We start from the raw sequence: 60,948 nt of genomic DNA on the forward strand, positions 1-60,948 counted from the left end.
GGGTGAAGATAAGCTTTTGAAAAGGAGAAGTGATACAGAATAATGAAGCAAAAAAGCATGCTAACTAAAACAAAATAGATTATCAGCCAATTGTAACAACAAAATACATATTGCCCCACTCAATAGCACTTGTCCAAAAACAGTAAGCTGAAGATGGTCTTCTTGTCAACATGTGGGTCTTATTTGTCATAATCTAATATTTGGGGATAAGAAAAATATATAAATTAAAAATAATTACCTCCTATTTCAGGCACTACAGTCAGCCGGAATTTCTAACTTTGAAAGCTTAGAAGCAGCTGATCCAAGAAAAATAGAAATTTTAACTGGACGTAATTACCCTTTTGGGAACCATATAAAGGAGTCATTGCTCTCACTACCTCCGAAGATTGCAATACATGTAGAAGATGTTGCGATTAAAAAAGGGGGTATACCTAAAGTGGCTGTTACATTGACCCGCTTGGAAAGGGTGTACAAGTCGAACAAGTATCATTATGCAGACATGGTAACCTCTCCCCCCATGTCAAGTTGTAGACTATTTATCTTTGAGTTTCGCTTGATCTTTTCTATATATTTCCTTTTTGTATTTTGTAGGTGGTTGGTTCTGAGGAAGATAATACAATCCTTTTTCATGAAAAAATTAGGTAGTTCTCCAGGTTCTGACTTGTTGATAATTGTGATAAATTTTCATGATGAAATTTTGTTTTCTTCATACTAACATGGTTACTCTACTTCTTTTGTTATTTTGTTTGAAGGGCCGAAGAATTTTCCAGGTATTCTCAACATCTGAAACTTTTATTGGAGCACGACTTTACAGGTTCTTTGAAAACTCTAAATTGCATTCACAATTTGTTTTGCAGTCCCTATTCCTTCATTGTTGCAGTGCCATGCCCCCATAATGCAAGGGTGACTTTGAAGATTCACCTAGTCTACGAAGAATATGGTAGCTTTCATGTCACGTGTTACCATTTTATATTATTTATGGCATACATGTCATGATCAGCACCGATATACTTGATCCATACTTGTTAAATCTCAGTTTCATTTCTGGCTTGCTCCTTTTGTGGGCTTAAAATGGATTCCATTCGAGATTATTTATCTTCATTTTATTTTGGAAAGAAAGCTTGATTAAGTCTTAAAGCTCATCTTCCTTGTCATACACACTGCTCCAATCAATAAAAGAAAGCAAAAATGAAAATAAATGTTCGAATGGGCAGCATGCTAGATGTGGATGTACTGATGGTGCTTATATTTGTGTTTTGAAACTTGAGACACTTGAATTTTACCCCTCTATATTGTAGTTGGTCTCGATGTGCACACAAAGCACACAATAAGTTGCAAACCGAACTTGGCATATGGAGTTCAGAAATTTGAAGAAACCACAGCCTTCGACACTCTCTCAAAGGATATCTGTGCAGTGAGCCCCCAGGCAACTCGAATTACTGCAACTGCAGTTGCTTCAAAACCCAATCCACTTTCCAAGGAAGTTTTTGTCATAGAGGATGATGAATTCACCATCCCACAAGACAAAGCTTGCAAGGTGGAGCTACCTGTAAAACCAACCTACAATCTGGCAGAAATGTAAGCATTCTAATGGTTACTGTAATGTATCATTTATTTTTAAATTTCTTGGGGCCATAATCAGGTATACTCTTGAAGACTGGGATAAATAAAGCATGTCAAATGTACTAAAATAAAATATAAGTTTGGTTTCACCCAGCAGCGATGGGATTCACCTTTTTGTGAAACAGATTGCCCGATATTGAGAGAAGATGTTGTTTGAGTACACAAGTCACAGGCAGGTTTTGGATCTAATTTGGTGCAGGGTAGAAGTAACACCTACTTTTATGGGGATATTTTTTTTTTCTCATATTAGTGGGTTTTTCCATGTGCATATTTGCATTTTTTTATAGGACAAGCATTAAATCTTTATCATTTCTATGTTATTCTCTTTCATACTTAATTTTGAAATTGTATAATTGTTGCTGATAGGGAGGGTCCCAGCTTTGATCTGATACTGGACGAACCGACTGAAGGTAATTAAAACATTATACTATCTCATGCCTTATTTTTGTTCCAGTTGCAATTGTAATTACAATCCACCTACTGAAACTTCTTTTGTTGATCCTTTTCAAATTGTAGAGGGTTGTAAGAAAAGTAAATAACAAAACTTGGCAGATTAATGCGGAACCTACCGGCCCAATCCCCCATCTTCACAAAAGAAAAAAAAGAAAGAGATTGTTCTGTAATGCAAATCTCTCTCTAATGTATCAGAGGATAATCATCTCTCCATTTTTTTGATAGATATCACTGAGACTGTTCCACAAGAGGAGCATCCTGAAACAACAGAAGGCAAAAGCACCACAAAAGAAACAATATTTGATCACATTCGCAAAAAATCTCTTAATTTCCCCACTTTAACCCTCTCCAAATCCATGGATTGCTCTTATGAACCATTACTCCTTAAAAGGAGAAAGATCGAACAAAACCCAATTGAATTATATGCTAAAACTAAAACACAACTAGATCCAGAACCTTCCAAGGTGCAACCAGAGAAATTTAACAACTGGCAAATGGACAGTTCTGAAAAGCACATAGATTGTAAAGTTGCCAGCAAGTCAAGTTTCTGCGAGTCAGGTAAAAAGAGTGCTTGGGATGATATTATTGGATATTTTCAAGGGATGGACCCCTCCAAAGGTGTGATTTCAGCACCACCCGATGTCAGTTCTCGAATGAAAGATTACTGTCGGCATATCACAGTCGATGAACAAGGTCAAGAGTGCTTTAAGAGTGTATTTACATTGCTCTTTGAGTAAAAGGCGTCTTTTTCCCAAAATTCCTCGCTCATTGGCTTAGAAATCACACAACTGATTAGAATTCCGTTTATAATACTAATGCAGGACCCCTCAAAGAAAAAAAATGAAAAAATAGAAATACTAATGCAGGACATGTATAGTCAGTCCATTTTGCTCCCTTCTTATGTTCAACTGATCTTGAGTCCAGCGATTGAATAGAGCTTTTGAATTGTATACATGTATGGAAATAATTGTATATACTGCAGACATTGGATGCTGTTGGCTCACTTAGGTGTCAAATAATACAATTCGAATTGTCGTTTATAACACAATTCGAATTGTATACGTGTATTGCATGTATTCCACTGGGATGTGAATTACTTAGTTGTCAAATAAAATGAGAATCGTGTTATAGTTGATTGATTTAGGTTCTGTATAAAAAGAGAACAGGTACAGAGCATAGTACAAGATTTGCGAATATAAAGATTCGGATTATAGCACTGCATGAATGAATGGGCGTATAATTCAGGGATTCGTAAATTATTTATGAAATGAATTTAACGTACAATATGCACTTTTGTGCCGACTAGTTCACAGCTTCCCGCGACGTCGTTCTGGAAGTAGATCGATTTATGACCTTTAACCGTATTTTTTTTTTTTTTGTATATTTACTAATATATGTAGAATGCACAAGGTCCCAAAACAGATGGGAATCAATCAATGACTTAAATCCTTGTTCCGTATTTTATCGACGAGAAAACAACACATTTTTTACATACGTGCCCTGATAGTACAAGTATTTGGTCGTTGCCACATAAGCGGTCAGGTTGTTACCTGCATTACAGTACCTAACTAGTCCTGTCAGTTTCAGTCTCACCGTCCGGTTTGATCAGTCCTTCTTTCCTTTCCAATTCTAGTTAGTTACTGCTATAAACGAAAGCAAGGGATACTAGTAAGTTCATTAATGCAAGTAAGAAGAGAACTTTGAGATAGAGACTATTAAGAAGCCAGGTTACGGAAGATGAAACACTAACCAAAGCAAGAAGAGTCATTAAAAACCAAGTTCATAGAAGTGGAAGTCCTTTTAGTCGTCTCGAGGTTGACGAGATGATGGATAAAAACAGGATCAAAGAAATGGATAGGAAAGCATCAGAGATAGATCGATGTCTTTCACTACGTTGCAAGCGCTAAGAGACTATAAGGGAGTGTTAGCGAGCACAGTTCATTATACGTAGTATTTACAATAAGAAAGTAGCACTCGCCGGAAAAGTCTTCCAACTAAAAACTCTTTTGATTGGAAAGGAGAGAAAAGGGACTATTCAAGCAGTCGTTCCACCCGACCAACAATCAAGTCCGGTCCTTTAATACCGAAATTTTTATTTATACCATGTTAAAAAAAAAGACATATTTTGGAGGATTTCGAAAAATACTAGAACCATCAATTTAATGTGTGACTCTATTCTTGAAGAGAGGAGTGCAGATTGACTTGGCAACCTCCAAAAACTCAAAAATGCATTGTAATATGAGTGAGTCTATGGTACTATGCATATCACGGGTTGTTACCATGCTACGGTTCTATATTCGAGTTTTCAAATCCTAACGGTCGATCCGAACCGTTCATCTTGTTCTCCATATTAATATGTGTTTGGAGACTAAATTTTACATTTTTTGAATTTTTTTTACTATTTTTTTAGATATTTAGAAAATCATTTGATCTGAAAATTCTGGACCATCCAAAAACAGTGATTTTCAATAAATCTAAAAAAATAGTAAAAAAAATTTCAAAAAATGTAAAATTTGGTCTCCAAATACATATTAATATGGAGAACAAGATGAACGGTTCAGATCAACCGTTAGGATTTGAAAACTCAAATATAGAGCCATAGCACAATGCCAAATCGTAATATGCATAGTACCATAGACTCACTCTTGTAATATTAAATATATTTAGTTTTTTGAGAGATTTCCAAATCAATTCACCGCAAGAATGGAGCCGTATATATTTTTTGAAATCCCCATAATTAACGTGTTTAGTTTATTTTATTTTTTTAATATTGACGTCATTAAATTTTCATCCATTTGAGAAATTCCGAAATCAGAAAACACCGCCTCCTGCTACAGGTGCCAAAATTATTGTTCTCCAACCTCGTCCACCGCACGAAGACACCCTACGGATGGAGTTTCCCCTGACAACTCGAGTACTTCAACACCAAGTGAACATATTTCTTTCATTTCCAGTAAAGGTTCACCGTTGCATGTGCTTCAAAATCCTCATTCATTTATTTCAGCCGAAAAAAAATCCCCTAACCTCATACCCCATACCAACATCTCAGCAGCCAAGTCTAGGTGCACTCTTGACTTATTTTTACTGGATGCCTCTACTAATTACTTTTAATATCTTCCTTTTATCCAAATTCAACCATAATCAGCTCGCGTTTTATATGATATTTTACTCTTGTTTCGGTCCAACTTCATTTTTGTTCTGTTGACTCCTTTTTAGAGTTGCTTCCATTGGCAATTTTGGTAAGAAATTTTAAATTTAATGTGTTTTGTACGGGATTTTACTCGTAAAATTAAAGATATTTTCGCATAAAATTCATAGAAAATAAATTATTCACAAATTTACTCCTATTATGTTCGAATCGTACACCTTACTGAGTTATTTCAAAATTCAAACTAGTCACTATGACAGCCTGGGCAGTTCTGAAGTTATGCTTTCTATGTTTCATCCAAAACCTAGTTCGACTGTATAACCCAAATACACAAGAAATTTATTTTCCACAAGCCCAACGCCAAGAGATTCTCAACTATGTTTCTTTTGAAACGAATCTATCATTGGTTCATTACTCTGTATTTGCATTACTGTACTCGCGTGTACAAAAACAAAACAAAAATAACAGTTTTTAGAATTCAAATTGATGTATATAATTGGAGAATCTCACCCACTGGAAACGTCACTACATACCCATAAGCCTTCATAAGAAACAAAAATAAGATAGTATAATGAAATCTGCAGGAGCTAGGTAAACTAGAAGAACTTTATGACAGATATAATAGACCTAATTACAATGAAAAACTGTTTTCAGATACAAAAAGATAATGAAACACTAAATTTCAAATATGGAGAATTGAAGAATAAAATTCACTAAGATACAGTTGAATTGATAGAAAAGATCATGGTAAATCATATTTGACATTACCAAGATAAAGCCCACATCCAGGTGCCATAGGACTTGCAACTGTTACTGTTTTTGCATCAAGTATCCTCTCCACTGCAATTTTTAACAATCCTATTAAGCTCATTCTTATCGCCACATAAAGGACAAGAAACAATACGCGTCAACACAAATCAAAAAAAGAGAGACCAAAAGAGAGAAATATCAAACCATCACTAACTGTTAGGTCACCAGTTCCAACAGATTTCAGAACTCCAACCATCAACCTCACCTAGATGATTAGAGAAAAGGACAAACATAAGAACCAGCCAATGCTGAATATATGTGAGGATGATACGAATACCAAGGCAACTGTGAGTACAATATTATCTGGAATAAACACAAGCAACAGTAAGATAAGTAGCACGACATATCAGTAGTACCTGCCATTTAAATGCACTTTTTTCCCTTCTTTTTTTCCGGTAATTTAAAATAACAGATTTCAAGGAAATGATAACAGAAAAAAAAAATTAAAATAGTAAGACTGAAGCATTGCTTCAGTTCGGACAAACATGAGCAATGGTACAGTACACGTCATTTTCCCAGCAAATCAACCAGACCCCATTCAGTCGTGAAAACTCCTTTACCCAAACGGTAACCTACAGTATTTGCTTGAAGAAGATTTGCAAGATAACAACAGCATTATACCACTATTCAGGTAGGGTGTTCTTTTCTAATTTATGAATTGAAGTGAACCCAGCTGTAGCAGCTAATTTAAGGGAAAATGGGAACCAAATGGCACCATTGTTTTCCTTTGAAACGGTCTGATTTATGAATTGAAGTGGGTTCAGCTGTGGCAGCTAATTCAGGAGTAAAAGACAAGCAAATGGTGCTATTGCTTCCATTTGAAGCAGTTTGATTTATGGATTTAAGAATGCTTAGCAGTGGAATCTGAATGACACCATTACTTCCATTGGAAGTCCAACTTGTGAATTGAAAATAGGCCCAGCTGAGGCAGCTGATTAGGGAAAAGGGCAACCAAATGACACCAAATCTTTCATTTAAAAGCGTCTGATTTATGAATTGCGTGGGCCCAGTTGTGGCAGCTGATTTGAAAAAGACAACCAAATGGTGCCATTCATTTAAAATAGTCTGACTATTAAGCAATGCTCTCACTCTTACGACTATTTGAAAAAATTTCCTACCATTACCAGTTGCAGAATTCTCATTTTCTGGTCAAAACATACAGCACAATTAAGCTAATTAAGTAAGCCATAAACTAATCAGGAAAGATAAAAATAAAAATAATAAAACAATAACAATAAATAAAATCAGAGGGTATGGCATTGAGATGGTGACAAACACCTGATGGTAAAGGAAGGACCGAGAACGTGCAGTTACTACAAAGCAGCGGTGCCTCAGTCGGTGGCCAAATTCCCGTCCATTCTCACTCTTTACAGTCTTCGCATCAGAAGAAGTAGAGATCCTTCTAGAAGTATCCAAATCCAGTAATTCTGTAGCAGATCGCTCCATAATAGATGGGAAATATAGGGCTGGGAGTATTTCGGTGACAGCAAGTTCTTCTAGTGTTCTCATTGGAGAGTTTGCCTGCATAGATTTAAAGTTTAAATTGTACTTCCAAATACAACCAAAAAATTTAGTATTTTTTTCAGATTTCAATTTAAAACATAACAAGGCGTACTACTTTGCATATAACACCCAACCTAGTTATTATGTAATGCTATAGGTAACTTCCATAATTAAATAATAATACTTTTCCCTTTCCTTGCATTTACAAACCTATTTGTACTTGTATTAAACTTTTTTTTTCTTTTCCTTTTGTATTTCTAGTTTTGCAGATTTACATCAGCGGCTTACACAAATGACTAAGTTGGAACTAAGTTAGTGCTAAACACAAACACGAGAAATACTGCTGTCATTTGACATGGTAATAATGTAGCATGATGTTTGCAGAGAAGTTCCATAATCTCTAGTTAAAGAGCTATTTTAATTGTTTCTCCAGTTTCCACTTTATTTTTCTTGCTTTTATTCTGGGAAAGCAGTTTAATTCATAAATGTATTGTCTAAAAGAAGGTTTCGACAGTCTCTACTCGCATACGAATTTTTGCCACCACGTCCAGTACCGCCATGTCACATGAAATAGGTACAGACAACAAAGTAGCAGCATGTGCTGAATGGAACAGACTATTGTAGCACAATATGGTATACAATTTCTGTTTTTCTCAAGCTTAGAATCTCATCCAATTTATCAAATGAACTTTCCAAATTTTTAGAAGTGTTAATTGTTCAGGGGATCAAAACTTAAAAAGTATAGGTAAAAAAAAGCAACCTGGCACCCAGCTGCTCTGAAGGAGCTAAAATCATGATGCCCAACAAGTATGCTGCTTGCTCTCTGCACCAAAACTATTATCAAATAATAAGAGAAACCAGGGAAGCTTTGAAATACCCTACAATGTCAACATAATGCGAAAAAACCTTCTTTTGCAGTGTTTTCAAAACACCCCCAAAATCACATTATCCCATGTCAGAACTTGAGCCTCTATTTTCAGGGACAAAAGAGACCTAATATTCACAAATGGATACTCCAATCTAAAACCTCCCTTCTAGCCTATACCACACTCATAGCATCCACTAAGTCTTGCTTGTTTGTGTCCTTAATGTTACATTAATTCTCAAAATTAACAACATTAAAAAAAATATAATGTAACACTGTTTGCATAATTACAAACTAATTAGGTTTATGTGGCTTTAGTTTGGCTACTGTAAACCGAAAGTCACAAACTTTTGTGAACTCACTTTTGTTTACGTAATTACTTGTCATAAATCAAAATCAGAATTCCAAACGACAAATCCAAACCATTGATATTGTTCAACATAATAAGTCACACATGTCATAACTTTTAGATTTAAGAGTTCATTTTGTACTAGATCAAGTACCCAAAATTAGACACTTTCACTGCAGTAAATTTGGTACCTTGATCTATTGATATTCGACAAAGGAACTCCAAACTTTCTGGATTTCAAGGTGCATGCATCGGTTCTAATAAAGAACTAGATCAATGGTATAGATTTGTCATTTGAAAATCCAAATTAAAATTAATAAATGTAACAAAGTCCAAAACAGTTTGTAACCTAAGTTTGCATTACAGAAAATTTCAAACTATGTAGAATTTTTCAAAAAGAGCTGTAAATAAATGAGAAAAATGGTAACCAAGAAGAAGAAGTGAACCTTCATAGCTGTGATATCTAGATCCTCAGGTACATGCCAAGCACGATTCTTTTCAAATGCCGATAAAGGCTCTGGACCAGAAAGAATCCGGTAGTGGTACCTTCAGAAAAATAGAATAATTTTAAGGGTGAAATATTTTTTGCCAATTAATTATTTTTTGTTGTAGATGCACTGTTTGCGGTCAGTTAGGGGGTTTAGTTGGGATGCTTATAAATGAGAAATGTGAAGGTATAGAATTTAAATTTTGCCTTAGCAAGAAAATTTGGCAAAATGCAAAATTCTCCGTATAAATTTTCTTAATTCAAATTGGCCCTTGAACATAGTTTCTTCCAAATGTTCCTAAAATATATCAAAGACAATGAGCAATACCATATTTATGATAGGGGCCAACTAAAGCAATCGAAGTACAGGACAAGCAATGAGCATTAATATGTTGAACTTATCAACGAAGAAGGGAAAAAAAAAAGGTGTAGATGCACTAGTTTGTTTACCTCCATCTTTATAAAAGTAAAGGTCATATTAAACCAAAATGAATAAGAAAATAAGGCCTCCAAGAAGAGTGTTTCACTTAAAATTTTGTTTGTATGTTGAAGGTGGTACCTACGTGCGCTCCAGAGCCTTGTAACGAGCATGAAAATCGGGTGGAACACATCTCACATCTGTCACCGTTATGTCACCTTCATTTTTCTACAAGTAAGCAAAAGGAACCTTCAAGAGGTAGAACGAAGCATTTGTTCAGAAAAAAATAATAACAACTGAAAGCTATTAACAGAACGCCGAATTGCAACAGCAGTTATTATTACTTTCAGACTAGGCAGATCTCAACTAAGATAAAGTCTGCACAGAAGAGCTCCACACATTTCAGTACAAAGCCTCAAAATATGAAGTATACCTCTACAAAAATGAAAACAAGATATCCTCTAACAGAAAATAGACCCACATATACCCTCCAACTGTCTTTAAAAAATTTCCATGTTTGCATAGGAATAAACAGTGAGGAGCTATGGTAATTGGTAAGTATGGACATTTTCCAATTATGGGGTAAAAAGAGGAGTACCAAAACTGTTCCATGTTGACAGGAGGTATATGTTGATTTCCTTGTATTTTTCTGACAAAAAAAAATGCTTCTTGTTTTGAGCGAAGGCATTCAAGTCATCTTTTAAATTTGACAGGGGTCAACATGGAAGTTTCCAAAAGTACTAAAGCCAGAGCAAATTTTTAACCAAGAGTACTAGCATAGTGTGGATCTGGTATCAACTGACACGTACCAGTACATTTACATGGATTGTGATCCTTGTTTATGCGGATGTACTTTTATAGATTTGAAATGCGGACCGAAGCAACAGTGACACTCAAACTTCAGGATAGAAAGAATAGATAAACTGGTCTATACTACTACAAAAAAGTAGAAAATCACCTGCAAGAAATGATTGACAGCTCGTCTTACTACTACTGGTTCATGAGGCGGTAACTACAAGTAGATAGCTCACTTAACATTGAAAATAATAATAAGGCAATATGTAAAGAAAAATTAATACCAAAACCCTTCAATTCCAGCCTCCTACGTGATTAGAGTTTTACTCCTTGGAATAAAACTTACATTAAACACTTAACAGGACAAGAAAAAGTTAAAGGGAAAAAAAAAAAGATTGTGAAAACTACTACCAACCACATAAGCATATTTGACATAACATTGTGCCTAGAGAAGCATCTGGGGTATTTTTTATTTGTAAAGGTAAGCAGAAATTCCAAAATTATGCCGAGGGGCATAAATAATTAAAAAACTGTCATAATTGTATAATAGTGGACAAAGATAAAAGGAAAAAATATCATAATAGTACCACTTCACCGGGCTTTCTTTTGCTGATTCGCTCCACATCAATGTGGCATACATTTGACAAAGCATGAACTCCCGCATCCTAAATGTAGGTTCATAACACATGAATGTCATGTTTTTCTAATCAATACAATTCACAGATAGTAGAAAGGTAAGTCCTGACTTGAAGTAAGAGCTGAGTACTTACTGTCCGGCTAGAGCAAACAACAGAAACAGGCTGCCCAATAAACTTCTGAAATGCCTCCTAAGTAGACCATAAAATTAATAAAAAAAATAAAAAAACATCAGCCTAATTATCCGATTTGATAGCTTTATACTAATTAACAGTGTTTTATCCCTCTCATCCTATTCTTATGAGCTGAGTACTTAGGGTATGTTTGTTGTAACTTGTAACTTTCACAGCTCATTTAGGAATAACCCTTCAAAATGCTATGCTGATTCCCGTCTCTACAGCTGCCAGATAAAGGTAAATTGCTCTTCTAGTTTTCTATTATCAACACCCACTTTAAATATTCTCGGAAGTAATTAAATCTGCCAACTAATTGTACATTCTAGACAAAATATTCACGCACAGCAGCTGTGAATGTCTTTCTTGTGAACCATGAGAACTAATTATGCGAATCTGTTAAAAAGTTACTTAAATGGTTCAGTCTTATATCCATGACAATTGTGCCCCACAAGTCCACAACAGGTGCATACCTCGAGAACACCAACGACGGTGCGAAAAGCGGGTTGTTTCTGTGACCCTGAAAAGAGGGTCCCAATGTACTCCACCGCCACGAGGTATCTCTGCAATCCAGGGTTTCTCTGGCCCATTGCAATCTCCGATCGTTCGTCTGGAAGACGTGGCGGTTCTGATTTGGGTAGCTTTGAGGGCCTCGAGGTGTCAGGAGAGAGGCTCCGCTGTCGCTTAGGCGGAGAGAGGTGGCGATCCGCTTCCCCTTCGTTGCTCATAGTGGCATTACAAAGGTTGCCAGAAGAGGGTTTTAGCTGACTAGGGTTTTAGGGATATTACGACTTAATAGAGTGAGACTGGCTCGACGAACTTCCGTATACAACTATGAAAAGTCGGGTCCGTTTGATCACTGTTCGGCAAGATTTACTAAGCTTTTTTTAGCCGTTTAATTATGTTAAACATCTATTCTTTAATTAAGGTCACCTCATTTATTTATTTTTGTCCGGATTTTAATTATTTATTCGGATCTTAAGACATCTTTATTCTTCTTTTAGTTTCCTTAGCTATCGCCTACGAATTAGGATAACCAAACATCAGTTCTTTAAATCTCCTTAAAACTTAATCGAATTAAGAGATGTCGTCGGACAGAATGTGAAGAAATTGCTCTCTAATACAAAAAGGTACACTACGACCGTGTGACGTGTAACCGGATACTTAACGACGAGAATGATTGTTGATCACGTGGCATCATAATTTGTGTATTGTATGTTGTAACTACTCGCATACCTTATCATTATCAAAATAAAATGATACAGTACAACACGACATGCAAATTGATCTAATCACAGTATGATACTATAATCAAGATAATATAAAAATATATATTATTATTTATCTCAAATAACAATTCATATTTCTAAACAATAAATAAACAATAAATTTAAAACTTATATATACTTTTTTACAACAATATGGCTTTATTTTTAGGGGAAATTTCACGTATACCCCTCAAAAACTTCAATATTACGTATTTCCCCCTCTAAATTTTAAAATTACATATTTCCCCCTTTAAACATCAAAAACTCACATATTTATCCATTTTATTGTCTTTTATATTAGAACACATTCTAAATTTATAAAATAGTATGGCTAATATAACATCAGTGTCATTTCAGTCCATATAATACCAACTCCAAAACCTATCAAATCGAGTTCAAATGGTGAATCCAAACCGTTCAAACCGATCTACTTCATTAGTTGTGCATTTACATGTAAAATTTATAAGTTTTTTAGTTTATTTGATGTCAAGCGGTCAAATGTTCGAGTTTTTAAGTTAATTTTAATACATTTATTTTTTGCCGCTTGATTTGATACTAAAATAACTCGAAAATATAAAAAGTTTGCATTTATTTCTTCTATGAATTAGCGTATTATTCTACTAATTCAATCAAAAGTTAAGTTAGCTCACTATCTTAAATTTGAGTTAGCTCACTATTTTCACTAATTTAAGCCTTCATCCAAATGCACCCTAAATTTTTTTTTTTTTTTCTGATATTTTTCTTACTTGAACTTACTTAAAGTTTGAAGGAAAAAAAATTACACATGACTAATGTGATGTAACATGATCAAATACACCACGTTTTGTTACAGACTTACAGTTATTGGCGAATCTATGTTGAAATTGGAGCAAGCAAGTGCCGATTTTTTTATTTATATCCAAAAAATAAATAAAATTTAAAAAAATAACCAAACTCATGTTGAATTTTGAAAACTACTCAAACCGGAATTTTTTTTTTTCAAAAACTGAAATCTAATACCGAAAAAAAAAAATTCCGAAACCGGACAAAATTTATCCTGTATTTTGATTAGAAACCGGATAAATTTTCTCTGATTTTGGACCGAAATTATTTTTTTCGGGATCACACTGATTTCGTTTATAAAAATCGCGGATCTCAATGTTGTTTTCACTCAATCTCTCACTCGCTTTCACTCAGTCTCAAACAGTAAGTTTTATCATTTTATTTAATTTTAAATTATTTAAATTTGTAATTATTTGTAATAATTTAGAAAATAGTTTAGTCTGATTAATTTAGAAAATTTTAAAATAGTTTAGAATATTGTTCTATTAATTAAAAAAATTTCCAAAATGGTGTAGAATAATTTATAAATTTTCAAAATGGTCTAGAATAATTTAGAAAATACTAAAATGATTTAGAATTGTTTTAGGAACCTCTTTCCTTTTCGGATCCCTTACGGAACTCTGACTGTCTGATCAGTCGGTTCTTCGATTCAGGTTTTTTTTTATTTTAATTTTAATTTATAATATAATTAATTAGTTCATTGTAGTCCGAGTTTAGAATATTGTCCAAATAATTTGGAATTTTTAGAATATTCCAAAGCGGTATCTCGTCCCCGCTACTATCGGTAAACATGGTATTCCCTAACATGTCAAGGATAAATCCACGGACATACCTAATCGCCAATATTAGAATGTGAGTACGTTATTGAAAATGTAAAATACGAATAGGGTTTTAAATAAAAAAAAAAGACTAACCACTTCAATTGTTGGTCGGTCGCATCTTCGGGCAATGTTTTGAAGCGTTGACGGAGCATGTTTTTCACCACATACATATCGGACGTTCTCTCGTTGGCATCTTTTCCCCTCTTTTTCATTAAACCCTTGATTTCATGATCTTTTACACCTAGCAAATCATACAGTCGGTCTTGGATACTCACCGAGTTTGTAATTCCCGTTACTGGATCCCCCGAAATAGGCAAACCCCACAAGCAACTCACATCCTCCAGCGTAACTATAATTTATTTGACTTGTCAGTAAGAAATTAAAAAAAAAAAATTTAATTAGTAAATACCTGTCATCTCTTCGAAGGGAAGATGAAAGGTGTGCGTCTCCGGACGCCACCGCTCGATGAGTCCATGAATGAGGGCCATATCAGGCAATGTCGTGATATGATATAAGCTCATTCGAATTAAAAATGGTGTGTACTTCTCATTATAATCGCATTTGTGTCGATAGTGTCTCACGGTCAAAATATCTTTACTCTAAAGTAGGAAAAAAAATCAATTACAATATAATTTGATTACTAACCGAGTTATGAAAAATAAAATAAGTAAATGCCAACCTTCTTAGACACCTCAGATACCCTATGATTGTCGTGAGTTATCCACAACAAGCGGCTAAATGTATGCTTAAGTGTTTCGTTGCCATACTAAAAAATTCAAACAATATTCTACATCTTTTTTAATTTTTCTAAATTATTCTAGACCATTTTGGTATTTTCTAAATTATTCTATACCATTTTGGTATTTTCTAAATTATTCTACACTATTTTTGTATTTTCTAAATAATTCTAGACCATTTTGGTATTTTCTAAATTATTCTAGGCCATTTTGGAAATTTTTAAATTAATAGGGTAATATTCTCAACTATTTTGGAATTTTATAAATTATTCTAAACAATTTTGGAATGTTCTAAAAAAATCTAAATTATTCGGAAGGGATCCGAAAAAAAAGATGTTCCTAAAAAAATTCTAAATCATTTTAGAATTTTCTAAATTAATCGCACAATTTTCTAAATTAATAGGGCAATTTTCTAGACAATTTTTGGATTTTTTTTAAATTATTCTAGACCATTTTGGTATTTTCTAAATTATTCAAGACAATTTTGGTATTTCCTAAATTATTCTAGACCATTTTGGATTTCTAAATTAATAGGGTAATTTTGTAAAAATTCTAAATTATTTGGATAATATTCTAAACCATTTAAAATGAACTAATTAATCATATTATAAATTAAAATTAATATTAAAAAAATAAAAAAAACCTGGATCGAATAGCCAATCGATTAGACAGTCAGAGCTCCGAAAGGGATCCAAAAATAGAAGAGTTTTCTAAAAAAATTCATAATCATTTTTTAATTTTCTAAATTAATCAAACAATTTTCTAAATTAATAGGGTAATTTCGATACCATTTTGGTATTTTCTAAATAATTATAGACCATTTTGGTATTTTCTAAATTATTCCAAACTATTTTGATATTTTCTAAATAATTTCATACCATTTTGGTATTTTCTAAATAATTCCATACCATTTTGATATTTTCTAAATTATTCCATACCATTTTGGTATTTTTTAAATTATTCCATACCATTTTGGTTTTTCCTAAATTATTCCAGACCATTTTGGTATTTTCTAAATTATTTCAGACCATTTTGTTATTTTCTAAATTATTCTACACTATTTTCGTATTTTCTAAATTATTCTACACAATTTTCTAAAATTCTAAATTATTTGGACACTATTCTAAACCATTTAAAATTAAATAATTAAATATTATAAATATAAATTTAAAAAAAAAATTACCTTTCTGGAAGAGAAGAAAGAGATGTGAGGGGCTCGGGTGGGGAAGAAGGACCCCGGACTCCTTATGTAGGGCATCTCCGAGTCTGGAAATTTTTTTTCCGGATTTGGGAGCTTAGTCTGGAAAAAAATTTTCCAGATTTGGAGACTGGAAAAAATTTATCTGGATTTTGAATTTAATTTCTGAAAAAATATTATCCGGTGTTAGCGGTTAATTCCAGAAAAAAAATTTCCGGTTTGGGTACTTTTCGAATTTCAACACAAGTTTGGTTATTTTTGGGATATAAATAAAAAAATCGGAAGCAAGTGTCTAACCCTGAATTTGATTTTTTTTTTTAATTTGATCCAGTACTAATTGTTCAATGTGCCTACCCCTGATTCGATATAGTGCCTATCCTTGGTTCGAGTTAGTCCAATTCTTGAACCGATTTCTTCTGAGTTTTGGTCGTCGGATATGTGATACTCTATTTAGTAAATAGAATGAAAGAGAATATGAGAACAAGAAAGATTTGATAGTGGAATCTATTATTACAACTCTAAGAAATGAGTTGATCGGACTTTTTGTGTTTTTTATTATTCAACACTTATATTTCAGTTAAACTTTTATTTAAACTTTGAGTTCAATTTGCTAATTGGCTAAGAACAATTCCACTTTGAATTGTGCCAAACAAATTTTTATTTAGCTTACTAAAAATATTTCAATATTATGTCAGTCGATTTTATGATTATAATAGATTATGGAATTGTAATTGTGTACCCAATAAGTTAATGGATTTGAACCCGATTAGTTATTTGAATCCGATTAGTGCCCTACCCTGATAAAAATTCTGGATCTGCCCCTAGTTGCAGTGTGACTAATGTGTTGTGATTATTTCTGTGATTTTGATCATAGCACAATATGTTAAAACTTGACTTAATCACGATACGATACGACACGACACGTAATGCGGCATAACTGATGTATCATGACTATTCATCGTGATTTTAATCATAGCATGACACGTGAAAATTAGATTTGATCATAATCCAACACAACACGAGACTCACATTTAATCACAACATAGCATGATACGAATTTGTTTGACTAAACTGTGATTAGAAAACTTTGTTCAAAACTAAACATGATTCATTGTCGTGACGCAACGGGTCCGGCATGCTACATGACACTAAATTTAATGGTTTGTTACTTTTAGAATTACCGGTTTCGAAAAAGAGGATTCTTTGTGGATCGAAGTGTCCGCGGGTCATTACATGCATTGTTCTTTTTAGAAAATTCCATCTCTTACAATTCGTGTTCGCACAAGCACAAATTGAAACTAATAAAAAAAAAACTTCGTTGTTGAAAACATAACAATAATAAATTTTATTTTGTAGTACTTTATATATGGGTTGCACTTCGCTTGCACTCTATTTTGTAGCAAACCAGACACGGGGACGAAGCCAAGTGAGGTTGGAATGCGTATCCTCTGGGATATCTCATATTTTGCGCGACTTTTTGGAAAATCTCAACTGTTGAAATACGTTCTGCACGAATCTCAAAACTCAAATATTATTGTCCCTGCGCTATCTCCGAATAGGCACCAGACATGTCGATGAGATATCTCAGAGGATACGCTTTCTCAAACTTTTGCGTGACGGACGTGTCCGGTGCCTATTCGGGGATAGTGGGGTAGTATTATTTGTATTTTGAGATTCGTGCAGAATGAATTTGAACGGCTGAAATTTTCCAAAAAAATACTCAAAGTTTGAGATATCTCTAAGGATGCGAATGCATGAGGTTTGGGGGAGGAACTGGCGTTCACGAGCAAAATTATAAAATTAACATAAAAAGGTTGGATAAATAAATGTTATACAGTTTTATTTTATGAGTTGAGCTATTAGTATATTGTTTTTTAAAAATAAAAAAATATATTAAAGAATGCCTCTTGTATTATTTGTAAAAAAAAAAATACAATAATATGCTTGTAGTTCAAAAATAATTTTAAAAGTATGTCATATTATTAAAATTGTCCCACGCTATGACATATGATGATATGCCGGATATACGTAGTTGATCGTGCATCAAGAAATACAAATAAAATTTAAGCTGTGCACCGATAAAATACGACTAAGATGTGAACCGTAGGTTAATAATAATAGGTGAATTATGTAGTAGAAAATGCAAATAAGTTTAAACCATATATTTAATAGTGCATGCCAAACTAGTAATAGTTTTTGATATTTAATGCATCTATTTTTTTTTTTTTTTTACCTTTTGTTGTTAATAATGGACTAAAATTAAATTACGCAATTACAATTGTTTGGAGTCATAAAATTTGGTCATAATTACTCCGTCATTGCTCTGCATTTACATAAACGGTGAATATTCTTTTCATCTCCTTTCTCAAAGGATCATGTCACAATGCAGATTGAATAGCTCCGACTAGATATCGCCAGATACGAATACACAAAGTTTGGTAGATGAGACGCAGACGATAAAACATGGAATGAGTGAACAAATTTACCAACTTAAAATTACCATGTCAACTTATCCTAGCCCGCTATCGATAAAGATACCACAGGATGTGCAAATACAACATCCTCAGACAACTAAAAAATGTGTCTTAATTTTCCTCAAAAAAAAAGTTTGTCTTAATGGCACGCAGTACCATGCATTAGGTGGTGCAGGAAAGCGCAACTAGCAATGCGCACAAATTTTTCTAATACCCTAAATAGTAGATTTAAAACTTCCATACTATATTTTTATATCATACAAGTATAAGGCAACCCATGTATTCCATCCAACCCTGATAAATAAACATAATATACACTAACAAATAAGCAGTACCTACAAATAAAGAACATTGTTAAACTTCTATTGTATAACTACAGCCAATAGAAAGGGGATAATATTAGACCAAAATTGGGAAAAAAAATAACAAGAACAAAAACCGGAAGAATATCCAAGATGGCTCCAAGACATTTGAAGATTCTTTACAAATGCTTTCATATATCTCTGACTGAAGTGTCATCCACCAGCCTCCTGAACTGGATGGCAAGGTTTTGGTAGAACTTGAGATCTGACGGCTGAACATTACTAACAGCCTTCTTGAAATGATGCATTGATACCTCATTTATATCAAAACTTTCCTGTTCGAATACCGGAACTTGAAGTTAGCAAACAAATACTTTGGTGTTCATTTCAAAGGAAAAAAAAAAAAAAAAAACATAAAGCAAAAGGCATTCCCAAAACAATCCACAAGTCGAACAAGGATTGCAGTACTAATCTATACTATACCAATAAATAGGAAGGAAAAAAGGTTGGAAGATATCAATTGGGCAGGCCAGTAACCAAAACTATAATCCTACGCATTACTTCAGACAGACAAATGAGCACAGAATGAAATGGTGAACATAAGTAAAGCAATGCACGTATCACCTCAAGTGCTGATATAGCAGCTTCTCTGCACACTAGCTTTATGTCAGCCCCAGTATAACCTTCAGTTAGAACAGCAAGCTCCCTCAATCTTACATCAGGCCCACATGGTATCTTTTTTGTGTGCACCAGGAAAATTTCTTCACGATCTGCCTCATCCGGAGGTTGCACATCCAAGAGTCTGTCAAAACGGCCTGAACACAGAATGCATTTTTAGTGTTAATTCATTTTCAAAACAAACATAAAGCAGATCCAAAATCCTTGCAGTGTAATCAAAATGGTAAACTCTAAGCACGTACGACACCTACCCCATAACTTAAATGGGGCTCCCAGACTATATGACCAAATCAACCTCAAATCTGTCTCAAACAAAATTGATTAACGAAAAGCAAAAAAACTAATTTTGAGAAGATTCCTAGTTAAATTATGCATCTTCAAAGTATTGCAGAACAAGAAGTATCTGCCCCTTAAAAAAATAATTCAGCAGATATGCAGCTTCCTCCTCGTTTCACTTATAATAGAGTAATACACAAATTACCTGTTTTATCCTCATTTTAAATATAGTGGATCATTTTGTAGGAGAAACTGTGTTATTTCCTAATAATTTTTAGTTTTTTCTAATGTCACTGCATGGCATTTGAATTTTGAGGGGGACACACAAAATTGTACATAATAATATTATAGCATAGTAAAGTTTAGAACTTCAAAGTTCAACTTCCAACCTGGTCTCAGAAGGGCAGGATCAATCTTGTCGGGGCGGTTTGTGGCAGCAATAACTGTCACGCCAGTCCTCAAATCCAGACCTGATTTATTCATAGTATCCAATAAAACGTTATGAGATGAAACATAGTAAAAATCAAAATATAAAAGTCAAAATTGTATCACTACCATTTACCATCTAATACAGCAATTTAGTACCATATAGCAGAAATTAAGCTGGTACCAAACAAATATTATATTCTCTTCCCAAATAATTACATCAAACTGTCATTTTTATCAGCTAAACAGGTTCGTCAAGAATTTCACTTTCTTAATCCATGTCCGCCCTGTTCACCTCTGACCATATTTTATAGTAAAAACAGATTGCCCACCTGATAACAGTGAAACCAACAAAACAGGCCATGAGTTAGGACTCACCATCCATTTCCACAAGGAGCTGGCTCAGAACCCGGTCCGCCACAGACACACCATCATTCTCACCACCTCGTGTTACCGCAAGTCCATCAATCTCATCAAAGAATATAATAGCAGGCTTATTGACTCTGGCCTTGGCGAACAGTGCCTTCACGGCCTTCTCTGACTCACCAACCCATTTGCTGAATAGTTCAGGCCCCTTAACAGCTAAAAAGTTCAGTTTGGCCTCTGATGCCACTGCACGAGCCATAAGGGTTTTGCTACAACCAGGTGGGCCTATCATGAGCAGGCCACGGGGAGGACTGATCCCAATCCGATTAAATGCCTCTGGGCACAATTGTGGCCACTGGACGGCCTCGATCAGTTGTTCCTTTATCTTGGATTGACCGCCAACATCTTCCCATCGCACTTTGGGCAGTTCCAACATAACCTAATTATAAAAAAATAAAATAAAAATTAAAGGAAACTACTTTTCAGTTATCCTAAACTACATTCAAACTTAAATGAAGAAAATCTTTTTGGCACAATGTACATTATTACCTCACGCATGGCACTGGGGCGAACTTTTAGTTTGGCCTTCTCAAAATCTTCAAATCTCACTATAAGGTCTTCGTCTCCATTCATTCCCATTACATCTTCTGATGAAACAGTAAGCTTAGACAGAGAATTAGACAAGGAGCCAATGAAATCAGAGGGTTTTTCTCCTTTTAACTTGATGTGCTGCCGAAGTGAGTTTAGTGCAGCCTCATTACAGAGTGCTGCTAGGTCAGCACCCACAAAGCCATGAGTCTCAGAAGCCAATAGGTGTAGCTCATCTTGGGAGAGAGAGTGATCCATGTAGCTTAGTATGGCGGTAAGTATACCCAGCCTTTGGTCTGGTGATGGTACCCCTACAATCATGCCGGTTAATATTTTTAAAGCTGATTACACAACAACTTCATAGGCCATATAAGCCATCACCTGAATTCCAACCACCAAATTTTCTTTGAGGATGCCCAAACTTAACCAAGAGATTTTTTCATAAAAATAGAAAATAAATCATACGTAAACAATAACCGTTTACTTCAAGCTTTTGGATCACCATGAAGATTCTTAAAATGCCTCAAACAATCATTATAAATGTTTTATAAGCTTAACAACAGTACTGAAGAAGCTAAAAGCAATTTAAAAAAAAAAAAAAAAAATTGGGTAAAACTAACCCTTTAAGTACCTATCTCGATTTCTCGGTCAAGTCTCCCAGGCCGTCGCAAGGCAGGGTCAATACTGTCAGGTCGGTTGGTGGCAGCTATCACAATTACACGATCAGTTTGGCCAATCTCATCCATCAGCTTCAATAAGGTCGCGACCATCCTGAGAGACAAGTTCTCAGTCCCATCCCCCCTTGCTGGCGCAATTGCATCCAGTTCATCAATAAACACCTTTAATGATACAAAAAGGTCGTGTACATTTACATAAGGTTACATTGCAAACAATAGTCAGCTCTTTACTGTCCGATAGTAATACCGTGATTTAGTTGAGTTCATGTAACGGCAATTCAGTCGTTTTGGCAAAGATGCTGTCTGCATATAATTCAGAAAATGTTCGGTGCTACTTTGGATGTGAATTGGTCCAGTAATCTTTGAAACTTCAGCTTGATTTGCAAATTTCAATTAGAGAGGATACAACAATTCAACTTGTGGTAAGGTTACATATTGAAGGTTTTCTACAGTCAGCTTTTTGAAATAGTAAACATACTAATAGGTCCTTTCAACAGAAACTCATTAGACCATATATGTACAACCTAACAAGCATAAACTTCAAAATTACACACAAAGGTGATTATATGCATATTAAGAAAGGAAATCCAAAAAAGCCTAAGTAAATGACAAGAGCAGATAGAAGAAACAAGAATAGCAAAAAAAAAAAGAAAAGGAATGATAACAGTAGCAAAATGGGTTTTTACCATAGACGGGGCGGCTTTCTTGGCCGAAGTAAACAAATCATGCAGTGCTTGTTCGCTCTCACCATAGTACTGGCTAATTATTTCAGGCCCATTAATAGTAAAGAGTTGGGCACTGGCAATTTTGGCACACATACAAGCGAGAGATGTCTTTCCAGTGCCAGGCGGGCCATAAAGAAGCACACCTTTATACCTAGTAAGGTAAGGGAAGAACATTATAAACTGACAATGACAGATCATTAGCCTGCTAAAATAGGCAAGATATGAAACAAATAAGCATTGTATATAAGAAATTATCGTACACTATTGGTACACAATGAACAGGCCCACCCAACCGGTCTAGTAACCCAGTGGTTTAAACTCATTCCTATATTTTTTTTTCTGGGTACCTTAACTTTACACATTACAGCCTCAGTTCTTGATCCTACAACAACAATGACTGTGAAAGGAACAAAAATTCCAAAAAAGACGGCTTGAGATACGGCTATTAGGAACTAGTACTCCATTAGTAATTGACCCATACTACTATTATACTAGATAAAAAGTAAAATCAAAATAAATAGAATTTAAATCCAAGAAAATATTAAGAAGTGTCAAAACCTTGGCAATGTTTCATCTTTAGCCAATGAAAAGGATATTATCTCCTTCAAATCCTCAAACTCCTTAGACAGACCACCTAATCTTGGCAAGTCTGAATCCCATTCATCCCCTACCTGATACTCTGGCAAAGCCCCATCTTTACTGGTTTCATCATCATTACCATCCAATACTGCATCATCTGATAACAGCTCAACTCTGCTTGTACTATGCACCAAAAACACATCACTTTCCAAACCAGAAACTCTTACACGGAACGTGCATACATTTCCACAAACAGGGATACCCACAAGATTACCCTTTAATAAATACCGGCCATATAGCCACCGAGAAGCAAGAATCTGCACGAGTTCCTTGACTTTTTCATCTTCAAGTGCCAGCTCAGCAGTTGAACAGGTATTAGGACCTTCAATTAAGCTTAGGTGAAGTAGTTCACACTTGTCTATGTGCAAAGTTGTGGAGAGAGGAGATATAAATATGCCCTGGCCAGTAGTAGGGAAACCCATTGTACAAGAAAGGCCCCAAGACAGCCTCACTCCATCTTTTATAACCTAAAGATGCAGATCATGGTCACAATTTTGCTCAAAATTCACTACTCAGAAGGAAGTCTCACATTAATTAATAGATTTTACAAACTGCAACATTCTGTTTCAACTTGCTTGCAAATGATAACAACGTTCTCCAGACATCTTAAATTAACACCCATTTTGTTTTCAGGGAAAACAAAGACACTGCTAAAAAAGGGTAGCTAAACAAAATCATGACAAACTTACCAACCTATCAAAACCAATGAAAGCAAATGAAAATCCAACCCAACGTGGAGGGATGGGTTATTCTCCTCTTAAAAAGACAACAAAAAAGCTGGTGTTACTGCAAAAACCAAGCTGACTAAACAACAAAAAGCAACCTTACGAGAAGGGAAAACAGTCGCTATAGAAAACTGCCTTCCTGCATCAGCATCGACTGTGCAAACATCACTGTCGTCCAGCTGGGTATCAAAGGGAACAAGAGATACCTAATATGGAGTAGGCAAAAGCTTTCAATTAGATTTTTTTTTCTTTTCATTTTTTCATATTAATGTTAATTCGTTATTAAAAATTGCATTGATACATAGTATTAGAAACTTAAATAAGAGGTTAACTTTATATCCAATGGAAGTGGTCAACAACGAGACAGATCTTTATCATTCCTGACCAATCAATCATATCATTCTACTAAAGGAATGTACGGTAAAACTTTGAAATAAATGGTATTAACAAAATATTTCCAATAATCAAATAACACTCTATTTGCATATGAACCCTTGTAAAGATTATGCTTTATGGTTAGAGACAGACAGATTTCAACTGTAGAGTGCTATGCATTGAGTTACAAAGGAGAGGGGAACAGAGAGGAAGTGCTCAGGAGATTAAATTGGGTACACCCAAAATGAGGGTGAGTTCTGCTTGGAGGAATGTATTAATTATTCACAACATTCTTCTTCATTAACATTCGTTCATCTTATTAAATAAGAACCCCATAATCAGTAGAACTAAGGAACAGTATTAACAAGGTTTTTCACCTCTCTTCCTTTCATTCCCCTTCATTTCCAACCCCTATCACTTAACCATGGAGCACGGGAGCAAAGTTACAACTTCCAAACGTTATTCCACAAACAACAGGAAATAGTATAAGAACAGTAAATTAGTACAGAGACAAGGGAGCCGGGGTGGAAAGCGGAGGAGACAACAGCACTCTCTGATAGATAAACAACCGCGCGGTTGCCTTTAGAGAGCGATGCTTCACTCTCGACGATGGTTCCGGAGAAGGCAGAGGAGGCGCTGGGAAGGAGGGACGGGTGAGCAGAGGACAAGGCGGATAGGAGGTGGCGGTGGTGGAGAGTATCTTCGCCGGCGGAGGAAACGGAGAGCGGTGTTGAAGGTGTTCGTGGAGACTGGGAGGGAGAAGAAGAGTATTTTTGGTTTTTCTTCCCTTTGGAGGGCATCTTTCTACGCCGGAGGAACTCCGCGAGGGGGGGGGTTGATAGTCGGAGGAAATGGAGGAACAGAGGGAGAGGGGTTTAGGGTTTATGGCTCGGCGGAGGATGACCGAGTTGGTGAATCAAGGAACAACGATAAACTGTCCAGACGGTCGGTTCGGATCAAAACCGAACCAACTGAATTATATTGGTTTCAGTATAATTTATATTTTGTTTGATTCAATCATTGCTTCATTTCTTTCATTTTAGTTTAAATATTTTAAAATATTTACATATTTTATATGAAATTAGACAACTTGTGTATGCACGTGTAATTTTCATTAATAATGGCACCAATAGATAGATTTACTTCGGATTGAATCGAACAAACTGAAATTTACTTCAATTTGTTCGGTTCAAATCTTAATTGGTCGATTTTTTTTAAATCAAAGAAAAATTTAATTTAATTATTTTATTTCGATTTCAACCGAGCCAACTATTTAAACATTCCTAGATAGGAAGAGATTAAGTCCGAAGCCATTTGGACTGCATCATCGTCTAACGCTGAGGAGAGGACATTATTAAGAAGGAGAGTGCTAAAATGAGGGCAACATTTGCAATTTTGAGAGCTGAGAGAAATATTTCTCTCTAAATTCCAATATTGTCATTTTGCTTTCTTTCCCATATCTTTACAATTAATATACCATAATTAAGGAAAAAAATAACCAAGAAAAGTTATTCCAAAGAAAAGGAAAAATTGTATTTTTTTTGGTAACAAGCATCTCTCTCTCGTAGCAGCTGCCAAAATATAAACTGAAAAAATTATATTAAATAGTGAAAATTAAAATACAAAATACAAACCATCAAAGATAGTTTTTTCACCACTGCTCACGTAATATATAACTTCCTCCTGATATCTTACCAGTACGTACAAATAGAGCCAAAATAATCAGAGTAAGTTCCACAAGCAACCTAAGAATACCCAATTTGGTTTTGACTTTTATGACAAAACAAATAGCAAGTAAAAAATGATTCTATTTCGCATAGGCCCCTCTTAATTATAAAATTGCTTGTACCCTCATCTGGTACTTGGTCTGAGCATTCTCTCTTAAGTAATTTACTGTATGAATCAAAAAGAAAAACATAGAGTACACATGTGGGGATAAATAACAGAATTTCAATAATTTTTCAATTTCTTGCAAAATTGAAGAGTTTTCTTTGATAGCATAAAATATCCATACAAGCATAATTTCAAAAATGCATAACATAAGCTGGAATTATTTAGCCCAAAATACCCCTTGTTCCTTACACTATATGCCTACACACTTTGTTTTATTCCCACATAGAGGAACTTACATTTAAATCAAACAAACTTGCATTTCCATGATCAAGTCCTTCGCCCAAACCGCTCCGACGAGAAGCTTCGACAAACTCAAAACCAGAAGGATCCCGTTGAGTAGAACTTATCGCCTTTCTCTTATTTTTTTTCTTTGGTGGACGGCCTTTTGGATGTCGAGTAATAGGTTCGAAGGTGACATCAAATTGACTTATGAGTTCTTTTATTCTTTCACGAGCGGTATCTTTTGTAGAAGCCGACCATTCTTGATACTTGGTGCGAAGTTATTCGAGTATGACATCAAAGCCATCATCATGGTCATCGTTGTGTGTAGCCGCACAAACACTCAAGCTCCTTCCATCAATCCGCCACTGTGAGTGTATCAAGTCAAGAATTAGCGGCTCATTTCTCCAATTACTCATTTTGTGAGCACATGGAAGACCCATGGTTTTTGTAAATTTTCCACTGCAAACCACACTCATAGTACCCAACTTTGCTTTCATGTGTTGGTTGTGTAGATCTTTTAGAGCATAAAGAGACACATGGTAAACAACATTTAAAAAAAATGAAATATTGCAACAGTGAAGAAGAAGCATCTTTTCTCTTGAAAGCTGCGCCTATAAACAAATTTAGAAAACAACAAATTAGGTGATTCTAAAGTTACATAATAAATAAATAGTTGAGATTAGAACATAAGGTATGCGTTGAGGAGTACCTTAATTTCATTGAATTCATTTTCAATTGCAAGACACATTTTGCTACGCACTTCATAAAGATCGCCGATTGAAACTAGTAAATACTTCTTTAAGTTTGGCATGTGCTGATTCTACTTGTGAAGATGCACGGTTCCCGAAGTGCAAGTATTGATCGGTCCATGCACCGACAAATTTCTCTTTCAATGGTAGCCACACATTTTCAATATACTCCAATGCTTTCTTTTTCTCCATGTAGTTTGATTCAAATTCTTTCTAGTGTTCCTTGTATTCAAGCTCAGTTGAAGAATATACTACATTTTTCCAAGAACTCAAAAAACTTACCCAAATCTCTTCGGTTTCAAAATATTTTTTACACTTTGTCAATATGTTTTTCTCTATATGTCACACACAAAACAAATGTTTGCACTCTGGAAAAACAATATTAATTGCATTTATTAATGCAAACTCTCTATCAGTTATTATGACATAAGGTTGCTTCTCACCCAGAATTTTACTAAACATTTTTAATGCTCATATGTAATCTTTTTCGCTCTCTCCTTTTAGAAAAGCAAAACTCAAATAAAAGGAAGTGTTGAAACTTGAAATTCCTATGATATCCAGTAATGGCATTTTGTATCTATTGGTTTTGTAGGTACAATCCATAATAAAGATATTAGGAAAGTTTTGAGTTAACTTTACCGACAACGGATGAGCAAAAAAGAGATGAGTGAGATGGCCTCCTTCATTTAAAATATCATACATGAAACCGCCTTGGGCAAGCTCTTCCATTAGAGATTGAATGACTGAACGACCCGCAAGATTATCTTTGCGAATTTTTTTTTTTTGCATTGTAAATGGTTTTTGAGATTGCAGAAAGTTTGGGATTATTTTGCCGAAGAGAAGAAATGATCTGCCTTGGTGGTATTCCAGATTTGCTCATATGGTCAACACTTCTTATTTCTTCTTGTGATAGCCTACGACATATCGGATGCCCGGTTACATCAACCGAAGCTTCATGGTTGTGTAGGTAGTTCTTTATTTCAATCATCCATAACCCATTATCTTGTCGTTTTCCCTTAATCTTAAATGGACAATCTGTTAAATGACTTGTTGTTGTTCTTTTTATTTGGTCTATCGAAACATTGCGCTGGTCTCGATAGCAACCACCTTTGTCACATCCCAAAACTACATACTTATTTTTTCTTAAGCTACGAATTGATAAACCATAACCTCTTTCTGAGAAAAAAGCGTGTGTTCCCTTGATCAACTCATCAGATGTCTCGAAGCTTAACATGATTAACTCGAGCTTTTCATTCTCTATGTCATCATCACTGAAAAAATAATGTAAGGTGTCTCGAACCATTAAGATTCATCTGTCAACAAAGTACAAAGTTCTTTAGAATTATATATAAATTGTGGTTCTTAAGTACCAACGAAAGGAAAAAAAAATGTAAGGTGTCATAAAAACATTTTGTTGAGCAACCGTGATATTTCACCAGAATTATATTTCACATGAGTTGAAACCTAAAGAGAATGAAAAACCAGAACTAAATCTCCAACTTCTTCAAATTTTGGTTTATATATTGTGAATGTCTGATACAATTGAGTCGTTGTTGCAATGAGATGTAAAAAATTAAAGTACATAAACACTAAACTGCTAGCATGTTAGAAATGCAAAAATATGTATTATAGTATATAAATATCAAATTACTCACATAGATATGGATTTTAACATAATTGGTATAAATGAAGCAACACCACTAGCATGTCAGAAATGAGAAGCACACAACAAAATCAAAAGTATTCAAAAGACATAATTATTTAGGAAATAAATAGCAGAAAATATATAATTATTTTAGCTATAATAGTTGATAAAAAAGACTTAATTATTTAGGAAATAACTAGCAGAAATAAGAGTGCTATGTCTCTTTGCCCCTCTATCACATTTTTTTTTAAATAGTTGTACCAGTTGGTACTGTAATAGAGCTGTCAGGTTTTGTTGACAGAGCTGTTAGGTTCTCAAGCTTTGATGGCAGAATTATAATGGGTTATGTGACAACATTGACTTAATGGGATTTCCTGAAGGTGGTGCTTGTGTCAATTTGGTGGATAAATTAAGGACATATTGGGTAGCAACCGGCAGTTAGTGATAACGAGTTCGGGTCAACAGTTTCAGACCCATCGACCTCAGTGGGAACTTCAAAGAAGAGGAAATGCACTCCAAAAGGAAAAGGGAAAGATAATTCAAAGGTGAATAAATGGACACTTGTACCCAATAATTGGACTGGTATAACACTGGCTCATTAGAACACAATTTTGTTGGTGTACCAGTCAGTGCAGGGCTGTACCATATCAGTATTTTCTTGAGTAACATATGTGACTTTTTACTAGAAACAGTCAGATCTTGTGTTGAACTTTCTAAAATTATCAGTGGTTGACATGTTACCACTACTTCAAGGGGGCATGGTCATAATGATAATTTGAAAATATTTTTTCTAATGGCCACAGCCTTGCCGAGAGAGTAAATTTATTTTGTGTTACTTAATATAATAATAACTATTAGTAGTGCAAATATATAGCACTCCCCAATTATAATATAAAATGCTAATCCATCTCAAATGCCCCCAAAATTGATTCTTTTTATTTCTTAATTGATGTTATTTTGCCGCCTCAACTGGCAACATGATGAGAAGCAATTATCAGGTTTGTTGCACTGAATCAATTTTTTAGAGAGAAAAAAATATTGAATTAAAAAATACATAGATAGCTTACCTTGTAACCTTCTGCTCGAGATTTGGTGAGTTTTTAATCAGTTTCTCTCGCTTGAAGTATGAGCCTTTAAGCTTGCTTGAGTTGAGAAATTCAACGTATATGAGAATCACGCAATTTGATTTCCTACTAAGTTCTTTTCCGATTGATACAGTGTGATTCATTTCCAATTTGGGTACACGCTGAACAATAATTTCGAATTAAAGAAAAAAATGAAGAAGAAAGAGAATCACAAAGAAGATTCTTGAGGAATTATAATGTTTTTTTGGAGTGTGATTTTTCTCACGGAAGGAAAAGATCTGTGGGCTAATTTTCTGACTTCCTTTCCTTTTTTTACTTGTTTTATTAATTGAGGTCAGAGAGACAAGTTAAAGGGTAATATTGGAATTTAGAGAGAAATATTTCTCTCAGTCCTCAAAATGTCAAATGTTGCTGGATCTAGTGGCTAATGTATATTTAATGTAAAATGTAAAATGAAGATAATGAAGATCTCCATTTTCTGAGGTACTGGATCTAGTGGCTCTAGTGGCTAATGTATATTTAATGTGCTTCTTCTTCTTTTTCAATCTGAGCGGTTTTAATACGCTTTGATAGCATCATATATGTCACGACCCGGGTCAGCCAAATGGGTCAATTTAGACATAGTCTGCATTAACGAAATAGGAGAAGTTCGAGGGCAGCTCCGACACGCAAACGGTCAGTGTTCATTTAAATTATGCATTATTGATACTGGGCCCCGCTGGAACAGAACTGGAGGAACTGGAGATGAAGATGCAGACTAGTTGGAGTTAAGTCAATTCAGCCAATTAAGTAGATAAATGGCAGAATTGTAATAAAGATAGGATTAGAAGGATTTGTAACCAATTTATATTGTAACAGCTTCGCCTTTATAAAGGCAACAATTGTATCCATTTGGATTATGGAAAAAATTACGTCAATTTGAGTATTTCTTTTTTATCTGGCTTTATCGTCATTTTTACTGTTAATTTACCCATTTATCCAAAATTACCCAATTTAATCAAATTAGTTTGTTTCTTCATTTCAATTGAGAGTTTCTTGTCTTGATTGAGTTGAGGATCGTTCCAAGATATGAAAAAATTATCATGCAGTGAAGTGGTTATTTGGAGGAGTTATGGTTCGAAGCCGTTTGGACAAATTCTGCTTCCTTATTCTTTTTTTTTTTTGAGGAAATGTTTCCTTATTCTTTTTTGAGTGGAAATGCTTCCTTATTCGATTATGTAAACACAACCGAACCAGATAAACCCAATAAATATTCAATTTGTTTGATTAAACTAAAATTATAGAACTTTCATAATTTTCAAACAACCCAGTACCGACCCGTATGCTTAGATAAAATAAGTAGTAATAATTCGCATTCATAATTCATATATATGAATTAACATCATTTGAACAAATTAGTTGTATTGTCATCTTAGTTATTTTTTCTAGCCAAAATATATAAGGAATAATTTAGGTTCATATCGTCTTAGGCTCTTGGCATACAAAATAAAGTAAACAAAAAGTTTTATAAGGTTGGATCTCATTAGACCTTCTAAACAATTCAGTATGTTGTATGCAAAAAAGAGTAAACATCAGTTTGATATGAAAAAAGAAAACATTTATAGTTGCCTGTGAATTTACTCGCACAAAACTTTCCATCAAAGATTATCACTAATGGCATATATATAATGACGTTGTAATTAGTAAAACTTCTATGCTCCCAACTTGCGGAAAGAAAAGAAAATTGTTCAACAATATTATATTAAATTAGGTACTGTTGGCTTGTGCCGTAATCTACTTGTTTATTTGTCTAAATTTGCAAAATATATATAAATTGCATTTTACATTTTTTTCTTCTTGAGATATTGTGCAGGTTCATAATAACAGGAGATTCAATAATTACGCATCAATGATGAATTAATAGACTGCTATACAACATCAAGATGTAGTCATGAAGCACAAGACATTGGACAGCAAAAACATCATCTCAAAATTAGGATAATTAATCTATAAAATTGGTAAAATAAGCTTGAGAATGAATTAAGTAAGGCCTACCGTTACAACGGAATAAATAAAATTGGTAAAATAAGCTTGACTTTATACTAAATTAATTCGAATGTTTAAAAATTTCACATGTAGATGCATCACACGTAAGGTAGGCGGGTTTCAACAGTTTGGATTCATCATTTGAAATCGATTTGATGAGTTTTAGAGTTAAGCTCACCAAAATTTTGGTGAGCTTAAGAGCACCCTAGTTTTACTCTATATATGTTATATGAGGAGGGATCCAATTACACCATTTTATGGGAACACATCTTGACACCATATTTTTATAAGTCATTTTTGCGATTTCAAAATTCAAATAGTCGATCCGAACCGTTCAACGTGATGTCCATATTAAAATGTTCTTGGACACCAAATTTTACATGTTTTGAAAATTTATTACTATTTATTTAGAATTTTTTAAAAATGTTGTTTTTCAATGGTCCAAAATTGTCTGAAAATAACAAATTTGTACACTTCTTAATAAATACTAAAAAAATTCAAAAATGTAAAATTTGGTCTCCAAGCACATTTTAATATGGAGATTATGTTGAACGGTTCGGATCGTCTGTTTGGATTTTAAAATTGCAAAAATGACTTATACAAATATGGTGTCAAAATGTATCACAATAAAATGGTGTAATTGGATCCTTCCTCATGTTATATATACTCGTGAAATAATTGTAAATTGAAACAATTGACCGTGATATTCTCATTTTTGTCAGAAAAAATAATAGTTAGGGTTGAAACTCTTAGCAAACAAAACAATAAATGCAAAATGGAATGAGAAAAGAAATCGAAAATACCAATTAACTAATAATTTTCAGCATGAGTTAAAATTTATGAAAACATCACGATAAATTACATCATAAACACTACTCTCTTTGAAGCAGAAAAATAAATAAATAAGAGGGTAGCTAGGATTTCTATGATTCGTTGATTTTCAGCTCTTCTTTTAAGATAATGAAATCTGTTTTGTTTTGTTTTTCATTTGTCGCGATAAAGGAAGATAAAATATATATAGATACGTTATTTCGCAAATTAAATTGGCTATTTTAATTCGCGCTCATATCTCTAGTTTTGAAGTCTAAATAGTCGATCCAAACTGTTAGATGTTTAATCTATATTAAAATGTGCTTGGAAACCAAATTTTACATTTTTTGAAATTTTTTTACTATTTATTAAGATGGTTTGAAAATCGATGTTTTTATTAAAATTCTGCACTATTAAAAAACAACGATTTTCAAACCATCTTAATAAATAATAAAAAAAATTTCAAAAAATGTAAAATTTGGTCTCCAAGCACATTTTAATATAGATTAAATATCTAACAGTTTGGATTAGCTATTTGGACTTTGAAACTAGAGATATGAGCACGAATTAAAACAGCATGTTTAATTCGCGAAGTAGCGTAGCCTTACTCTCTCTCTCTCTCTCTCTCTCTCTATATATATATATATATTGTCAAGAGTGAATCTACATGTATATCAGGTGCTAAGTCACTCCTATAATTTTAATTTTTTTAATTATATATATTAAAATTTAATTAAATTTTTGTTTTTTATTTTAAGTTTTTATATAGTCTAGCACTTTTATAATTAAAATAGCAAATGTGTATATATAGTCTAGTGATAAGAGTTATATTTGATGTTTATAAAGTCATGGATTCAATTCCTACTAACCAAATTATTTTTGTCTTTTTCATATATTATGTATTTTATAAATTAGTCTTCCGCTCCTGATTATCCTGATTATCCTGTCAGGATAATAATCTAATTTAGAAATAGTAAAAGACTCTAACCTACTTATTTTTGTAAAATACATTTCATAAGAAAATAAATTGACCATACACCTGAGTTACAAGTGCTTAATTTTTCTTGGTAGGTTCAGTTATTTCTGTTTGTAAAAATATAAATCGAACCAAAAACCAAAAACTAAAAATGTTTATGTTCTAAATCAAACTGAATCAATTAACCGAGAAAATCATACTTTTTAATTGTAATTTTACTAGTTTGGTTCAAAACTAAATACTCTGAACATTTGGAGTTGTTGAGAATTCTTCAAGGAACCAAATCTTCTGCTCTTCTGTGCATAAAAAATTCCTGCACACAGGGTCATTTCATCCATTCATTTTGTGCCTGCTTCAATCTGAACAGTTATAATTAAAGAATGAAAAGTATTTAAGTTTTAGAAAAAAATACAATCAATATTTAAATATAACCGTTCAAATGAAAACAAACATGAAATAAATGAATGAATTGAACCTGTGTGCTGGAATTTCCTGCTCACCTAGAAGTAGATAATTTGATTCCATTCTTTAATAACAGCAATCTACTGTTATTGATCAAGTAACATCAAACATAAACCTGCAGTTTAAGACAAACTACGACGCTTGTACAACAGTACAAGTATATAAAATCGGACGGCCCCAGATTGCGGCTGCTCAAATTCACAAATTACGGAGCCGGTAACACAAACGAATTCGGATTCCCAGATACCTGAGATGTATTAGTAAATCTGCACCGTTTTTTAACCTGGCACAAAAATTCAAAACGGGCTCCTGTAGTTTCCACAGACACCAAATTGAATTTAGTTGGACTTGCCTGAGGGCTTTTACTCAAAAAAAAAAAAAGAATTTAGTTTGACTGGAATTAATCTGAACCGTCAGTTTGTATAAATTGGACTAACTGGGGATACGGGCTCAACACAAGCGAAATATACACTTCTCGCTCTGGGCCCACTCAGAGCCTCAGCCAATGAATAAAGCATTTATTGGCAGATGTACTGATGAACACAAGTGAAAAGATAAGAGAGAATATCCTGATTCCTATATTATCATTTCTATCGTTGAATAATACTTTTCTTTCCTCTACGAGAGAAACTCAGCTTTGCTGTAATATTTGTCTCGCTAGAGAAAAAAAATATCCTTTCATGGCTATTGTGACTAGCTCAGCCATGCCAAGATGGAAGATGATAAGACCTGTTAATTTCTTCAACTGGGGAAAAAACAATAGAAGAGTAGAAGAGAAGAAGCAATTCAAATACCATGAAATTGAGCTTCCGTTCTGTCTTTCCCTGGTTTCTGATACACACTTGAGAGGCAATCCATTAATTACCCTTTCTTTTATCGCCACAGTGATCAGACCTATTGACCGTTTCACACTAACAAAGGAGCTAATTTGTCTTAGTCTGTCAATTAATAGGGAGGGAGTTGAAATGCTGCTACAGAGCCTCCATAGATGGCTTCGGTGCGAATGATTTTCACCGTTGTAGCGACTTCAAGGGGCCATGTGTTATCATAGGATACACCGGAAACAACTTCAAATTTGGGGCATTTAATCCCGAAGGGTACAGGAGCACCGACGACTATTCTGACACCTTTGATGCATTCCTGTTTTACTGGAAAGAGACCAATACTGGTAGGATCTATTTTTTTGTCGTACATTATTGAATTTATAATGTAACCCTTTGATTGAATTCTTTCATTAAAGTGAAAACAAATTAAAGTACCTGCAAACATTAAGCAGAAACAATATAAAATCTATTTCTATTTCGACCTGATATATTTTTTTTTATCTAAGATATCCTTCATATGCTTTCTCCATGGAAATTACATCATTCTACTACAAAACATTCTAGCAACGGTTATAAACTTATAATGCCAGATGTTTACACAACTTCTACTGTACTACCTTTCCTTCTTTTTTTTGTTGACACGACTTTTTTTATGCAGGAGGTGCAGAGAATGATGAAGATCCCATAATTCTACCCAAGGTAGGTGGAAGTGGTGCTGCATTATTCGACTATGCACGCGGCGGGCCCCAATTTGGAGCGGACGGGCTACTTATAGGACCCCCGCTCACCCCGGTGATGGGTGTATTCACGGGTCCCGATGCAAGTACGGGTATCGGGGACCTTCGGCAAGCCAAGTCGAGATTGGGGCTGTCATATGCCAAAAGACATGATGGAAAAGACTCTCTGTTTGGCAATGAAAATAGAGCTGCTCTTGTTGAAGTGCAAGTGTTTTGCAGCCCTCAAATAGCTAGCTTGTATTGAGATAACTATACTGAATGTTAGAAACAGTAGGCGAATTGAGGTGTGAAAATTAAGTTTGTTGGTGGATATATAGGTCTTGATACAAAAGTTTGTTAGGCCGTATATGTAAATTTTGTAGAATCGAATCAATCGATGCATGAAAATTGAAAGGCTTCATTAACTTTGTTGATTTTTATGAGGTTATGAGGAGAAGGATTTATGCAGAACAGTATCGATTTATTTATGTAGAAATTTCATTTTTGTTGTATTGAATCTCTCTCTTTACACAAGTTCTATTCTATATTTATACAAAAATCTCTAACGGTAACATATTGTACCGTTGGTACTCTACTGTTCCTAGTCTACTTTATTCAATTTAATTATCCTATCTATTTGATCGATGATGGATGGATGAGATCAATTCATAGTTTTAACACTCCCCCTCAAGCTAGGAATGTAGATATCATACAATCATAGCTTGCTTGTAATGTCTTAAAATAGACTCGGATACAATCATAGCTTGCTTGGCAAGTTGCTCCACACTTCGCATGAGTTGAGTTTCGATTTTGACTTGCACTTTTTCCATGCCCGAAGGGATTGCATCATCTCTAAGTCTTGAAGATAGTTGCATCACCCTTGATGTTCTTCGTATTTCTTCAATTCTATAATTAAAAATTCAAACAATCGCAGTAACCCGATCTTTGTATCTAAATTAATATAAAATCAAGGTATTTAGCCAAATTTAAATTCTTGTGTTAACTTATTAATTTTGTCATTTTTGTTATGTCTAGATTATCAAAATATTTTGTCACTAATTATCAATTATCAATTTATCATGTAAGAAAATTTTAATTTATATTAAACAAAGATACCGCATTTTTGAGTAATCTTGTTGAGTTGACACCACAATCGGTTGTTGAAGAGATTTCCTCATTTGAGATTTTGTTGAATCGGGTTGCTCTGACCCGCTATATATTTTTCTTCATAAACTCCCCCTAAAATAGAGTCTTCCATTTTTTTTTCTCAAATGGAGAGATTTTCACCCATGCTCCAAAAAAATCTGGACCATTAATTTTTCTTCTTCACTGGCTCTTTGAGTCCGCCAGAGTGTTTTTTTTCCTTATTCTTTTTTCTTTTTTTCCTCCAATGGGTCTTTTATATTTTTTAGGTAATTGTAAAATTACCAACGTATCAATTTTTATTTTTTAGGTATTTGTATTGGTATTTCTAATTGTACATGTTCTTGTACAATTATTTGAGGTATTACCAACACCCCTTGGTCATCGAGCCAGTCACCCATATTTTGTTTATTGATCAGCGACTCCGTTTTTGGAGTTGTTACTGATATATTTTGGTTATTGATCAGCGACTCCACTTTTGGAGTTGTTACTGACATATATTTTGGTTTTTGATCAGCGACCCCATTTTTGGAGTTGTTACTGACATTTTTGGTTTTTGATCAGCGACCCCACTTTTGGAGTTGTTACTGATATCTTTTTTTTTTTTTTTTTTTCAGCCACCCCTTTTTTGGAGTTCTTACTGATTTTTTTCTGGTTTGGCCAGCCACCCCTTTTTGGGGAGTAACACTGGTTATCGGTATTGGTACAGAGTGAGCCCTTGTATTATGGAATATAGAGCTCTTTTGATGACCTTGTTTGCTCTTGGTATATCCCAGCCACCTTGATTGGTGGTCTTATTATCTTGGTATGAATTGGATACCGGTTCTTTGTGTTATGGAATGTACCATGTAAAAAATATGAATATTGAGACTATGTTTATGAATATTGGTATTTTTGTTATGAATATGTTATATGAATCTTGACCCATTTGTATGAAAAATATATCTTAGATTTTAAGATAGTTTGTAAAATAATTATTTTTAAAATTTGGTTTCTAGTAAGTTAACAACCTTTTTAAAGTTAGTTTTATAATTTTACAAACCATTATAATTAATACAATTGTTATAGGAAAAATTAGAAATTATAATATTTTATAGAAATGATGTCCAAAAATCTCGTGCCCTATTTTTTCTCATAGTTTTTTTTTTTGGTTGTACAAAGATAATTCATTTTTCTCACACAACATAAAGTAAAAAAAAAAGAAATTCATGTATGCATTATAGAAACATAATTATTTTATAACGTTCAATAATGTCAACATACAATTGGAAGAAAAGTCAGTTTTGAAATTTTATAATTAAAATGTTGAAATTTATGAAAATCTTTAGATGAAATAATTGAAAGTAAATTTTATAAGAATGAATATTTCTATTTTATTGATATTTTGGCAATTGTCTATAATTTTTCATACTATTGATTGGCGTTTTAATTCTATTGGTTGGTTATAAACGAATATTGGTTAGTTTTGGTCAAGGTACAGGTTATTGGGTAAAACATATGAAATTTATAGGCTACACCATATGAAATTTAAATATTTGTTTTTTGGGTACCGTATGAGGAGTTGCTTGAACAAATGAAGCATAGAATCCCCCTGATGACCCGCCTGGAGTGCCACAAATGGACGCCTCCATTTTTCCCACCAAATGTAGAGCATTCTTCACTGGCTTTAAAAAGAATGTTGTGGGTTTCTTTCCGCCGGAGATCTTCGCTGGAGAAAAGGTTGAATTTCTTCCTTTTCTGTCTCCGCACCTTTTGCCCCTTTTTTCTCTTTATTTCACGAGAGGAGTTAGGGTTTTGAGTTGCCGCCGCAAATGCCTGGGTCTCGTGTCCCTCGCCTCCTCTGGCTTGTGGACCCGCCCATGGTGATGTGGTGAGTCTCTTTTTGTTAGGGAAGGAACCGAGAAAGGATGAGGGTTTTAACTGTCTCATATTTTGAGTCGAGACCTGCAAGGTATGGAAAAATCTCGCCACCTCGGGCCAACTTTGAACTTCGTGAGGTCAATGGTTGGTTTTGTTTCTTTGATTTCTCGAAGGATTTCTCCCCTTTTTTGAGCTCTCAATTCTGGTATTGGCTGATTTTCTGGTTCAATCTAGTATTTCTTGGGAATTCGGTTACTGATTTGAATCTTTGTTTGGTAAGTGACTTGCTGAATTTTTGGGGGTTGATTGAGTTATTGGGTTATCAGATATTGTGCTGGTTTGTTGATTCTTGCTGGGAATTTTTCTGATTTTCCTGGTATAAATCTTGGTTGATTTTTTTTTATTTTTTTTATTTTTTTATTTGTGGTACTGGTACTAGTACTGGTAAGAACAGATATCAGTATGAGGGTTTTTCTTTTTTGGATGGCTGGTACAGTGTACTCAGAACTTGCTAGCCTTCTTGGCACTTGATTTTTTAACTGGGTTCTACATCCACTCTGACCCAATAATCAATTCCAAGAAACTGTATTCTGTTTTCTCAGCGGCTGGGATTTTGTTTGTTTGGATGGCCTTTACGGCTCTTGGGTTTCTCAAGTACCGATTAGCTTTGCTAGTTTGGGTGGTACTTGGCTGTTTTTCTCAAGCACCGACTAGCTTTGCTAGTTTCGGTGGTACTTGGTTGTTTTTCTCAAGTACCGACTAACTTTGCTAGTTTGGGTGGTACTTGGCTGGTTTCTCAAGTACCGACTAGCTTCCCTAGTTTGGGTGGTACTTGGCTGTTTTTTTTATGGTATTTGATTGATTTTGTTGGTTAGAACAAAAAAGGAAAATATTACTTATCTTTTTTTTTTCTTTTTCGTTTTACCTTAATTGAGGGTTGAGACCCATTTTCTTGCCTTTTGTACCAGACTGGTGTTGTATTGCGGGTTTGAATTTTCTCCCCCTCGTTTGCACTTCACCTTTCTTCTCTGGCTCTTGCTCTCTGTCACTGGGCTTCTCCCATATAGAGACGAGGCTAAGATTTGAAATCTTGAGGTCAGTCTTTCTTTCTTTTCTTAATTTCTTTGATTTTATGGCTGAAAGCCTTCTTCAGCTCTGGTTAGTGCAGGTTTTGTTCCCGGCTGCTGCACCAAACCATTTCTCTTTCCCCTTTTTTTTTTCTTTTGTGGTTTGTTGTTCAGATCTGAACTTTTTGTGGTTTTTTTTTTGTTGGTGCTGCAGTTTTGTTGATTGCGGAATGGAGTTAGGATTTTAACCTGGCTCTGATACCATGTTGATTTTTATGAGGTTATGAGGAGAAGGATTTATGCAGAACAGTATCGATTTATTTATGTAGAAATTTCATTTTTGTTGTATTGAATCTCTCTCTTTACACAAGTTCTATTCTATATTTATACAAAAATCTCTAACGGTAACATATTGTACCGTTGGTACTCTACTGTTCCTAGTCTACTTTATTCAATTTAATTATCCTATCTATTTGATCGATGATGGATGGATGAGATCAATTCATAGTTTTAACACTCCCCCTCAAGCTAGGAATGTAGATATCATACAATCATAGCTTGCTTATAATGTCTTAAAATAGACTCGGATACAATAGGCGAATTGAGGTGTGAAAATTAAGTTTGTTGGTGGATATATAGGTCTTGATACAAAAGTTTGTTAGGCCGTATATGTAAATTTTGTAGAATCGAATCAATCGATGCATGAAAATTGAAAGGCTTCATTAACTTTGTTGATTTTTATGAGGTTATGAGGAGAAGGATTTATGCAGAACAGTATCGATTTATTTATGTAGAAATTTCATTTTTGTTGTATTGAATCTCTCTCTTTACACAAGTTCTATTCTATATTTATACAAAAATCTCTAACGGTAACATATTGTACCGTTGGTACTCTACTGTTCCTAGTCTACTTTATTCAATTTAATTATCCTATCTATTTGATCGATGATGGATGGATGAGATCAATTCATAGTTTTAACAAACTTGCTCTAGTTGCGATTGATTAGATTCTTTTCACACAGTCTGACTGTGCTGCCTTTCGGTCAGGGATATGCATTACTGTATACTAGTAATCGTGCCCGTGCACAGCAACGGGAGCAAATTATGTAGTAGAAAACCTAATTTACTAAAGTATTTTTTTCATAAAAAAATAGAGAAAAAAATATGGAATTAACAAAACAACTAATGAATACTAATGTAACAAAAAAGCAATATTACACTAAGCTGTAATCACTCCATTCTATTCCAAATATGGAATTAAGCTCAATTCAACACAAATCAAATAAATTAGGATGAATTGCACGGATTTTTACTGCTTCCCATCAGCAGCACAAAGGGAACCAAGTTGAACTGGCGCTTGGATCCCGACCACCTTGGACGAACCATAACCCGACAAATCGGCTCCTGAAACTTTATCCTCCTCAAGCTGCTCCTTAATCCATAAGTATGTAAATCTCAACCAATTCTGTAAAAATGTATTAATAAATAACTCAGTAAATAATAAAATGGAATTCATAAAATTTACCAGTAAATAATAAAATGATAAACAAGCAAAACAAAAGAACATAAAAACAGATTTGTAAATGAACAGAATTTACCTTGAGCCTCATGGTGGGTGCCCAGCCAAGCTTCTCCTTGATAAGAGTATTATCGGAATTACGCCCGCAGACTCTCTCAGGACCAGGAATGTGGTGAATTGGGAGGTTCTTGTCTTCGAAGCTAAGTACAATCTCAGCCATCTCATTCATGCTCACTATTTTGTCATTTCCATTGTTGACCGGCTCACGGAAATCAGACTTGGTCAACCTAATCATAAAACAGATAAGAGTAAATTAGTGAGTCAAACTATGAGAAGAAATTTTCTTTTTGGTGCTAAGAGTTTTTAATAAAAAAGAAAAGAAAAGAAAACTTAGATATGGAAATAATAGACACCTCAGCGGGCCAGGTGTCTCGCCTCTAACCTAGATCGTGGGACCCTACACCATAGTCTCACGCTGAACCCTCTCGAATCGGCGACCAGAATCTCTCGCGATTAGTTCTTCAGTTAGCACTTTCAAGGTAGGTGTTTTCTCGCTTGTTTCTTAGAAGATTACCTTTTAACTCATCCTTTTAATTGATAATTGCATGAAGGTCACCACTGGAGCCGACCATGTGTTCAATCTGGCCACTGACATGGGTGGCATGGGTTTTATCCAGTCTAATCACTTTGTTATTATGTATAACAACACCATGATTAGTTTCAACATGATTGAGGCTGCCATGATTAATAGTTTTAAGAGGTTTGTACTCCTTAAAAATAAATCAATACTGCTATTGTTTGTGTGGTACTTTTTTTTTAATGGTGCTTTTCTGCTTTTACCAGTCAATCAAACCACACAAAGGAGTGAGCCTTTCGACATGCCTTTTAATCTAGAGAGAAAAAGGTGACTGAACAAAGCAAAACCAATCATATAAATTAAAACACCCACCTGATATATAGACAAATAATGAGATAGAAGTTGAGAAAGAGATAAGAAATTGATTGTTCTATGGAGAACACAAGCTCCAATACCTCTTTGACTACAAACACCTCTAATTTCTTAAACCAATCTGCAACTCTCCAAATGGAGTTCGGGCAACCCGAAGAAAGCCTTCAAGCTATGGGTTTAATGGCGCAAGTACACATCACCAGCGCGTACCAGTCAGGGGTAGCGGTATCATTTTGTAATTCTGGTTATATAACTTCAGAGAAGCATGATTTACCTAAAGTCTGGGTTAATGAAGAGGTGCATAACTGCATGTATATAACTTCTTCTTTTTTGTATTTGTGTTTTATGCTTATTATTGTGTTATGGGCACAAGCATTAATTTTAATTTAGTTTCTGTTCTTCTTATGGTTTCTTGGAATTAACCAGTATCTCTACATATATTGATATATACTATAGTTAATCCCATTTGGTTATTACTCTTTTGTCCTTTTTCTTTTAATCATAAATAAAAGTACTTTGTTTTGTTATATTCAGTCTGTATCTAATATACCTGGTGAAACAAATAAATTTCAAAAGGATAATGTAAAATTATTTAGGTTGATTTATCAGAAGTGCAAGCAATGGAACTACTGATCAGATCAGTTCTGGCAAAGAAAGTTTGAGTTCATGGTACGCATTTATCCCTCATTTATGAGCCTTCAGATTTCCTGATCCAATATATACTACCATCAAGCAAGAAACCTGAACAAAAAAAAAGGACAAACCTCCTGAGAAGCGTTGGCGAGGCTGTGCACAGTGGGTCAGCGCTCCATCCAGCGGTTATAATATCCTTTGGATGCCATGTAGCAGTACCTGATTGAAGAAAATCAATTACAAGTCTAGCCCCTGATTTCTAACAGAATTGTAGCTTATGTTTATTACTGTGTGAAGATGGTTACAGCAGCCTAGCCCCAGATTTATATGTTTAATGAAATTCTAAAAATATAAATTCTATGTTTAATGAAATCCTACAAATAAGATGCAATTTAAATGTACTTCTTTGAGAGCAAATTAGTTTGACAGAGATCTAACTCCGAGAAGGGACATGAAACATTGTTTAAATGAAGAGAAATAAAAGAATGTAGCTAAAACAAGATATTAAAAGGAGAAAAATTTACCCTTCTAGTTGAGGCAAGGATATGAGGTCACTATTGGGCAAAAGTTCTCTTTGCTTTGAATTAAATAGTGGATGATTTTCTTTTAGAAAGGGGATGCAAACATTACATTTATACATAATCTTTAGAACTATGATTTACCAACAAATTAGATTTGAAAATCCAAACTAATTTAGCATAATTAAATTTGACCTTTTCAAGCTTGGAGGCGTAATCATTTATAATATCAGATGAAATCTCAGCTCCATCCAGATCAGAAACATATCTGTAGTGCTGTTCCCCTTAATCACCTGATAAAAATGGACAGAGAATTATGTCACTTTCTGTTAGAAACGCTGAAACAGGCTAATAGACATTGATGAAGCCAATTTAAAAAAAAATGATGCGTTTTATTAGAGAAGCTCATTGTTAACTTGCATTCTCAAGGTCATCTCTGATCTGAGAAGCAGCTCATTGTACTTCAGATCTGACATACTCATATATTTTTCCGTCGTCAGTATCAGTGGAAGGATAGTCGCTCTGTTAAAAAAATGAAACACAAAAAATGAAAGATTAGGATTGAATGGCAGTAGTAATTGTTTTATAGGATTGAATGGCAATTATAGAAAGGGAAGAGACACGGCGTGCCAACATTGAACACACCGCTGAAACCAAAGCCTATGCCACTCGCAACCCTAACCCTAATATCCAAAAAGGGGCGAAATTGAGGGGAGCACCCAATAGCAACCACAAGTGCGACGCGTGTCGGCAGGAAAGAGACGACGATCCCTTCGCCACTATCAGTTCGTCTCACAACTCCATCCTTTCGACAACGATCCTTCTTCCCCTTCTGTGAAGGAAGTTGAGAGATGGCTCGGTGCGGGTCAGGTGAGAGAGCGAGAGAGATGGCGGAGATGGCTGAGGCGATTAAGTTTCTTTTTCTCGTTCTCGGCGAGGGTCAGGTGAGAGAGCGAGAGAGATGGCGGAGATGGCTGAGGCGAATAGATTTCTTTTTCTCGTTCTTTTTCTTTGGAAAGAAGGGATCGGGGAGAGGGACTGGGAGAGGGGGATGGGCAACCAGCGTCCCAGCGAAAAAAATTGTACATCTGAGATTTAATTTGCACGATTTTTGATTCAGATCTAACGGTGCAGAACAAAAAAATTTGTGGCAAGATGTGTGTCTATACATGTGGCGGGTCCAATTTCAAGTAAATTTAAACTTCTACACAGACAAATGATGTATTTAATCAAAAGAATGCAGATTAATTGTTTAGATGGCTCAGATTCAATCAACAAAAAAAACAATAAATCAGGACCCTTGCAGGATCTAGACATTAAGCTCCTTAATAAGGTAGGGAGATGTGGCAAGATGTGTGTCTATACATGTGGCGGGTCCAATTTCAAGTAAATTTAAACTTCTACACAGACAAATGATGTATTTAATCAAAAGAATGCAGATTAATTGTTTAGATGGCTCAGATTCAATCAACAAAAAAAACAATAAATCAGGACCCTTGCAGGATCTAGACATTAAGCTCCTTAATAAGGTAGGGAGATATCGGAGGAAATCATTTTAGGTCCAATTCCCGTTTATAGATTTGGATGGTTTTCAAAATCCGTAATTTGCTCCAGAGCCATGCATGCATTGGTTTATTACTTGAAAACCATAGCTAGAGTTTCTCACACACAAAAAAATCATAAGATGTTCTTAAAAATCTATGAATTGATTAATAGACAAATATTTATTTCTACATATTAATTAATCAGATTTTTATGGTAAAAATGCATGATGTATTATGTCTACTTAATTTATTAACGTTCATTAAAATATGCACATTCATAATTCGTCACAAAAAAAATATACATGCACATTCTTTTGAGGAAAAGATGCACATATTTTTAACCATAAAGAGATCCCATACAACAAAAATGTGAAAGAATCGCAAGGATAATAATTTTTATCAGACAAAGCTCTAAGATGATAAAGCTCGACTTGCAATTGAAATTTAATTTTCCTATTATGTGTGCTTGTTTGGGAGCCGAAATTTTTTTTATTATTATTACACAAAAAAAAAACGGACTTGACATGATTTTAGAAAATATATATATAGCCTCACTCTTTGCATAATATAATTGAGCAAATGTAAATACTTGTCTTTTTAATTCACTCTTTTTTTTTTCAGGCCTTGGTGCTTGCATTTGTTTGAGGATGCGAAAATAAAAGCAATACACTTGATGAACAACACATTCTTTCACATTATGGTCTTTGCCTAGAGGTGCTAACGGGTCGGGTCGGGTCCGGATACTATTATATTTGGATCCATACCCTAAAAGTGTTCGGGTCCAAATTTCGATTCATACACTTATTTGTTTCAATTCGGATCGGGTCCGGATCGGGGTACCTATCTACTCGTATATATTTCGAGTCCAGTCTTTCGGTTCCGGGTAGATATATACCCATAATTTGTTTGTAGATTATCGGGTCCGGTTCGGATACGGGGCGGTTCTGGATCCAGAGCGGGTATATGTCACAAAAAAATCAGGAGGATGGAGAGAAAATAACTTTTGAAAAAAAAAATATTGAAGAAGAGATATAATTTTTAAAAAGTAAAATATTAGAGATGACGATTTCATTTTCTATGGTTCAAAAAATCTATGAATGAAATACTAATAATTTGTAGAAATGACATATCAATGAGAGTAATAAATTTTCATTATTATGCAGAGGATATCAAGGCAAATATTGAAGGATGTATCCATAGTAATAAATTTTATTTAAAAAATTAATGCAGCTATTATAGAAGGAATAAATTTGACATCCATCTATGTGTATAAACATAACGAATATGTCACTGCATTCTATTTTCTCATATTAAAAAAAGTACTGGGCTCACCACTGCTTATGCAAAAATTAATATGAAAAGTTGTATTTTTATATATTAATAGTTATTAATATATGTTTTATCGGATATTTATACGGGTATCGGGTCGGGTTCGGTTATGGGTCGGATAATTAAATGAAATCCATATCCTACCCATTACAGTATCGGTTCCGGTTCGGATCTGGGTCGAATATTAAATTATTAATTTTGTAACTATAATCATAATTTAACCGGTTATATTTTTTAAACTATACCCTATCCAAATTAATTGGATCCGGATCGGTTCCGGGTCGGATCCGGTTCGGTTCCGGATCGGTTCCGGGTCAGATCCGGTTCGGTTCCGGATCGGATCCGGATAATCAGGTAAAAGTAGCATATGGGTTAATAAAAAATATTGACATATACTGTTGTTTTGACTGAACACGGCCTTTGATCTTGAGTTTGTGAGATGGAAGCATGAACACGGCCTCCTGTGTATGAGGAATTTAGGATAATTAAAAGATATTGACATATATTGTTGTTTTGACTGCACTCAACACACAAATGATAGAATTAAAACAGGGCCGCTTGAAGCCGAAATTGCTATGTCAATATATATAGCCGTGTACGAGTTTGATGGTATTCCATATTGAGTCTGGTGTTATTAAATAATTTTTATTTATTACACGCTGAGCATTGTTTCTTATACGAAGATTGGGGACGGGTATTAATTAATCTCCATCTATTAGATTATTGGAAAAGATAAACAAAAAAATAAAAAATCTTTTAGCGTGATTTCAATATTGGGGCACCGCAAGAGCTATTTAAACATTTTTATTCGTTATTTTGGGCTTAATGGGCTGCGGTCCAAATATAGACAGGTCCCTACAAGTAAAACAATTATAAAAATGATTTCCTATTGCACCTTCTTCGTCCCTTGCTCTTGTATCTCCGGTCGGTCGAAAACCCTAAACCCCTCTTTTTCCTTCCGAGTTCCGACTGCAGAATCGCCTCCTCCTATTCTCAAAATTTTCACGTAAGTCAAACCTTCTATTTTAATATATTTCATTATCCGTTTTGAAAAACTCATAAATTTTGTTTTGTTTCTAATCAAGCAACTGTTGTTTATTGATAATTTATTTTTTCGGTTTGCTTAGAAATGGAGCACGGTTCATTGACAGATGAGAGCTCGTCAACATTTTCTCTAATAGACGAGGATCACACTTTGGCGAATTCTGTCAGATTTGTGCTTAATCAAGAGTAAGTATTAGTTACTTCTAATTCTGTATATACCAAGCACAATCAATTTACTTGTATATCTCCCTGATAGAACCACTGAACAAGAATCATGAATTAGTTAGTTTCTCTAATTTGAAACTTCTCCCTGATAGAACCAGTAATGGCACAAGGTTACTAGGTTAGTAGCACATGGCCATCTAAATTGTGCTCTTGCTCAATTCTTTTGTTGTAAATAATAAAGGTTGAACAGGGAAGTAGCTGAGTGCTTATTAAATATGGTATGATTGAGTTATTTATTCATTTGTCTTTATTCTGGTGTGCAATTATTTCCAATTTACAATTGTGCTCATCGATTAACTCCAGCTGAATTTCCATTTCTTCTTTTTCTCTGTAACACTTAACAGCCCAAGAGTGTCGTTTTGTGGATATAGCATACCGCATCCGTCTGATAATAATGTCAACATTAGAGTTCAAACTACAGGTGTTCTTTTTTATCCTTTACATGCCTATATAATTTCTCCACTGCTTTAGATTTCCAAAGTATTTACAAGTGCAATTCTTCAATTTGATTGGGTCCATGAAGTTGCTGCTTCATGTTTCCGAAATCATATGAGAAACTGCTTTTGGTACTGGACCTCGCCACTGATGTGGAAATAATTTTTTTGTTGGGTTAGGTGTTTAAGTATAACTGATCCCTTAATCAGTAACTGAATTAATAAATCTATTATTCATAATCAGCAGGAGTGCAAGGAGTGTTTGCTATAATTTTGACCATTATACTACCTATGCGTAAATGTTGTATGCCATCCCTGTAATGAAGTGCAAATTTCATAATTGTTGAATGTGACTTTTTTTATTCGTGTCTATTTGTTTTTTGTTTATTTCCTTCTGTAATTATTGAATAATGCCGGATCTTATCTGTACAATTTTTGGATGGATAGGGGCCTCGGCGAAGAGTGTCTTAAGGGATGCACTTGCTGACCTAATGGCAAGGTGCAAGCATGTCCAAGTTACATTTGATAAGTCTGTTACTGGCTTCAAGGCAACACAATCAACCAATGAAATGAAAGTCGATGAATAGTTGCTTGTGTTAATCTTTATTTATTTTCTGTTTTATAATATGTATTTGTAATTTCTGGCAATTATTTAACCTTTCCAGTCATCTTTCTTGCCCACAAATATATGTGTTTCTAGGTGATTTATGATGAGTGGAACTTTTTGCTCTTACATGTCTTAGATGAGCTTGGCATGCATGTTCAATTTTTATAGTAATGTTGGTTGCTCTCGAGTATTTACTGCATCTAAAATAACTCTGACTGAAAGATAGTTTACTTTTCCCTTTGCTTCAAATATTTTACTTAATTTTTTTATTCACAAAGATGAAATTCTTTAGAACCTTCTGTGATGGTCAAATCCCCACAATAGCCTAAAATAAAGCAGCTCTTGTTATTTTCATGAAGTTTGTTGGATTTTGATGATAAGAAATAATATTAGTCAGCAGCTAATTTCACTGAAGTAGCCGTATATGTGCTTCAGAATACCACGTTTTTATCCAATTTCTCAGTTTTAATAAGTTGCATGTTTTTGGTTTCCTCTTTTTATTTTGTTCTGAGTTGTTGCATTTGGCAACCAAGGGCAGCTATACTTGGCAATGCCTCCACACTAATTTGTGAAAAAACTAGAGCTGTTGGTACGCTCTGGTCGCTGATACTACAGTCGTCAATGATACCAATTCCCATATAAAGTAGGGATTAATTCTGGTAATTCATTTCACTCACTTGGTCATCTCTGTATGAAGAGCTGCTTCTGATCAATTCTCAATCGTATTTGATCTTGCCAATTACGACTTTATTATCCCAACAAGTGGTTTTGATTGTTTTTGCATCAATCCACTAATAGCAACAACAATGTATCAAATTAAAAACTCGACAAATCAACAGACTCGTGCCAGCTAAATTAGTCGAAAACTAAATGTATAAATTAGAGAGAGTAATTAATCTGAAAGTACTTCTAGGTAGAGTTGTTTTCTTGTTAGATGTATCATTTCTAAAGTAACAGTACTCTCATGACGAAAGTATGAAACAAGAAAAAATAAACAAATAAAGATTAGATAATGACACGAGTCAAGTCGCAGCTGCTTTTTTTTTTTTATCAAAAATGCCAATACAAAAACGCACAGACCCACCATCATCAAGTTACTTTTTTTGTTCCTTTTTCATAGACATTTCCTGGAACAAAATACAATATAAAAAATGTAAAATTTTGGTCTCCAAGTACGTTTCATATGAAAATCATTCTAATTGTTAAGTGGTCGGTTTACACTTTGAAGGAGTTATAAATTCATAATGAAGACCGAACCTGTAGTATTCTTATACTATAGCCTCACTCAACTCAATTAATATTTTTTTTTAGAAAAATAATGTTTAACAAATATATTTAGATATATTTGTAAATTAAATATTTAGATTATACAAGTTATTAGTTAATTAAATAATTATATATTATTAATTTATTATCTGTTGATAAAGGTAAATTTTAAATAATACTAATACTTACAAAATAAGTAAAAATAATTTAAGATTGCGAGAATACCTTCCTCTGATTTAACGTACTATTAACACCTTATTAGAGTCTGTTCGGACCACCAATTACTTGTGAAAATGCAATAAAATTTCAACTCAAAAGAATTTAATTCTAATGAGTTGGTTGTCGTAAAAAGAAATTGAGTTCCTTTATCCATGTCACCTGAGTATTCCTATGAAAAAATTAAAATTCACTCGAATTTTTCCCCACATGCCAAGGACAACGATTTTTTTTTATAAACCGTAATTAGAAAAAAGATTTTATGAAACAACATGATTACTTCTTTTTTTTTATAAAAACCATAAGAACTGAAATGCCTTTTTGGTTCCCAATTTTTTTTTTTTTTTTTTTTTGAACCGGAATGGCAATTCGGTCTCAAGCATTTTTACAATTTTTCAACGTATTTTTTTCTCGATATCTATGAAAACGGCTGGGATCAAAATGTCATTTTGGTCCCAAAAAAAAGGAGGACCAAAATGCCATTTTAGTTATTATGTTTTTTGTTAAAAAAAAATAATCATGTTTGTTTCATAATTTTTTTTTTCTAATTATAGTTTATAAAAAAAAATTCAAGGACAATTCATCCTTTTATGGAATTGACAAAAGATATTAATCACGATTTTTTTGTGACACCTTATTATATAGAAACTTATAAGTTCTTTCGAAAAAATGGCTTAAAAGATAATATATCAACAATTTTCAATAAAGACGTAAAAATATTGATCTATACAAAGTTGTCATATTTAATAACATATAGAGATTTAGAAAATCCAAAAATGTCATATTTAATATTTTTGACAATTATAACGTCATGACGAGAATGAAAGTGTAATATACAAAGTTACAGTCGAATTATATGATACTTATCACAGTATAATCCAACAATTCATTCGTATATATTTTTACATTTTTTTTTTATCGTGAGATTAAAAAAAATGAATTCTAACATACATTTTGATAACATGATCTCATCTCTTGTATTATTCCGCGCTTAGTCGAACGGGCCCTTGCTTTTCCTCTCTGCTCTTTGACTGGAATTCTTTCTCCTTTTTAACCAAAGAATCAGCCAATCAGGCGCAACCACTTTGCTAATATTACATTATTACTCCATGCTTCCATCTTATCTCCCGCCTTTTTCAGAACTATTTTTAGCCACTAAACTCTAGTACTTCTACCCTTTCTCCACAAACTTTTGCGTGAATAAGGATTTCTTCAATGAGACACGGAGTCATCGGAGCACTATCTCTGGCTGGCTCTTCCTTCTGTAGCCATTCTACCCTCGCATCAAATCCTAAACCGGGATACCGTCTTTCAAATGGAGGCGCATCTCTCCACTTCCCCAATTTCATCCCAGCTCACCACCGATTGAGGAACTACTGTACAACAAATCGAGCTCCTTCTGTGGAGCTTCCTCTCTTACCTTTTGGGCTGGACGAGGTAATTTAATTTTGACAATAATCAATTACGCTTAATTTTGGATGAATTTGCGAAAAAAAATTAATTCCAATTTAATTGAAGGGTCATGGTTAAGACGTTCAAATAGTTACAGAAAGTATAAAAACTTGCATATATAATTATTGTGCTGGTTCTTAATTCCGGTATTGTCTGTTTTCTTATGAAAATGACCACTTTACACTCCTTGTTTTTAATCCAGGTTCTAGTCCCATCTGAGGTGAAAACACTGCATTTGTATGAAGCCAGATTTCTAGCTTTGTTGGAGGAGGTAATTGTTTATTTTTCTACATCCCCTCCTTTTCAAATTTCAATGAACTTAGTGTTATAGGTTCAACTAGAGAACAGAAAGACTAATGCATTGTTGTTTTATATTGTTACTCAATTGATGTTGGTTTTAAGAAATCTTTGAATTGTTCTTAGAGCTTACTCTTGATATTTTTCTATTCCAGGCGGTGTCCAAAAGGAACAAAACTTTTGTTCACTTTGTTTTGGATCCAGTTTCAAATAGTCGATCCTCCTTTGCAAGCTATTGCTGCTTGATTCATATAGAAAAAGTGAGCCCCTATTTGCAATAAGTGTTTGTTGCAAATTTCTGTCTGAACCAAAACCTACTATGTTTTCATTGACCTTTTAACATGTAGTTCTTATTTTATTTTTTCAGATTGAGAAGGTGCCTATAGGAGCATTGGTATCTATAAGAGGCATAAGTCGAGTAAATGTTGTTGAACTGGTACAGGTATATGCCAGCTAGTACAAAACCCATTTCTCTTGTTATGTTTTGCACCTCCTCATCTTTTTTGTTTTAAGTTTGTGAATGAAGGCTGATGAGAAGTCTACTACATTTTGGATGTAATTACAGCATTTTTCTATCTAGCTTAAAATAGCCCTAGTAAATTTCTCATTAATTATTGTATTGCCTTTTCATTTCATTTTTAGAGTGGTGATACTCTTCATTGATCTCAGATAGAACCCTACTTGCGAGGAGTTGTCGTACCGCTGTTAGATAATATATCCAATGAAGCAATCAAATTGGATTCAAAAATCTTGGAGCTTAGGGATTCTATTTTAAGTTTGCAAGAATTGCAAATTAAACTCAAGGTAAATATCTAGGGATACAAGTTCTTTTACTATTTTTTGGTAAACTTGAACGTGTTGTGGTTAAAGCAATGAAGGTATCACTACGCAACTAGTGTAAGCTCATCTTAATGTTTTACATATGATTGCATCTAATTCCTCTCCTAATGTGATTTCCCATATTAGGTACCAAAAAGAGAAAGATTGCAAACTCAGACCAAAAGCTCTTTACTGTGGGCTGAAAATGGAACCTATAATTTCTTGCCTCAAGATTTTGTCCCAACACTAGCTGAACGGATCTCCTTCTCAGCATTTCAACCAGTATCATGTGAAGAAAACTTCTTTACTTTTTTGTTAATTTACAATTTCAGAGGCTCCCTGCCATCTTAGCACTCTCATTTCATACATGGAAGTACTAATTTATGTCTTATTTATATATGTCAGAATAAATTTATTACTTAGCTGTGTTTATACTATAAGAAACATTTCCTCAATTGAGAATCAAAATTCAATACGTGAAAAACATTTTTCAATGCTATGCATTTATGCTGTTGTAATTAACCTCAACTTTTAAATGCAGGGATGGGAGACTCGGAACTTTTGACCTTGCAAAGGGAGAAATGGAAGGCAATGGAAATTAGAGATAGTTTGGAAAGAGTCGAAAGGGGAATAGAGTTTGTCGGACAATGCATGAAAATGGTTGCAGCTAGGCTTGCTATTCAATCCCTTTGATTTTTTTTCCACATTCAAGTTCAGACTACAGGTACTCCTTTTTTTTTTCTTTTCATGCCTGGATAACTTTTCTTTTACTACTTATTAGCTTTAGATTTCCAAAGTATTTCAAGTGTAGTTTCTTCAATTTGCCTGCATCCATAGAGATGCTATTTCATGTTTCGGAGGTCATATCATCAAATGAGAAATTGCTTTTGCTTTTGGAACTGTACCTCACCACCGGTCTGGAGTTGGTCTGGTGTGGAAGTGGTTTCTGGTTGTGTTAGATGTTTAAGTATAACTCATCCCTTGATTAACTTAATTATTACCTGATTAAACAAAATGTATTAATTAGGATCAGCAGGAGTACAAGTAGTGTTGGCCACAAGTTTTGGCCATTAAGTATAACTCATGTGCTGTCCTTGTACTGACTTGGAAGTGCAAAATTAACGTCTAATGTAAATTCTTTTATTTGTGCTATTTGTTTTGGTTTTCATTCCTTTTATAATAATTGAATAATACTGGGTCTTTTCTTTACAATTATTAAATGCATAGGTTACTTGGTGAAGGATGTCTTAAAGGATGCACTTCATGACCTAGCGGCAATGTGCAGCATGTCCGATCTACATTTGACATGGCTGTTACTAATGTCATTGCAACACAACCGATTGTAAAGATGCATGTCGTTGAATAGTTGCTTGTTTAATATATATTTATATTTCTTTAAAATATATGTACTTGTATTTGCTGGCAATTACTTGTAGTTGCTTGTTTAAGATGTCTAGACTGTTTGCTATTACATTTCTTAATTAGGTGGGTTTGGCGTGCATGTTCAATTTGTATGGTAATATGGCGCTGTCAAGTTTTCCATATCAAAAATCACCTTGTACAAAAAAAAAAAAAAAAATTAGTTTACTTTTCCCTTTTGCTCCCAATATATTTTATTTATTTATTTTGTAAACTTCGCTGATGAATTTCCTTGGCACCTGTGATCTTCATATTCCTCTCAAATATTAGCCTAGAATAAAGAACTATTTTTCATTTGTCAGGAATTAGCTGGATTAATGATTAAAAATATATTGTTAATTTTATTAAGATTTATGTACATCTGCTTTCAGATTGCCGTGTTTTTCTTCAATTCTGAGAATTGGAGTTTAGTTGGTTGCATGTTTTGGTTCTCTTGTTATTTTTAGATATAGCAGATGGTATCTTAGAACAGCTATACCTCGTGATGCTTCCCCACTAATTTAAGATAATATGATTAGGATCTGCTGTTAGGCTTTTGTTGCTGATTTTCGAATCATCCATAATGCCAAAATCTATAAAGCAGGGCAAAATTAGTTCTGGTAATCACACTTGATTGTTTCTATATAAAGAGATGCTAATTAAGCTGAAGAAAATTTTGAAAGATTTAATTTGCTTGACATGGACAGCTTGTACATTCTTATCAACTGTATTGATTTTTAGGCAATGAGTCCTTTCATTATCATATCAAGTAGTGTGATTGATTGTTTGTGCATGAATCCACCTATACCTACGACAAAGTATCAAGTTTGAACTCAACAAATCAACAATTTTGTGGCAACTGACACGGATAGAAAACTGAATTCACTGATCAAAGATACAGTCATTAGTCTGACAAGTTCTTATAAACAGAAACTTGTTTTTCTGCCTGATGTATCTTTTCTACCTAAGAGTGCTAACCTAAAATGAAAGTATGAAACGAGAAATTAATTGCATGGACCAAAGAAGAACAAAATAAAATATTAGATAATGACACAACAAGTCTAGTCCCAGTTGCTTTTTATCAGAAGTGCCAATACAAACACACACAGACCCACTCCATGGATCGTGAAGTTCCTCTTTTTCTGTCCTTTTTGCATAGCAACATTTCCCGGAACAAAATACAACTCATTTCCCACTCACGGACCATGCCCAGATCCATCATACACTAACCAGATCTAGTACAAATGTTACAAGAAGAAGAAAAAAATATAAATAATGAAAAAAAAAAGTAAAAAAATAATCCAGGAAAATACATGGAGATGCAACGAAAAGCATCATGCTAAGTAAAGAAATCCCTAAAAACACCTCAGACTGGTCGAGCATCAACAAATATACGGTGAGCTCAGCATGACAGTCAGGTGCAGAAAAAAATTATAAAATCCAAAATATCAGAACACCCCCTCCAAAGTTATTGATTAATTAACTAATCAATCACCTTTCTGTGGTGTTAATTTCACCCTCAGGTTTGAAATTCCAATGGTAAACACAGCTCTCACTTCTCTCTAAATCAGATTTTTTAGCAGCGCAACACAAGATGCCATGCCCGCAAGGGGATTATTCTAGATGCGAAGCGGGCCACTAACGGGTTCACGCCCAGAGTTAGTAGGGGGTTCTTTGTGCTTGAGGGAGAGGCTTGCAAACTGGGAATCAAGGTCTCTACTGCTACTTCGGCTGTGCATGCCAGCAGTTTGTTGTTGTTGTTGCATTTGTTGTTGCTGTTGCTGTTGGTATATGTTTCTCAGTCGTGCGACTTCTCTCTCAAACATCTCTTGTTGGACTGCATGATAAAAAAAAAAAGGGAATGGCAATCAAATTAGTGAATGTAAAACAAAGTACAACTGAATTAAGAATAAATCTACATATTTCATGGTGATAACAATAGATTGCAGTCGGACACAATTTATCCAGAAAAAAATGTAAGTTATGCTAATCTCATGAATTTTGATAGGCACAACTGGTAAAGAATGGCTATCAGCCCAGCACAGTGTTGGTTAGGTGGCCCAATTAAGACAATTCTGCAATTAGGTATCCATTTAATCCACTCTGACTTTCCTATCCGCAGTTGGACCATTAGACTGAAAAAAGAAAAGTCAAGAAAAAGAAAAGAAATAGGTTACATCTTTTGATGAGTTGCTCCTGATTCAAACTTTCAAGCCGTTGTTTAAGTGCCTTATTCTCCAAATCCAACATTATGTTTTGTTGGCTCAGAAACTCCATCTCTGCTGACACCTCCATTCCTTCTGCCTGTAGAATAAACCTTTTTATGTAAAGAAACCTTAAGAGGAGAAAAGAGCATGTTTTTGAACTATAGATTATATATCTTTTAATCGATCTAACCTGAAGTGTTTGAACCTTTCTCTCCAGCTCGGCAATGTACTGGAGCTTCCTCACACGTGACCGCTGCGCATATTGCCTATATCATTATAAAATAAAATCATATCTCAATTACACTCATATGATTAGGTTTCAAGGCAATCAACTTTACATTTGAATTAAATTTGCTAAAAGTTTTAATATGTTATAAGCTATTTAAGTACAGAAATGCTAATTTTTTATAGAATGAGACATTTAGCTTTCAGATCAGGTGCCGTGCGGCGCAAAGGATGTCATGTTTGGCCCCACAAAACATAAATATCATCTACAAACCTGAGAACTTCAAACTAGAACACAGCCCCCCTCTAAACATGACATATATTCCTCCCCTAATTCTTCAAAAAGAAAGAAAGAAATCATCCCTATATTTTTGTATAGAGACAAACTAAACAATTTGAAGTTTCGTGTCTATTGAATTAAATGTTTCAGCGACAGGTACAAAGTATCCTAATATATAACGCATTTTGGAGATGTTCATTACACTAGTTTTGAAGTGGTTTGAACCATTTATAAGTTCTTACTGTTTAGCCCGCTTGGTATCAGCCTCTGACTGCATGTGCTTCGCATGTGGGTTTTCCTTCCTCTCAGCAGCACTGTTTCCTCTCTGCTCTTGACCTGGCTCCTCTTTCTCCTTTTTAACCGAAGAATCAGGTGCAAGCACATCAGCATCCCGTGGGACCACCTTCTCCTTGCCATTATTTTGCCGGTGGAACCCAGTTGAGGCCACAGGGCTCTCCCAGACTCGGCCATGGGTTCGGCCTGCCAAATTCAGATCCGGGTACCTCAAATTATTGGATTCAACCGTTCCTCCCCATGTTGATCCAGTCAGGTCTGAACTGTAAACACTGGCACCATCAAAGAATGTAAATGAGTCACTAGATGACCTTCTGTGTCCCCCACGCCTGACAGGGGTCTCAGGTTCGTTCAGCAAGTCGTCAAGCCAGGAAGGTTGCTCTTCTAGAAAGCTCTCAGATGCATTTCGGTGGTGAAATGAGTGGCGCTGACCTAACTTAGTGTTAGTGTTTGGTTTGGAGCCGATTGTACCAGGGTCAATGTAATTTTGAGCAATTGGGGATGGAAAGGGGCTTCTTGGAGGCAAAAAAGATTGCTTTGTTGAAGAGGAATTGTTGTTTCGCAAATTGATCCCTTGTGTACTGGCCATAGTTCGACCTGTAAACCAAATTTATAGTAAATCAATGAATTTCTAGTGGCTTCGAAACCTGATTCGACATAAGTTTTGTACTATCAAAATCAAACAAGTAAAAGAGAGGAAGCTTCTCTGAATCAAGTGTTTGTAAAACACTGATCATATGCAAAATTTAATCTTTCTGGGTTTTTTATCACTCGACAGTAAAAAAGTAAGATTATAACGTATCCGACAAATCCAATGTCAATGCTCGTATTGGCACAGGTAAAAGATCCGTATATCAAGAAAAACACTACAGATCAGCTATTTTAGATGGAAGTTCAGCTCAGCTCCAATCAAATAAAAAACCACTGAACTAATATACATCTATAGTCTGTATCAATTGAAGGAGAACAGAATCCCAAAATGAGGTCCCTTGTGCATCTCAATCTTATCAGCACACGTCCAATTATTAAACAATTCTAAAAATTATAGATTTCAAACTCAGAAAAATTGGAATACAGTCATCTGAACGTAGAAATTAAACTCAATCAATAGATCAAACAAAAACGGAGCTCAAAATTTTTTGAGCAGCAAAGACCAAAATAATTAATAAAAATATTCAAAAAGGAAAAAGAGAATCACTCACGATTTCCCACCCTTGGAGGTAATCCGAATCGAACTACAAGAACAAAAATCTCCCAAATTTACACTTGTGATCTTTTTCACACAAAATAAAAGGATGGGGAAGAGGGAACCCAGGACAGGGAGGAGAGAGAGAGAGAGGAGCGGCCAAGAGCAGGATAGGTGGACTCGTCAAAGAATCGGGTTATAACTGCGATTTTTTTGTTGTTTGTTTTGTTGTCGTAACAAGCCCACTTAACGGTAAACGAATAATTTTCGTGTCGTATTTTTAATAGAAGAACCTCCATTAAAAGCAAATTAAAAATATAAATAGTCTTTGTATTGTTTTCAAATTTTTACATGCATTTTGTTCTCTTCCGGAAAATGGTAAACTGAAAATTATAATTTCTAATTATTTTGACATCAGGTAATATATTTATTAGGTTATCCATTAAATTTTGTACTTCACAATACAATGATTGGAAAAGAATGATATTGCAAATTAAAACGAAATTTTATGATTTTTTATATTTTATTTATTGTGGAATAGACTGACCACATTCTTATAGGCATAAACAAGCGTATAATTTAAGATGAGAAATACTCGCTTTAGATGTGCTATTAATATTTGTTACGTTCATTTTATTATTGTCAAAACGGCTTTAATGTGTTTTTACAAATTGAATAATGATGAGCAATTTATTTAATTAAAAGTTTGTTGCCGGATAAACTTAGTTAACGAGTTGCTACAAAGTAAGAAAATATTACTATATAAACGTAGTAACAAAAGTTGAGGACCAAACTACAAGTTCCTTATTGATTGCATAAATATTATAATAAGAGGGTTAGATTTGTAAAAGTGAAGATAATAATGTGAAAAAAGATGAAGGTGGGTGGGGTGTGGGGAAAACGGGGAAATGACAACAAGGAGACAGCTAATGAGAGAGTTGGGATTTGGTAATTGGGTACTGCGCACAGCTGCTATATGCCTACATATCCAATGCCCCTGCTCTTTTTTTATCTGGCTTGTTTTTCAATTTTTTTAGAGCATGTTTTCTGCTGTCTTAAATCTTAATGCTCTCTCAAACAGACAAATAGCGGTTCATGTTTTTCCAGCCATGGATCCCCACCATATTCCTCATTGGGCCATAAATGTTGCTGTTTTAGTTTTTTCTTGTATTTCTAGAAATTACAATTTCGCTTTTGTTACGAATTTAATTCAAAATAGAATGTAGGTGAAATCCAGTTCCAATCTGATGACTGATAGTGCCCAAATTTTTAAAAATATCATTTTATAAAAAATCATCAATTCTGTATAATTCCAAAAACTATCACCACTGCATTTATGGGATACGTTCTCCTTTCCTGGAGACCACATCTAGGGGATGCGGCCCCCTCTTTTCTTTTTCTTTTCTTTTTCCCAGGTGATGTTTTTAGTTTGTTTGGTTTTTGTTATTTGTTATGTTTTAATTGTTTTGGTTTTTATTACGTTTCATTTGTTTGGGTTTTTGAAAATAACAATAAAATGGGCTTTATTTTTGTTTCAAATGTTGTTTTGTTGGAAAAAAAAATGAAAAAGCAAAAAAAAAATATCATGCTAATGTTATCATGATTACAATAACAGTACGCCTAACAAACATAAAATAAATATCCATTACAACAAAGGTACGCATAAACAATATTCTTAAAAATACAACAAAAAAACATTCAATATAATGAAAACCAACCAATTAAAACATAACAGATAACAAAAACCAAAACAAATTAAAAACATCATCTGGAACAAAAAGAATGATATTTTTAAAAATTTCGGCTGATAGGGAGTTACGAGAACCAATTTTAGCGGTCATGTGATGAAACATTAGTGAGCAGATTTGAAATGGATGAGTATTTGTAGAGTGAGGTTATGGTACCATAGTGACAAGGTACCCGAATTATACCCGTTTAATTCTTTTTTGGGGTGATGCCGAACCGAACACCGAATTATTCGGTTGACCGAACTTTGACCGAATTAAACCCGAATAATTCCCGAATTTTACGAATTATTCACAAATTATTCACGATTTTTTTCCTGAATTTTTCTAAGAACAATTATTTTTTTGCTCCCTTGCAGGACTGAGATTTCTGATCCGGATAATTCCGAATCATTCCCGAATTATACCCGAATCACGAATTTTTGATCTCGCTAAACCGAACCCGAATAATTTATTTGTCACTATGTATGGTACTTGATAATGTGCACGTTGATATATACTATACATTAATATTTTTGTTTTTAAACTTTAAATAATTAATTAAGATCGCTCAACATAATCTTTATATAAAAATGTATTTGGAAATCAAATTGTACATTTTTTTGAATATTTTTACTAAATTTTTTTTTAGATAGATAAAAGGTCAATAATTTCTGAATGGTTCAGAAATTCTACCTATCTAAAAAATAGTAAAAAAATTATAAAATTATAAAATTTGATCTCGAACTACATTTTCATATGAAGATCATATTAAACGGTTTAAATTAACCATTTAGACTTTAAAAAAAATAAACAAATTCGTATACATATTGATACTGGTATGTACATTGCAAAGTACCATAGCCTCATTACATATTTGTATTTCATTCAATGGGTACAAAGAGACTCAATAGCCAGTCCATATTTATGGATGTCTCCCCTGAAGTA

General features: G+C 34.2%; 8 protein-coding genes across 14 annotated transcripts in view; 4 read left to right on the forward strand and 4 right to left on the reverse strand.

Moving 5' to 3' along the window:
- The window catches only part of LOC144552077 (ATP-dependent DNA helicase MER3 homolog), a 13,113-nt gene extending 9,989 nt beyond the window's left edge, over positions 1-3,124 (forward strand). For both annotated transcript variants that reach the window (XM_078300173.1, XM_078300183.1), the window contains exons 21-27: positions 251-502; positions 592-641; positions 753-770; positions 858-940; positions 1,299-1,578; positions 1,990-2,033; positions 2,302-3,124. In XM_078300173.1, the coding sequence (XP_078156299.1) occupies positions 251-502; positions 592-641; positions 753-770; positions 858-940; positions 1,299-1,578; positions 1,990-2,033; positions 2,302-2,813 (1,239 nt within the window). In that variant the 3' untranslated portion in view covers positions 2,814-3,124. The remainder of the gene's footprint in view (positions 1-250; positions 503-591; positions 642-752; positions 771-857; positions 941-1,298; positions 1,579-1,989; positions 2,034-2,301) is intronic.
- A 2,589-nt stretch (positions 3,125-5,713) lies between these two features.
- LOC144552092 (Pseudouridine synthase family protein) lies at positions 5,714-12,120 on the reverse strand. Of its 2 annotated transcripts, XM_078300195.1 has the most exons (10): positions 11,734-12,120; positions 11,222-11,278; positions 11,039-11,116; positions 10,615-10,668; positions 9,802-9,884; positions 9,198-9,297; positions 8,298-8,360; positions 7,313-7,555; positions 6,179-6,239; positions 5,714-6,064 (listed from the first exon to the last, which is right to left on the reverse strand). In XM_078300195.1, the coding sequence occupies exons 1-10, from the start codon at positions 11,986-11,988 to the stop codon at positions 5,967-5,969; spliced, it is 1,092 nt and encodes a 363-aa protein (XP_078156321.1). In that variant the 5' UTR covers positions 11,989-12,120; the 3' UTR covers positions 5,714-5,966. The 2 variants fall into 2 exon arrangements, with proteins under 2 accessions (XP_078156321.1, XP_078156329.1); XM_078300203.1 differs by lacking the exon at positions 8,298-8,360 and having other exon boundaries at positions 11,734-12,095.
- Positions 12,121-18,807: 6,687 nt separating this feature from the next.
- Positions 18,808-25,301, reverse strand: CIP111 (Cam interacting protein 111). 4 transcript variants are annotated; one of them, XM_078300213.1, is made up of 10 exons: positions 24,864-25,301; positions 24,081-24,188; positions 23,177-23,724; positions 22,580-22,769; positions 21,848-22,055; positions 21,178-21,527; positions 20,641-21,067; positions 20,226-20,306; positions 19,507-19,697; positions 18,808-19,217 (listed from the first exon to the last, which is right to left on the reverse strand). In XM_078300213.1, exons 1-10 carry the CDS (start codon positions 25,155-25,157, stop codon positions 19,074-19,076), a joined length of 2,541 nt encoding a protein of 846 aa, XP_078156339.1. In that variant the 5' UTR covers positions 25,158-25,301; the 3' UTR covers positions 18,808-19,073. The 4 variants fall into 4 exon arrangements, 3 of the variants coding, with proteins under 3 accessions (XP_078156339.1, XP_078156359.1, XP_078156347.1); XM_078300233.1 differs by having other exon boundaries at positions 24,086-24,188; positions 24,864-25,256; XM_078300221.1 differs by having other exon boundaries at positions 24,735-24,899.
- Positions 25,302-34,773: 9,472 nt separating this feature from the next.
- On the forward strand, positions 34,774-36,116 carry LOC144552188 (TLDc domain protein). 2 transcript variants are annotated; one of them, XM_078300324.1, is made up of 3 exons: positions 34,774-35,073; positions 35,177-35,392; positions 35,707-36,116. In XM_078300324.1, the coding sequence occupies exons 1-3, from the start codon at positions 34,905-34,907 to the stop codon at positions 36,027-36,029; spliced, it is 708 nt and encodes a 235-aa protein (XP_078156450.1). In that variant the 5' UTR covers positions 34,774-34,904; the 3' UTR covers positions 36,030-36,116. The 2 variants fall into 2 exon arrangements, with proteins under 2 accessions (XP_078156450.1, XP_078156458.1); XM_078300332.1 differs by having other exon boundaries at positions 34,775-35,073; positions 35,716-36,116.
- A 4,914-nt stretch (positions 36,117-41,030) lies between these two features.
- Positions 41,031-41,678, reverse strand: LOC144565060 (GDP-mannose 3,5-epimerase 1-like). The gene is made up of 2 exons (XM_078314691.1): positions 41,433-41,678; positions 41,031-41,299 (listed from the first exon to the last, which is right to left on the reverse strand). The coding sequence occupies exons 1-2, from the start codon at positions 41,646-41,648 to the stop codon at positions 41,144-41,146; spliced, it is 372 nt and encodes a 123-aa protein (XP_078170817.1). The 5' UTR covers positions 41,649-41,678; the 3' UTR covers positions 41,031-41,143.
- A 5,559-nt stretch (positions 41,679-47,237) lies between these two features.
- LOC144552259 (DNA-directed RNA polymerases I and III subunit RPAC2-like) lies at positions 47,238-48,826 on the forward strand. Its single transcript, XM_078300377.1, has 4 exons — positions 47,238-47,332; positions 47,454-47,556; positions 47,940-48,016; positions 48,477-48,826. The coding sequence occupies exons 2-4, from the start codon at positions 47,456-47,458 to the stop codon at positions 48,614-48,616; spliced, it is 318 nt and encodes a 105-aa protein (XP_078156503.1). The 5' UTR covers positions 47,238-47,332; positions 47,454-47,455; the 3' UTR covers positions 48,617-48,826.
- A 2,408-nt stretch (positions 48,827-51,234) lies between these two features.
- Positions 51,235-54,142, forward strand: LOC144552243 (ATP-dependent protease La (LON) domain protein). The gene is made up of 8 exons (XM_078300376.1): positions 51,235-51,555; positions 51,773-51,841; positions 52,023-52,127; positions 52,235-52,309; positions 52,537-52,671; positions 52,834-52,975; positions 53,228-53,410; positions 53,914-54,142. Exons 1-7 carry the CDS (start codon positions 51,334-51,336, stop codon positions 53,377-53,379), a joined length of 900 nt encoding a protein of 299 aa, XP_078156502.1. The 5' UTR covers positions 51,235-51,333; the 3' UTR covers positions 53,380-53,410; positions 53,914-54,142.
- Positions 54,143-55,132: 990 nt separating this feature from the next.
- On the reverse strand, positions 55,133-58,491 carry LOC144552227 (Basic-leucine zipper (bZIP) transcription factor family protein). The gene is made up of 5 exons (XM_078300375.1): positions 58,293-58,491; positions 57,039-57,687; positions 56,482-56,557; positions 56,262-56,388; positions 55,133-55,921 (listed from the first exon to the last, which is right to left on the reverse strand). Exons 2-5 carry the CDS (start codon positions 57,677-57,679, stop codon positions 55,704-55,706), a joined length of 1,062 nt encoding a protein of 353 aa, XP_078156501.1. The 5' UTR covers positions 57,680-57,687; positions 58,293-58,491; the 3' UTR covers positions 55,133-55,703.
- Positions 58,492-60,948: the final 2,457 nt, after the last annotated feature.

This window comes from Carex rostrata, chromosome 1 (assembly GCF_964058835.1).
Source record: "Carex rostrata chromosome 1, lpCarRost1.2, whole genome shotgun sequence".
NCBI classification, from domain to species: Eukaryota; Viridiplantae; Streptophyta; class Magnoliopsida; order Poales; family Cyperaceae; genus Carex; species Carex rostrata.

Bases quoted from the DNA above. Each gene is read 5' to 3' on its own strand.
- LOC144552259 (XM_078300377.1), top strand. From the start codon at position 47,456: ATGGAGCACGGTTCATTGACAGATGAGAGCTCGTCAACATTTTCTCTA. The intron at 47,557-47,939 runs GTAAGTATTAGT...AACACTTAACAG, and splicing joins AGATTTGTGCTTAATCAAGA to CCCAAGAGTGTCGTTTTGTG. The intron at 48,017-48,476 runs GTGTTCTTTTTT...TTGGATGGATAG, and splicing joins CATTAGAGTTCAAACTACAG to GGGCCTCGGCGAAGAGTGTC.
- LOC144552227 (XM_078300375.1), bottom strand. From the start codon at position 57,679: ATGGCCAGTACACAAGGGATCAATTTGCGAAACAACAATTCCTCTTCA. The intron at 56,389-56,481 runs GTTAGATCGATT...TTTATTCTACAG, and splicing joins GAAAGGTTCAAACACTTCAG to GCAGAAGGAATGGAGGTGTC. The intron at 55,922-56,261 runs GTAACCTATTTC...TTTATCATGCAG, and splicing joins GGAGCAACTCATCAAAAGAT to TCCAACAAGAGATGTTTGAG.
- LOC144552243 (XM_078300376.1), top strand. From the start codon at position 51,334: ATGAGACACGGAGTCATCGGAGCACTATCTCTGGCTGGCTCTTCCTTC. The intron at 52,128-52,234 runs GTGAGCCCCTAT...TTATTTTTTCAG, and splicing joins GCTTGATTCATATAGAAAAA to ATTGAGAAGGTGCCTATAGG. The intron at 52,310-52,536 runs GTATATGCCAGC...CATTGATCTCAG, and splicing joins ATGTTGTTGAACTGGTACAG to ATAGAACCCTACTTGCGAGG.
- CIP111 (XM_078300213.1), bottom strand. From the start codon at position 25,157: ATGCCCTCCAAAGGGAAGAAAAACCAAAAATACTCTTCTTCTCCCTCC. The intron at 23,725-24,080 runs GTTGCTTTTTGT...CTGCATCTTTAG, and splicing joins CTGTTTTCCCTTCTCGTAAG to GTTATAAAAGATGGAGTGAG. The intron at 21,528-21,847 runs GTACTTAAAGGG...GCATGATTGTAG, and splicing joins TGACCGAGAAATCGAGATAG to GGGTACCATCACCAGACCAA.
- LOC144565060 (XM_078314691.1), bottom strand. From the start codon at position 41,648: ATGATTAGGTTGACCAAGTCTGATTTCCGTGAGCCGGTCAACAATGGA. The intron at 41,300-41,432 runs GTAAATTCTGTT...ACATTTTTACAG, and splicing joins CACCCACCATGAGGCTCAAG to AATTGGTTGAGATTTACATA.
- LOC144552092 (XM_078300195.1), bottom strand. From the start codon at position 11,988: ATGAGCAACGAAGGGGAAGCGGATCGCCACCTCTCTCCGCCTAAGCGA. The intron at 9,298-9,801 runs GTAGGTACCACC...ATTTTTCTGAAG, and splicing joins TACAAGGCTCTGGAGCGCAC to GTACCACTACCGGATTCTTT. The intron at 6,240-7,312 runs GTGTTTGTCACC...CTAATCATCTAG, and splicing joins GGTCCTTCCTTTACCATCAG to GTGAGGTTGATGGTTGGAGT.
- LOC144552188 (XM_078300324.1), top strand. From the start codon at position 34,905: ATGGCTATTGTGACTAGCTCAGCCATGCCAAGATGGAAGATGATAAGA. The intron at 35,074-35,176 runs GCAATCCATTAA...GTCAATTAATAG, and splicing joins TTCTGATACACACTTGAGAG to GGAGGGAGTTGAAATGCTGC. The intron at 35,393-35,706 runs GTAGGATCTATT...TTTTTTATGCAG, and splicing joins CTGGAAAGAGACCAATACTG to GAGGTGCAGAGAATGATGAA.